At 37.7% G+C, this 72089-nt stretch overlaps 1 protein-coding gene across 1 annotated transcript; it reads left to right on the top strand.

Moving 5' to 3' along the window:
* Positions 1-18790: 18790 nt before the first annotated feature.
* MTNR1A (melatonin receptor 1A) lies at positions 18791-71210 on the top strand (the record flags this gene model as incomplete). Its single annotated transcript, XM_082282423.1, has 2 exons — positions 18791-18983; positions 70342-71210. 2 exons carry the CDS (start codon positions 18791-18793, stop codon positions 71208-71210), a joined length of 1062 nt encoding a protein of 353 aa, XP_082138549.1.
* Between the last annotated feature and the right edge of the window lie 879 nt (positions 71211-72089).

Genomic DNA, 72089 nt, shown 5'->3' with positions numbered 1-72089 from the left:
GCAAATTAGTAAGGACATGTCATAAAATTGCCACTCAGTCCTGACTGCTGCACAAACTGACTGGAGGTGGGCATTAGAAGGAGCAGTAGTCAGTCCAGAATCTGCATTAGTAAACAATATCAAAAATGTGGTGAATTATCTTCTCCAGGACAATAATAAAACCAACACAAGGAGGTCAAAGTGATAGCTGGACTAATATCTGTTCTTTCATCATGCTTACACACATCTTCTCCTCCTCCTTTTCAGGAAACTGGATTAGAATATAGACATTTTTATCCCTTGGTCAGTCTGGCTGACCATCCAGGCTCATGTCCCTTCAAGTCAGCCCCCAGAGTAGCTCAGCTCTTTGCAGGATTCCCACTTTCCACACAGCTCCAGCCAGACAAGCAGCCCTTTCGCAGCTCACCTCTCCTGGAGGCATTACCCCCAAAAAAGCTTCTCCCCTCTGCCTGTTCCAAAATGAAGGCTGTGCCAATCCTCCCATATCCTCACCTTAATCCTACCTAACCCTCAGGTGCAATGCAGGACACTGAGGACACACATTCCTATTAAGCCTTCATATCAACATGCAGTACTGATGCAAAGCTTAATTGGAGTAAGTTTTCAGGAAGGATCTGAAGAAAATTCACATGACAATCTAGATGGTGGGGGGAGGGGGGGGCGGGCAGGAAAGGCAAACAAGGATTTCAGGAGTTTGTGGCTTCAATTACAAAGGGAAGAAATAACAGGCCTTTTAAAATAAGGATTGTGCCCAAGCAGCTCAGAAACAACTGTAAGATAAAAGTGTAGCCCTTTGCTTTATTAGTCATCTAAACAGACAGAAACTGATGTCAAAATGAGACAGACTAATTCCCTTTCAAATATATGCACTGCAGCCTGCTTAAAGCCTCTATGCATTCCCTTCAACCATGAACCCACTGTTCAAATTCCCACTCTGGCTAATCTCCAGCTTGAACGCATCCTTCTTGCCACTGTGTATTTGCAGTCTTCACAGAACAATAAGCAACACCACATTATCCTTTAAGACTTACCCCCTGGTAAATCCCCTTGCTAGACTCATCTAGTTTGTTAAAGAAATTCTCTTCCTATATTTACTGCAGATAAATTTGGATCAGCAATAACAACATTTTTTTAATGTACATATTTGTTCCTTTATAATTCCCTTTCTTAAATTGTTCACATTTGTCCTTGTTTACTCATCACCATATATCCTGACTCTTACAATAGGGTTGAAAGTTTACAATTTTCCAGTTCTGTCAGCCAGCAAATAAACCTCAAAAATCTCAACACCAATTCTCTTGTGACTGATTCAACTCCTAAAACATACAGTTCATTGGTTTTAACAGCACATTTTCTTTCACACCAGATATGGTGTACAGTTGCACATGGCACCAAATGCAGAACAGTTTTCCTGAAATAGCAAAATAATAGTTGTAAACAACATAGTATTTGTATAGTATGTGGTCTGAAGTTGTTGCTTTATTTAGAAGACAAAAAATTACACAGAATCTTTCTGGAGGTTTTTTCTTCCCCATGCATATTTGTGTGTGTGTGTGTATAAGGGCATTTCTCTGGTCTGTAAATAGTTTGTTTGTCCGTATCATTTTTTAAAAATGCTGCACTGCTGAGTGAGCAGCACCTCAGGGTTTCATCGGCTCTTTGCTGTAATTGCTAATACTCTGCTCCATCATGAAGGATATCTGTTTACTGTATTGTAACAGCATCCTTAAGAGATGCATCCTTAAGCATCTCTTAGAGACAGAGAAAATTACCTTGAAAAGCAAATACAAAGACGGAGGTGTGTTGGGGTCTCCCCCTGCCGTGGGGTCCTGGGAGAGGGGCTCTGGGGGTTTCCCTGCCCCTGGTCAGCCTCGTTCCCATTGGTTGTTTTGTGTTCCCCTGTGCGGGCAGGGACCCTGGGGTCCCGTGATTGCCACAGTTCCTCAGCAGAGCTCCAGCCATGCGGCTGGAGAAATAAACATCTCTGAAACATCTATCAAGAATCCGTCCATATATATTTCTTTTCCACGGGCCTTGTTGTCTGATACGCGTGTTGCAGTATCCCCACTTTAACAGAGGTGGACTAAAGGCTACAGTAATAAGAGAGTCCATTAAAAAGACAGTTAAATCAATAGAGAAAGACAGAAAAATGGGGTAAGTTTGTAGAGCACTCACCAACACTTAATAACATGTAGTTGCAAGGGACAACTACATCAAGTAGGGAAAAAAATCCTTTTTTTTAACATTTTGGCTATTATGTAACTTCTTTACAGTTAAGTTGTGTCCCAAAGGGCTTTGCCCACATGAAAGGATACAAAGCTATTCTAGGAGACATGGATGAAAGATACATGGATGCTACCTTTTCAGGGACACCTCACAGCCACTAAAAAAAATCCCATAGCTGTCAAAAACCCCAAACAAACAGACAAAATAAACCAAAGAAAAACAAACACACAAACAAGCAAAGAAGCCCCCAACAAAAAACAACCAACCAAAACAAACAAACACAACAACAAAAAACCCCAAACAAACAAACAAAAACCAGTTCTGGATGTGTCCAGACAATGTAATCAAGAAGATCAGACATGTTCAGTGCACTGTGCTGGAGTACCATAGCCTGTCCTGGCCAGCTTCGCTGCCCTTTCCCTCACCTTCCTCTGATAAATCCAGTTCCTCCCCTCTCCACTACCTTCTGCTTGCACAGCCTTTAGAACAAAACCAAGGAGTCCATGTGAGACAACAGTTGAACTTACCCACAAAAAACCAAGTACTTCAAAGAGCTGAAAAGAGTGAGGATGATTAGAGGGCAAAAAGTTAATTTCCATTTTTCTATATGAAGAACAATACTGTGTTTGTGGCATTCTCTAAACTAGTGAAGCATTGCTATGATTTCACAACCCACTGAGATTTTTTACCTTTCGTAAGTATTTGATCAGAAAAGATACATTCTCCACCCCAAACCTACCTCGTTTCGAGCACTCATTCCTCCTTCTAACTTGTAACAGCTGAGAGGTCTTTGTCACACTGTTCTACTGCAGAGGAAGATATCTTCTCTCTCCTTAGACATAGCATCTACAAATCATCAGTTGCTTCATCTCTCCAAGTGTGTCTTCTAGTACATGTCATAATAGGGCTAAGGCTCAGTTTACAGACTTTTTCTTAAGAATTGTGCTGTGTGTATTGATACAAGCTTTAAGGTTCATCTGGTGTACTTCAAAATTTCTTCCTTAGCCCTGGAGAAAAACGCAAAGCTAACAACATACAGGGTAATAAGAGATGGAAAATGCCTTCCTTAATGATTAAATATATATTTATACTAGGGTTTATCTCCCAGATTCAGATGTTTGCTAGGTTTAAGCAGCAAGCTGTTTTCCTAGATTCATCTACTTTTTTTTTTTTTTTTGCTTTCTCCAGGACTTAAGAAATGCATAAATATAATAGCTGTCCAGAGTGAGACACATAAATGTCTCTAGCATTTAACCTGCCTCTCACATAGCATAGGATTTTCTTTTCCAACTCGACTATATACTTCTTTGTTTTTCAGTACCCAAAGTGCAAGATGGGCTTTAGAGGAGAGGATTACAAGATCCATGTTCCCAGTGTATCCAAATGCCACACATCCTAAATCCATTCTAAAAATCCTTCATTCTAGTCAAAACCAGAACACAACTAGCTTACTAAGGAAGAGCCATAAAAAGGCTCCACAATGTTAACAATAACACTTTTTTTCTATTAAAGCCATAAATCATCACACAGAAGATTAACTATTAACCTGTATCATCACTTCATTTGTTATTACCTACAGTAACAGGATAGGTGTTAGGAATAATACAATAGAAAAGGCAGCATGATCAAAGAGGACGTGACATCTACCCAGGGCTTGTCCTTCCTCTTCTACCTCACTGCACAATTTCCCTGGCAATTTTGATCAGGACAATTGACTCCCTGATGGAGTTGTGCCAGGGTCTCGAACACTACTCCTGTCCAAGCAGATCCTACTCCTTGGAGCATGACAGGAGTTGCATATTTTGACAGCAGATCTGCCTCCTTTCCTTCTAGAGTAGGTTCTCCCAGTAGCAGTGTCCACAGAAAAGTTACGTTAAACCATATTACTTTCTTTTTTTTTTTTTTTTTTGGTATCTGCTTTTACTGAGCATAGCTTTACACTCATTCAAACAGAACAGGAACATATAGCATAGCTGGCAAATTTGAAGAGACTATAGTAATTAGAAAGGAGTAAAAGAAAGAGCTGGCTCTTGTCTAGCCAATGACGAAGAAGGTTTTGTTACATTATTGAGCACTCTCTTTTTCATACCCATTTGAAAAGAGTATTTATCTCCCAAAAGAAAATTTTTGTACATCAGAGTGCTTTCAAATGGAAACACAAGGCATATGACAGAGGGACAAAGGGCTCATGTGAGAAGAAAGCTTTCCTAGATTTTTCTGCCTCTCCTGATAGACTTCGACAAGCAGAAAGGTTCTTAAAAAGAGAATTTACCTTGATTTGGCTCTTTCTCATGTCCATCAACTCCATACATGAAATGAGAAGACTCAAGCAAAACTTCCAGACCCTGGCATCTAGGTCTAGAACAGACCTTGCCTAAAAGCACAAGCAAAGGATCTGGAAATACAGGTTTCTCTACCTTCACACAAAATTTCATCTAAGAACAAAACATGCACTCCTCACAAAAGTCTGACAAAACTCAGATATCCTTTCCTACAAAGGGGACACCTAATATCGTTTCCATGTGAGCTCCAAGTCACTTCTCACAGGAAGGGTATGGTTGTGGAGTTCAGGATCCCAGAGTTCCCATTAAATCCTACAGCTCCCCTATGAAGCTCCAAAACCACTATTTTCCTCATTAACAGGGGAAGGCAGCAGGCTTTACACTCACCTGGTAGTGCAGGGTCACAAGGCTGACTGTGCTTTGATCCCAGCTGCTTGTATCTGCAGGGGCCAGTAACTCCTCCTACCCTGATCTCCAATCAACACCAGGTTCACACCCTGCTCTGCATAACCCGGGGGATCCCTGCTGCTTGCTGGTCAACGTGTATGTCCAAATCTCAGTTACCCACTGTGTTCTTAATGTCTACATTCAGAATGGAATTTGTAGAAACCAAACATACACAAAACAATAACAAACCCTTCCTTCTCCTGCCTTCTGTAGTACCCACTGCAGACTGTATGCATGCTTCCTTGTTTTTTCAGCAGACTGGGAATATGTATCACCATCTTCATTCTAAGTTTTAATTCCACTACACTGAAGTTCACCTTGCACTTCAATGACAACATATTTGCTGGATTGTGTCCTCCAGCTTAGCTCTGTGTTGTGCAACTACAGCTCACAATGCATGTTCATTAAAGGCAATGTCACATGCACCTGACATGGTCATGCAAATGCAGGCTAATCTGAACAAAGTCACACAGAAAAGAGACATTAAACAGCTGCTGACTCAATGAAAAAAAAAAGAAAAGAAAAAAAATCCAACTTATTTTCAAGTGTGGAATTTGATTACACATTGAAACATGTCTTACAATACTGGAAAAATACACACATGACTTCATTAGGCAGCCCTCTAAATCTAGGTTGCCTCTCCTACACACAGAATAAAATAAGACACAGATTCTCTCTGGACTCATCAGTAGCATGTATGTCTGTGAGGAAAGACTAACAATTTAATTTTTCCCTGACTATTCCCTTGTTTTCTCAAGAGTTTTCCATTTCCTGTTTCTGTGCTGCATGGTAGAAGTGTAGCTTACATTTAGTGATTGCCATTGCTGCAAAAACCATATGGGGAAGAACACAGTGGGGGAAAATGTCTGCTTTCTCCCATAAGGGTCACTCATGTTTTAGCCCCACTTCTGTGATGCAGTGATCAATTGCATCGATTTATTGGTATTTTTTGTGTAGACTTCACTAGATTGGAAGCAGATTATACTTAACTCAAGCTTCCAGATTCAAAAATATTTAAATAAAAATGTTCTTCTGCTACTTCCCATAGTTTTATCTGCCTTTAATAAAATGCATGACAATGGAACACACCTGAAAACAAGTCTAGTAATCACTGAAAGTGTGACAGCCAAAAATTGGAAAGGAATTTTCCTTTGAAAAAATCACATTATAGATGACAAAACCCACTGAAATAAGAAAAAAACTGTGACACCAAATGCATTTCATTTTCTTTTACGCTCAATATACCCGTAATCATGCAACAGGCATCCAACAAAGAAGTAAGAAAATCCGTAACTGTGCCAAGGATTTCCAAAGTCATTTAAATTACAAACCTGTTTCAACTGTTTCTTTGATTTACTCCTCAAAAATTTTTAAATATCAAAAGATTGGGCAGTCCCTACAGTAAGATAGCTCAGCACTACATGGTGAACTTTCTTAGTGATTCTTGAGGCTTTAGTAGCACTGACAAAAAATTTACTAACAGTGCATAAGACAAATTCACAGTGAAAAAAAGGCCTGACACTTGTTTTACTTGGAAATACTGGAAATACAGGTTCTCTACTTTCACACAAAATTTCATCTAAGAATAAAACATGCACTCCTCAAGAAATTCTGACAAAACTCAGATATCCATTCCTAGAATGGGGACATCTAACATTGCTTCCATGTGAGCTCCGAGTCACTTCTCATAGGAAGGGTACCTTCTATACCACAGAGCTATATCAAATTATATCAAATAATATAATCAAATTTATTAATTTACCTTAATAAATAATAGAAAAATCTCAGCCCATAGGCCTTAGCAAATGTTTTTATTCTTAGAAAGAATATACAAGGAAAAAAGAGTACCTTCAACCTATTATACAACTCACAAATTATTTCAGCAGGTTAATCAATAAGACAAAAAAAGACCATAATTTTACTAACTATGGATCTTCTCTCTATAGTGACAGCTCTAGGTAATTATAACAGATTATATTTTTTTGTTCATTTTCTTATCTGAGAGACTTTGCTACAGGCAAACAAAACTCATCATAAAGCACATGATGATCCCAAGAAATACCACTACACCAGGGCCTAAATACCTGGAAAGAACCAAGGCAAGAGATAAAAATAAATCCTCTTGTATGCTAGGAGAGCCTGTTCTTCATAAGTAGCAATCCACACGTCAGGCACAATGACGGATATATTTCTGTATGACAGGTCAACCTGGCAATCCATTTTCTCATATAAGGAAAAACCTACAGCACCTGAAAAATGACAGACAAAAATAGGAGGGATAGTTGATAGTGAAAGGAGCTCATAGAGACTATATACAAAGATACATGAATACATCATGAAAGACTTTAAAATTGTGATTCAAAAAAATAACCTTTTGCAGACTTCTCTCAGAAAATAAAAAAAGGAAAAGAAAAAAAATCCACACAAATCTCCAAACTTGGACTGGCAGGTTTTGTACCACTTATTTTGTTTATTTTACTTTATTCAGCAGACAGCTTTTTGCTGCTTTGTATTTTGGGTCATTTCCTCCAGATATGTAAAAATGAACATGTACTCTAATTGAACAAAACCAGCCAATAATGCTATAAAAATTTTGCCAAGAAAAATAGTATTGTGGTCAAATTATTCCACATTCTTATCATTTGAAAAGTAAAAAACTTGGGAGTTGGCTTTTAGATTACTTCTTCTCCCATAAAATCACAAGAGTTTTTCAGTTACAATGAAATAGCTGCCAGTTCAACCGTCTCAATTAAAGCATTTTAAGTATTATATCTGGATGCTTTATTAGTCAGATAGTTGTTCATCAAAGATAATTTTAAGTGGATTCAGTCTACAAATAAATTGTTGGGTCATTAGCTATAGAATAGAAAATTTCTCAACAGACTAATTAAAAATATTAATAGCTACCACTCACACATGCTAGCTGTAACCTTGAGTTAAACTCACAGATAAAAGGGCAAGTCATTTTCCACCTCCATTGCTTTCTTATTGTGTCAGCTGAATTTGCTACAAAATGCTAATAAAAGGAGTTTTTCTTCTTTGAACACTGCTTTGATCCATTAACTAGATGAAAAGCACTAGTTTATTTCATATAAAACACTGAATGGTGAACATTTATCAAGTAAGTCAGATGGACTAAACATAAGGAAAAGAAGTCTTTTTAGGGGATGATATTTTTATATGACGTCACAGCTACTGGAGTTTAGAATAAGCTTCAGTGTTTAATATCTGAGGCAGTTTTTTGTATTCTCCCCACTTTATATATTATTAAAAAATATATAGTACGACTTTAGAAATCTTCTTTCTTATTAACAGCTCCATTGTTTCCTCCTCTCTTGGAAAAATAATAAATATGATTGGCATCACTGGCATGTACCTCTTACAATAGGCTACAAACCAATCCTTCACACATAAACAGGGAGATATCACAGGAATCAGAGTCAAAATGTTGGTCACCCATTTTCAGCAATGAAATCACATATTTGTTCCAAAATAAATCCAAAGGATATGTGTACCTGTCTAAGAAATCACAATGATATAAATATAGCTAAAATCTGCTCTGAAATTCTAAAGCAAAAAAGCTTCCCTGAAATGAATCACTATACCAATTTCAGTAATAATTCAGATAAATTCAACAAAGTCAATGCACAGTATCATAGTGACAGCCTTTATTCTATGTCCCAGATCACATAAAAAGTATATGACAATTTTATATTATGTTTTACTTTATTTCGTTTTAAAAACAAGCCTAAAAGCAGTATGTCTTCATAATGAAGATCAAAGTTATATGAAAAGTTCTAGAGATTTTATCAATGGCAGAAAATCCAAACTTGAGAGAAAACATACCTTCAGCAGACCTTGTAGCAAAACATTGCTGAAATTAATCACTCATGTCAACAAAGTAGATATGTACTAATCAACATAATTGAAATTGATGGTACTAAAAATTTCTGGCTAATATATATTACCTAGCATAGATGACTTCTGAACACAATGTCTGCACTTTCATATGTAGGTTATTGCTGCAGAATTTTTCATAGTTGGAGTCCCAGTAGGTAAAAAATTTAGATAAGGTGAAATTGACAACACAGAATGGATCAAACACTTCACTCAGTACATCACAGACTCATAGAAAGGTTTGGGTTGGCAGGGACCTTAAAGATCATCTAGTTCCAACTCCCCACCATGGGCAGGGACACCTTCTGCTAGTTCAGGTTGCTCCAAGCCTTGAACACTTCCAGGGATGGGACATCCACAGCTTCCCTGGGCATCCTGTGCCAGTGCCTCACTACCCTCATAGTGAAGAAAATGACTACTAAATGCTCTGTTAGCACTTTATTTATGTGCATGCTCAGAATTTAAGTAATTCCTTGAGTTTTTTCATAACTTTGAGGTTTTCCACCAAGAGTGACGTAACTGTTCAAGCCTGTTTTTCAAGGGCTGTAAAAAAACATCATTTGACCACGACAGACTAATAGGTATTAAATCACAGGTTAAGTTACAAATATTATAAATTCTTATTTTATATAGAAGTTTAAAAGGACTTAGCCCAGAAGCGTGGTGCATATAAGTAATTATACTCTTGTGAATAGTTTCTAGCATTTTCAAGATTAGATGCTAACCGGGTACCTTTTTTTTTATAAAGTAATGAGAATAAATACAATTTATGGTAACTATCACAATTCTCAAGGAGTAAAGGTTTTTATATTACTTTTGATGATTTCATTTCTATGCGTGTTGTCTTCTTATGCAGTTTTGATTTGCATATTGTCACTTTTTTCATTTTGTTTAAGAATGCAAAACAGTTTCAGCATAACAAGCTTTTTTTTTCAAAAATTAATAATGGATTAATGATGTCAGATTTCTAAGCCAATAGATTTAAATTGTATCCCCTTAGTGAGTGTGTGTACTACAACTGGTGTTTATTGACTGATTAATCACCAGATTTATTTTATTCTGTTTTACTGTCTTCCCATTTTTCTTCATCTTTTCTGAGAGCCATTGGAGGTTTCTTGTTGATAGAGCAGACTAATTACCAGGAAAAAGCATGTTCTGAAAAAGTAGTGGGCACAAATTAATAAATACCTCTGTCTTATTGTCCCAGGCTGAGGATTCAAGGATGGAAGTGAAATGAAATTAAAGTGCAGAAAGTGCAGAAATTAAATTTTAGGGTGAAACTGCCTGAAAACTGAAGAGAAATTCTGTGGCTGAGCATGAGGACTGTGACTAAGTCAGGCAAACAAACTGGATTCCTCAGCAAGAGGATGGGATGTGTAGAGGGAGATAAAACAAATACTAAAAAATGCTGCAAGGTTATTAAGTGTTAGATAAGCACAAGCCCACACAAATATCTTGACAGGAGGATGCAAAACCAGCAGATGAAATGAATACAATCAGCCCTGAATAGGACGTGTGAGGAATCACAAGACACAGTTCATGTTACCCAGAACAAGCTGGGTCAGAGTGATGCAGTGCTGACCACTGACTTCAATAATATTTTATGGCCTCCCATCACCACTCCAGATTTTTCCTGAGCAGATACAGGAAACAAGACATGTCTTACATGTTCTGAATAATATTAACTATCTCAATAGAGCAGGTATTCTGGTTGCAGTTACAAAAAAAATAGCAAGTTCCTATTCTGAAGCCAGAACTTCCCTCTCACACATCATTGCCTCTGAAATATATATTCAGGTACAAGAGTAATAGAGACATCATTTCTATTCCCTGGATGTATTGTATCTTTTCCACATAGAGGCAACATTTCTTAGAGCTGTTACTTGTCTCTTTGAAGAGCACTGTATCGAAAACACAAAGGTGTTTTCTGATTACTGAGCAATACTAAATGTGTTCAATCCTTTCTGAAGAACCTCTGGTGTGTCACTTGTTTAGTCTTTTGAAGAAAAAATCACATTTGGTGACTTTGAGATCCCTGAGAAGATTAAGTAACCTTTGCTGAACTCGTGGTTTATTTTGTGACTAGGTTTTGTATTGACACAACTCTTAACTACCTGAGGAGTTACTAAAACTAATATGGATGAAGTCTAGTGCATCACACTGAGAGGGAATTAAAAGGTTACAGCAGAAGTAGTCACTAAATCCATTTTTGTTTATTAGTGAAACAAAAAGAGTAGAAAATAAATTAGATGAAGTATGAAACAATATGTTGAAAGCAGTAAGCAAAATTAATATAAATAGCTGCTGAGCAGTATTAAATTGCCAGCTCAGAAAAATTACTTATTTGGTCTTTCTAGTGTCTATTTCTTCATAAACATTCTGTCCTTCTAGAATTCAAGTTTAGAAATTGATCACAGTGGCAAATCACCTGGATAATTTAGTAGAAGTTTTGTAATTTTCATTGGAAAATGGGGAAGGCAAATCACTGCCATGAACCCTATGATCATCTACAAACTGCATCCAAGCCTACTCCGGGAATAATTGGGGGATGTGTGTGTGTGTGTATGTAAGTGCATGTGTAGGGGGAGAAGGGGGTGTGTGCAAACAGAAACAAACAAATGAAAAGCCCCCAAACCTAGAAGTTGTTATTTGTAGACTCAAGCCTGAAAAGGTCTCTGGAAACACTGCAGACAAGGCAAACTGTTTAAAAATCTCTTCCTTGATTTGCTGATGATACTCAAATTGAAGAAAATGGCTCAACTCATATGTGCTGAATAAAAAATTAAAAGCAACTATGTTGCTGATTCTTTTTTTTGGTGAGATTCTATAGTGACAAAACCATTCAATACTTAGTACAGCATCTGAGGATTTCAGTTCAGATTAAATCTTCGTGTTTTTCCATCAATTCCAATTGCAAATGATTCCACATTTCTTAAAAGGGCCCATTGTGAAGTGCTCCCTAGCATTATATCATGGAATTGTGTCATCACCGTTTCAATCAAGTCTTATTCCGCTGACTTCAGTTCTTTATTAACAACCTGAAACTAAAATATTGACTACACACAACAATCCTATGCTTCTCCATTTTAAGCATTTTAACTTCTGCAATCCCCCAGACTGAGCACCCCACCCTACCCTAGGCTCATTCTTTTCTTGCTTTATGCCAAAGACTACCAATTTCAATTTTTCCCATTCATTTCAACCGTTTCCATTGTAGTTTCTCCATGCACTCTGAGGCTGTATGCATTTTTCTGCTTTTCTACACTTGGTAAGAACTGCACTGGCTGGATTTTAATACTTAAGCTTTACTACAGTCAATTCTTTCTGTAGTCCCTTTCCAGTTCAGTGATTTCAATTCAAGACATGTTCCTTTTATTCCCCATTTTTAAACAAAAGGAAAGCCAAAGAAAACATTCACTCAGACTGACAAAAGAGTCATATAAAAGAATACAAGGGGATATTGAAAGGTTTTAAAGTAGCTGCCAAGGAGGAAAAAAAAAAAAAAACCACACAACAGCAGAATATTCAAAGGTGAATATAAAAATATACAACAAGAAAGTGAACATTATTTCTATTTTAAACCATTCTGTATGCTCTGTTAAAGGAATATGCTATTTCCCTGACTGTAATAGATTCCTGTATAGAAAAAAAAAAAAAAACCAAAACAAATTTAAATGTTAAGTAGACAGGCTGGATTTGGTCAGCACAGTGAGAACATCAGAGAAATGGGTGGGCTGGAATCACTGTGAATTTTTGAGCTTGCTAAATAAAAAAGCTCCGTAATGGCATAAAAAACCAGGCAACAGCCTTGCAAGAAAAGAATACCAGCTAACAATCTGAATGTGCAGGTACATTCTGGCTTTTGGCACAGCTTTTATTTTATTGCAGGAGTATTTAAACGTCTATAGTTAATGCAAGTAAATGGTATCTACCAGGAACTGTGGAACTGTGCTCAGGGGGCAGGGCAGAAGAGTGACATGTTGTCATGACACTGTAAAATGCTACTGCCATGGAAATCCTTATTCTTAACATTTTAAATGCAGAGTTGAAGGAAGCTGAAGGCAACCACAAATAATAGGACAGTTCTGTTTCCTTGGTGCACACACGTGTGGTAATACAGAGTGCCCTGTCTCTAGCAGCCTTGTTTGTTACTGGACTGCTCACATTGTGGAACAATCTACATCAATCAGCTCTCAAAAGTAGTTGCTGGGGCCAATATCCTGAAGAATCCCAGGACAAAGAAATGGACGTGGCAAAGAAATAGACCAGAAGAACAGTCTGAGGTAAGCAACCTCACTCCATATGTAGCAAAGTAGGTCTCTTAGTGTGATCTACCACGAGATGCACTGATTTAGAAGTCTTGGAGCCACTGAAGATAAAGCTGAGTATTAACTCACCTATCTCAGCAACTTTGGTCTGTGACTGTGGGCATCAAAAAGTATCAGCTTCTGATCAGGATTTATAGCCCTGAACCTTACCCACCCTCATCTCCCCAACTTCAAAATTAGCTCCAAGTTAATCTTTAAGATCAAAATTATGAGGTAGCATGCTTAAAACAGTCAATTGCAATATACAGCATTGCACTTTCCTATCCTAAAATACAGATAAGCTGAGATTGGTTATCTTTTCTGCTTGCAAAGTTTCAAAGATAATTTTCTAATCATCATGGAGAATGCTTTAACAATTATATAAAATGCCATTCCACAGTGAGAAGCTACTATTTTTTCCTTTTGAGGCCATTTCATATTGCAGGAGAAGAGAGTATTAATGCAGAGAATAGTCCTAGGATGTAGTTTCATTTCTAAAGAACATTGGTCCCTGTCACAGCCATGTGGTGAATGACATCTCACCTTAGAAACCCCAAAGCCAGAAGCAAAAGCAGACTGTGTTGCACAAGAATTGTCATAACAGCGCTCTCTGAATACAAAAACTGGGCTCTAAGGCAGTGCTGAATGAAGAATTAAAGAGCTGGCACATTTCCCATCAATCTCTTACATCATCCGCCCAAACCTGATACTCATAGAGAGGGTGCAATTTACAGTTGTTTTATGACTTACAACATGAAGGCAGGAGATGCCACAGATTGTAAGTAAGAAAAAACCACTGAAATAAAAGACTTGTCAGGGAAAGAAAGCCACACATCACAAAATAAAACATGACAAAATTGCAGCACTCTGAATCACTCCTCTAAAAGACAAAAGAAACAACAGCCACGATTTTTTGTAGTGTTGCATCATAGCCAATGGTCTGATGTAATGAGGAGTAGTAGATACCTCTTTCCATGGGATGAGCTGCAGTAAACCTGCTGCCACAGAAGTTTAACTGTTGAGGAAGTGGAATTGCCCCATAGGTGTGTCAGCAAGATTTGTGTACTGAACAGCAGCTGTCAAGGCAGGTTTATGGGGAGAACTGTGTCAGTGTGCTGGGAGAGCAGCCCAAGAGGCTGCCAAATGTAATGGTGAAAATGTCTCCAAGCACCACAGTGGAGAGGAGCTGTGAGTTTCCTTTCCTTCCTAGAGTGCTCAAGAACCGTCAGCATCATAACTGTTCTTCAGCATAACAGGGGAATTATGAAGGTCTCAAAACAGTAAGGAGTGGCACCAGACAGAATCTGCACCCACTTAATTTAATGCTAAGCATTCAAACGGGCAGCTGCTCCTACTCTCCACACTACTGCTCACCACAGAAACACACTCCCAGTTGGCTTACCGCATTTTTTTGCCACCTTAATTCTAAGATAGTTTCAGCTTTTCACTACAGAAATACCTGTTGTGATTGAGCAGAATAGAGTCTGCATTTATATATTTCATGCAGCTTCTGGGGTTCTCTGAAGGAGAGAAAGGCACCAAACCATAAAGGATATCAGAAGCTGCTGCTTCACTGCTACAGGTACCACAACTTACCTAGCTCCCTGCTCCAGTGTAGCCCTCCAAGGCCTTCCTCCCATACTTGTATTCAAGTCAGCCCTTTCCAAGATATCTGTCATCAGCCTCCACAACTATTTCCTCTGATGTAAGAAAACCACACCGTACCATGGTGAAAACTTCTGCAGAGGGAGACAAGCATTCTGCCTTTTACTCTCCCACTCCATTCTCTGCCAGGCACCCATACCAGCAAGCTCTGAGTACTTGCCCCTGTTACTGACCATCTCAGTCCTGTCTGCCAGGCAGTCTCCATTCTCTTACTCAGAGAACCAGCTGAATTGCTAATTTCTTCTCATGTTTTCTACATTTCAGATGTACGGTGCTCCCTCAACTCATCTAATGTGCCTTGCTGTGTAGCTTTAAGAGCTTCTCCACAGGAAAGACAAACCAGGAGCCAAGGAAAACCTGAACCCAGGCACTGCCTACACCAATGAGCATGGTCTCACAGGACCTAAGAGCAGCAGGCAGGGCCAGATGCTGGCAACAGGCTCAAATGACAGCCTTAGTCAGGACAAAAACAAGACTCAGGCCTAGCACTCACCCAGAGAGGCCAGGTTGCATCAAGAGGAGACAGGACCAAAACCAAGACTACAACATCAGTTCAAGATCAGCCAGGAAACTTGGCTGGAGACAGAATGGGCAACAGGCACACCCTGGGCAACAGGCACACATAACTCAAGCAAAAACAAATCAGGACTCTTTTGTGACAGATCAGACAAGTTCTGTGTTTCTGCATGTAATAAAAGCTCTGCCAACTTTGCTCATTACAGTGGAGTCAACCCTGATTTAAATTATTATAATATGGGGTGACTGGGACAAGTGATGTTCTTGTGCCTTGATCTTATCTTACGCTGCTTTAATGTAAAGCATCGTTTAACACTCAGTTGTACTTTAAAAATGCATATGTAGAAAAAATGTAGAAAATGTGAGGGGAGAGAGACCAGCCTCAGAGGATGTAACAAACAGTACCAAACTGCCTCTAAGATTGTCTGACTGACTGAATGTTGATCAGTGTGAAGTAACTGATGTTGTTAGATCTGCTCCTCTGCAGTTTTCACAGCTTGCTTGTTTTGGGTGGCATCTAAGAGTCTAACTCTCCAGAATGTGAGTAAACACATGCAAAACCTTAAAGAGCAGCATTTTCTAGTATGAGGTGTCTCTGTCAAGGTGAGAGGGAGGAAAGAGAAGGTTGTCCCACTCCCTAGTAGGGAATGGGAAGGTGGTTCTTGCTGGAGCCTGACCCACATCCTGATGCTCATCTCCCACTCTGCATGAAACAAAGCCAACACATGGAGCAACAGCACAAGGACTTCTCAATGTATCATGGTGCTTGCTGCTGCTTGGGTCACCCTTAGCTCTCATGTAGGCTTTTCTAGTAGGACATCTACAGTCCCCTTTTCAGGAAGAGTTCCCTTCCCTAAGCATTGCTCTCACCAGCACAAGCAGCCTTGGTCCAAGATACACTCTTGTCATTAGACTAAAACGGGATGGATTGAATGGTATCTCCATTCCCCTGTGGGTCTAAATTGTAAATATGTCACTGAACATCCCAGGAATGAGGCAATTAACAGCAGTTCCTGCACGGACCAGATTCCCTTTCTTTGAAACAAAATCATGGGCTGATCCTCATCATCAATCTACCTTCTGGTTAAAAATACCTGACCTTGTGAAACTTCACAGCTCTCTCTGGGCAGCCAGCCCCTCCCTGTCCAGTGAAACACCCGTGGAGGTCTACTGAGGACCAGGCAGTTCTGCCTGTATCCACGTGTGGCTGTCCTTGATCTGATATCCCCCTGATACTGGCTCCTCCTATATTTAATCTTCTCCCACAGCTTGCTAACCTACTTGTTATGCACCTACACGGACACATGCACTGAGCTAGCTGCAAGGGGGGATGGAGGGCGGGGGCTGGTGGTGGGTGGATGTGGATGTCAGGGCGTGCTCACCACCACCCTCTGCCCAGGAGCTGCGGCGCCGCTCTGAGGGGTTCCTCCTGCAACCTCCTCTGTAGTGCGGGCTGCTGCTCTCCATCTCCAGTGATGGATGGGCTTTGCTCTCCTGGGAAGCAGTTGGAAGGAATGCTCTGTAGTGCCGACACTTCTCCCCGGGTCTGCCGTTTATCGGGGCGGCGGGGAAACACGCTGCCGGAATATTGAGCGTTTAATAAGTCAGTAGGTGATCAAATAAATCAGCGCTTCCCCCACGAAACAGAAGCGGTCTCATTCACCAGCGGGAGGCTGAGCGGCGGTGCTCATCGCTCCGCTGCCCGCGGTGGTGAAAGAAAACCGTGGGTGAATGGGAAGCTCGGGGTTTCCCTGGCACTCAGTCGTGCAGGCTGGGACTGCGGCGCCTGCCCGGGCGGGGGTGCCGCTGCTGCCGCCGCCGCCCTGCCTGTCCGCGCCCCTCCGCGGCTGCGGGCTGGCCGCTCCCGCGTTCTCCTGTCACACCCGCCGCGTTAGGCAGCAGCTGGTCACAGCGGTGGCTTTGGTTATCCCTCACCTCGGGCTGCCACCGTGAGCCCGGGCGGCTGAGCGCAGGCTGCGGCCGCATGAGCCCCTCCCGCCCCGCGTAGAGCCGCGCAGAGACACCGCCTGCGCTCCGCAGCGCCGGGCGGAGGCTGCGCCGCCCAGGAGCAGCCCCGCGCTCCCTCTGCGGACTCCCCGCTTGCTCCCAGTCGCAGCACCCCCATGAGCGCTCCGGCCGGGATGGCTGTGGGTGCGCGGGGCCGTCCCTGGCCGCCAGCACCGCGCCCAGTCCTCAGCACAGCGGAGGACAGCGCGCACTGCCATCCGCGCTGGCAGCCCGTTACCCTGAATGGGAGACTGATCCCCCAAGCCCAGTTTGCTCAGAGATTTTCAACAGCTCTATATCATGCAAGCGAGAAGACTCAGTCAGAAGAAAGTGCCTTTTTTTTTTTTTTTTTTTAAATTTATTTAGCAGAGCGCCCACCGCACGAGGGGGTGAGGGGATAGCCTGTTTAGTCATCTGGGTCCTCCTTACGGCTGGGCAATGGCTCCCTGTTCCTTCCTTTCTTTGAAGCAAGTGCTGCTTTTGGGGAACAGGGGAGCCAGACTTCACCGGGCTCATAGGGGTGGCACAGGGCATCCCCGCTACCTTTCTCTCTGTCTTCCCTGTGCAGATCGTCCCCGCTGCCGAGGGTGCGGGGGAGGAAGAAGGGCTGCAGGGGAGGAAGGGGGGGCTGCCGAGGTGGCGCGTGTCCCCCCCGCCGCCCCCTCGCTGCGGCGGCACGTGGTGCTCCCGGGACGCGGGTCCTCAGACGCCCCCCGCCGCCCCTCCCGCCCAGACAGCCAGCCTCCTTCGCGAGGAGCTTTTTATAGCAGCCCCGACCCGCTCCCCAATGGGAGGTTTCTCGCCGCGCTCACGTTACCGTGCGGGTGCGATGTTAAATAAAGGAGGGGGAGGAGGGGAAGGGAGTTCGGCGCGCTCCTAATTAAGAGCCGCCGTTAACCAGGAGAGCTAAAAATAGCGCCGAGCGCTGCAAACCACCCAACCGCAGACAGCAACCCCCGTCGATCCCTGCCGCGCCTCCGCCGGTGAATGGAGCGGCCGGCGCTGAATGAGCGGCCGGGAGCATGAATGGGGAAGCGGAGCGCGGCGTGAATGGCGCGGCGGGGGCCCGCGGGGGGGCGCTGTGGCGCCGCGCGGCAGCAGCTGGAGCCCGGGCCGCGCACGTGCCGGCGCGGGGGCGGTCGGTGTCACCTGGCGGCAGCGGTGGCGGCGGGCGGGGCGGCGGCGCGGCCGGGCTATAAAAGTGTCCCGCCGCGGCACATGCACGCTTCGGGGAAACTTCCTGCCTGCGCTGGCGGCGGCGGCCGCCATGGGAGGTGCGCCCGCTCCCGCCAGCCCCGCTCCGCCCTAGGGCGGGCAGCCCACCGGCACAGGGCGGCCGCGACCCGCGTCCCTACCTGCCCTGCCCTGCCCCCGCGGGAGGCAGCGCTGGCGGGCGCACCCCCTCCGCCGGTACCCGGTTGTGCCCTGGGAGGCGGCGGCAGGATGAGAGTGAACGAGAGCGAGCTGAACAGCTCCGTCCTCCCGCGGGACCCGCCGGCCGAGGGCGCCCCTCGCCGCCAGCCCTGGGTGACCTCCGCTTTGGCCGCCATCCTCATCTTCACCATCGTGGTGGACCTGCTGGGCAACCTCCTGGTCATCCTCTCCGTCTACCGCAACAAGAAGCTGCGAAACGCGGGTAAGGGGCGGCGGGGAGGCCCGGGGGCGCCGCCCGGGCTGGGGTGGGTGGGGGTCCCGTGGCCCCGGGATGCAGCCCCGTGGCCTCTTCGTCTGCCCGTAAAACTTTCCCCGGGCGCGCAACTCCGGGGTTGGGCTCTTTGCCTCCATCCCCAGCTGGCGGTTATAGACTGTGACAGATGCCAAGAGCTCCGTCTTTCCTGCCGAGTCGGTAATCGAGCGGGAAAGGGTATTTTTAGCTCCCGCCACCAAATCCTGGTGTTATTTTTAGCGCTCGGCAGTTCCCACCTAGCAAAAGAGAATGGCAAGTAAGTCGTATTTAAGAATGAAATTTAGACACGGTACCGGGAATGCTGCCTTGGCATACAGTGTGTGTCTGTGCATGCTGGATGCTCTTCTTCTGATTGATTTTCTTTAAGTTACAGAAATGTCTCCAGTAACATATTCTATGGTTGGAGCTTCAAATCAAGCGAATACGAAGTTATAAACATTGCAGGATTCAGACAATTCCCTCCCCCCCCCACCTTTGTTCACTTCCTACTTGCTGTCTAGGTGTTTGGGGAATGGAAAATATCTAACAGAAAACGGCTTTAGGCACTTTTTAAAAAAAAAAAATCTCTAATTTTGACAGGATGGAATCTGTGCTGGTCTATTGAGTAAATCCCTCTTAGTTCATGGATTATTGGTCAGACAGGCAGGAACTTCTTCAGATTCATTCTGCTTTATCATGTCAGACCAGCTGCTGTGCACGTGTACCAAATCTGTGCACTCCAAACCCTATGCATCTTTCATTGAAAAAAATACAGGAGCATGTGAAGAGAGCTGCACTGGTAATGAAAGCAGAATTTCACTCCCATGACAACTGAGAAGCTTGTTTTTTTCACAATGGAGCTGTCGGGGTTCTCATTGTTACTGCACTAAGTTCATTAGCTAGTGGTTTAAAATTCATCTGAGGGGGAACTTGAGCCTGGGCTTTGCTCTGAGCTAGACTAAGAAAGGTATCTAGTATTGGACTCTGTCAAACAGTGGCATGCTTATCTTTCTAAGGTTAATTCAGGTAATTCAAGTTTCAGGTTTTTTTCAGCCATAGTGGAATGCCTCACACAAGATCAAAATGAAGAGTAACAGATTTTAATTTTTTCCTCCCTATGATTGCCACTGATGTAAATTCTAAAGGCAGTATTATCTTCCTGCTTTCATTGGCAGAAACTTCATTCACTGGAGCTGGCACTGTAACACGTGCAGTAGCATATAATTGAGAGGAGATTCCAACTCCAGAAGTCCACGTCAGGACTTGACTACCCTTGTTCCCTGGCAGATTTTTAGATGGAGGGAGAAAGGGTTAAGACAAGCATATTACTGGAGTTACTCTAGGGAAATGGGTGATATTCTCCTCCTCCTTAATTAGCAATTCTGTACTTTAGCACTTCTGTGGGGAATTTGCAATACAGACAAGTCTGGTGAAGTCCGAAATAAACGTGGTATCTGTTTTCTGGAGATGTAACTGAATCCTTGGGCTCTGTGTGTGTGCATACTCTGCTGTAGATATCGTGTAATCCCTCCTGAATCTCAACACTTGCTCACTCTTACTGCATTTCTTGTTCTTGCCTTTTCTGTCATAGTGACTGTTAAGAGCTGCAATAAACTGGCAACAGCTAGGAGAATAGAGCATTCTTCTGAACATAAAGTCTTTGAGACTGGAACATGAACTAGATACTGATTGACCCTCTGAAATTAAGGATTAATTAAAACAAGTAGATACTTGGTACAAGATCGTAAATAGTTTATAGTCTCAATTTAGGGAAAAAATAGGAGCAAGCTTTTAAAGTTCTTAAGTTTGGGTTTTTTTTCTTTAAAATATAGGGGCGTTTGGTACATGGATTAAAGGAATCTTTGGAAATAATACAAGTTTTAAAAAGGTCTTCTAAGTGTTCTTGACCAATCCTGCAAAAACCTAAGCCTGGGCATAACTTTACTTATGTGAGCACTACTGTTAAATTGGGCCTTCAATTAGGAAGGGGTTACCCAGGCAAATAAATTTATAACAGAGCATACATATTTAGAAGAACCTGGCCTAATACCTGTAAGTTTGAAGACTGAAGTCTCCCAAGTCTTGTTTATCCTAATTTGGATTATTCAGGAAGAGATCACATTGAAAACAATATGATTTATACATACAACTAATTTGTAACATGGTAATGCCAAAGGCAGTTATGACTTTTTACAGAAATGTAATAAGAAAGAAACTTCTGCTTTTGCAACAACTTACGTTAATTAAGTCTTGCTGGCACATTTATTGAGGAAAAAGGACACAGGATGAAAATTCCACTGGAAAAAGGTCAGGGAGGAACAGAAGATGCCTCCTGAAGAAAATGTATCTCACTGAAGATTTTCTTCCCTCTTGGCAAGAGAGGACTAACAGAAATAAGGAGTATATAACCCTTTCACAAAAAGGTGGATTTGGTGGGGGAAAACATCTTGCATCTCTGTCCTACTCTCTATTATATACATATTTATTGGAAGATACTACAAATTGAACCTGTGGACTTATGATTTAAAAAGTGCATTGGGGAATAGTAGGAAGGCCTAGAAAAACCTTCTCAACAAGTGGTGTAACCTTCCTGACAGTCAGAAGGTTAGTAAAAGACACTGATCAAAGCAGAGGAGTCAGTAACTCGAAGTTTGTCTCAGCAAGCGAGGAGTGTCTGATACTACAGACTCCTTCATAGGCACAAGCATGGCTTCAATAGATGCTCTTCTAGACACAGAAGCTGATGATGCAACTGGTAGGATCCTCTTTTATTTAATGTACTTGACTTGTAATAAGTTTCATAGTTCTGGTCTGTTATTTCTTTTATGGTGGCTTTGTAATCCAAGAGGTGCCTGACACCAATTCAGTCCTGATGGGAGCAGCTGCAATTGAAAGCTGACCTACACAAAGACTGAATTTGGTTTATGATACCTGTAATCTTTTGACTTTGAAACAAAATTCAAGGGAAACATTCAAGGCATAAGGATTTTAATGACCATATCTTGATAGCATATTCATGCAGCTTGAACTTAAACTGATGTGCCTTCTTCAATAACTGATTTTTAAAATGAATGAGAATTGAACACTTTAAAAAGAAGTTTTGTGTAAATCCTTGTCTCATTTACAATTACTGATATTCATAGATCAGAAATAAGGTCATTCAACAGGTCCACCCTGGGAAGATGCAGTAACTAGCCTTAGGGAATGTGTATTTAAAAACTGTTGGTACTTTTAGCAACAAGTGGAATTTTTACTTGAAACTGTCAACATCAAATCAGAACATCTCAGAAAACCGAGGAGATCATTCAAGTGATTTACGTAATACTGCACACAAATTTGGTGATTGGTGGTATCCTTATGCCTTTGATGTTACCCACACCAAGAAAAACAATGCATCAAGAACAAGGTGAGGAAGCAGTTCTAAGTCTTTGACTATGGAGAGTAGTTTTCTGGTAGTGACATCAAAATGTCAGCATACACCTGTTCTTTTGGTGAAGGTGGATTTGGGTACTCAGTAATTGCAGGACTGGACCATTCTTAAGGTCAATGAAGAAAGTTTTCTTGAATGGTAGTACACCTCTTGCTCTTCTTTCTCTTCCTTTTGAAACTGTTCCCTTGGCCTGGTGGGTTGCTTTTTTTCTGGGTGCTTTGTGTGCTGAGGTCAAAGGTTCCCTGACTACCCCTCCAACAGAGTCCTGTGTGGGAAGGGAAGCCTCCAGCAGGCAAGAAGGGAGGCTCAGCAGTCTCACCCTCACTCCTGTGTGCCTGTCCTGTCTGCTAACACCTGACATGGGTTGGGATAATCCAGGGAGTGGTGCCAAGCTGGTAACTAGCACCTACCAAATCAGGGCAGAAAGCTGCATTAACCCTTTTCTCACCAATCTCTGTTCTGTGTTAGGTGTATTTGGGTTTTTGTACTTTTTTTCTAGTTTTCCATGTCCTTGGCCCAAATGTTTTGTTGCTAAAACTTTGTTTTGTTACTGGTGAAGAAGGCAGAGAGAAGGTTTGACATAGCTGAGGCCCCAGGGCCCTGAGCAGCAAGATCCAGTTAACTTCACTAGGACTGTGCACACGCTTAAACTTACCTATGTGTGGTAACTACTTTTTGGAAAGGGATGGCAATGAAAAAGGGAAAAAACCCCAATGTTTGTATGCTCAATCTGCCTCACATGTTTTAGATCCCCAGAGTTCTGTGAAGACAGCACTGTGAGTGCTCAAAAGAATAAAATGAACTTGAGGATAAACGCTTTAAAATCTCTAAGATCAGTGAAGTTGCTTTTGAAAGAACTAAGGAACACAGCTACTTCATGTTCCTCAGCCATGTGTTGCAATAGGGATGTTGCAACACTTCAGATTTTTTTTTTTCTTTGCTAAATAGTACAGCCATTGCAGAATTAGGGATGGGAATCTATCAGTAAGAATTTAACTTTGGAGGCTTTTCAAGCTGGCCCTGGGTTTTGATTTGAGCAGTGTAAGAATCTAGTTCAAGAGTACTCCTCTCTTAATGCATTCTCTAGAATAAAAATTTTAAAAATAAGGATGGAGCTATCTTTTGATAATCAGATTGGAGATATCATCAGCCTTTTCAGAAAAATATTGTTCTTGATGATGTTTTGTTTTTTAGTTTTAAAATTATAATTTTAAATGCTCTAGTAAAGATTGTTTTATCTAATAAATGAAACGCTTGTTGTGAATTGAGACTAATGAAATCATTCTTTTTGTCACAGGTGATCCTTGGACTTCGTTTTGTGCCCTGAGAGACATGGTAGCCCAAGAAATACTTGACTCAAGGAAGAGAACTTAGAAGATCAAGTTATAGCACAAATTCAGGGTTCTGATAAAAACTGAGATGTTGATGGCAATGAACATTATTTCAGAAATTAATAACTTCCAGTATTAAAAATGGTAAGCTGTTTGGGAGAGGGGAAAATGTCTAGAGGAGATGCTGAACTTTGCAAATTGTTGAGCAGAACTGAGCATAAAAAAACACAGTTTCAATAAAGTTGTTCCTCAGACTGGTTTTGATTGAATATTTTACTGAATCAGAGGTTTGCTTCAAAGACTTGTTTAAATAGTGCTGTGCTGCTAGTGACCAAAAGTAGAGGTGAGTATTTCAAATAATTAATAACTTATTCTTACTAATGAATTTGTCAAGCTCGGGTATTTATTCTTTTTGCAAGATTCTGCATTTTGAAGTTTTTAGGGACGTTGCTTTTTCTAGTTAGCTGCCAGTGGGCAATGGTACTTATATGCTCTACTATTTGCTGTCTCATTTAGGTTATTTTTGAGGGGTTTTCTCTTTATGCAAAAAGTTTCTTTGCATCTTTAATTTTCTCATTAACAATTTCTGATTTGCTTCTATTCTTATCTCTTTCCTATTTCTTTTTATGCTACTTTTCCTTCATAACATAGATAATTGATGTCTTTCCAGCATTCAGACATCATCAGCAAGTCTAGGTTAGTGACAGAAAATGCTACCAAGAGTAGGCATCCACTGCTGATGTGACAGTGTCTTTTCTGTTTCTCTGGTGAGGCTTGCTTTCCTAGGGCAGTAAAAACTTTGCAGTGTCAATTCAATGCTATACATCACAGTTTAGTTTTGCAACGTCAATAAGAACTTCTCCCCCTTGCTGTTAGCAGTTTTTCTTCTAGTCACATCTGTGTGCTGCCTTAAATACCATATTTCCACTCCTGAGAAAAAAATTACAGACCTCTGTTTCAGGAGGACAGGTCTTACTTAGAATTCCACAGGATAACAGAACACAAATTGTTAACAAAGCAAAAAGTGTTTGCTTATTGAATGAACAAATAAACATGTATTTAATGTGCGTAGTTAAGTAATGCTTGGGACTATAATACAAATTCTACTACTAAACAAGTGTTCTTTCCAAATCTAGCCCTCCTGAAGTCACCAGTGGGATAATCAAGGTTTCTACTTTAAATGACAGAATAAAGGTCTGATTAACTTCTTACTTATTTTTTAGAAATGGATAAAATATGCAATTGAATTTTACCAGTGCCCTTTAATTCAGATGAGAAGCATGCTGCAAGCTTCTTGATAATTTTTTTTTTCAACTAGAGTGGCAACTGAAAGTAATCAGCAAAGCTATTTATAGTGTTTAGATAGAAGCTGCAGAAGTCACTAAGAAGCTTTGTGGTGATAACTGACCAGTATGTGTAAAAAGTTTCATGTTCTATAGTTTTTTTTAATGAGGAGGCAACTTTTTACCCCTTCCTTGACGAAACACCTAACACCAGAAGTAAAAGATTTTGAGCTCATTCTTTTCATTTCATAAATTTCCTAATAGACTACCAGGTCATATAGTTATGTTTTTATATATATTCTTCAAAAATATCAGTTTTTGAAGAATAGGTATTAGACTACTGGTCTTTGTAAAAATTCAGTTCTTGATTACATCAGAGAATCCATGCTTGAGTTGGGGACTTAAATTTGGTTGTTTTAGTTTTGGGCAGGGTGGTGGGTTGGGTTTTCTTGATGGTGGAGAACTCATCTTTTCCATTGATAGAATTTCAAAATAGTCCTTCAGTGTTTCATTTGGACTCTATCCTATCATAAGAACCCTTGTTCTCTAAAATGAGAGAAAGTAGAAGCAGCTGATTTTAAACACGTGTGACCAAGCACTGAAAATAAAATTTGTCTCTAGACAAATACATACTAATTAGCTGGAAGGGTTTATGGTTAGTTTCAGATTAATTATATTTTTCAGTTTACACCTTTAAACTGACTGTTCAGCTACCTTTATTGTGTAAGTTGGACTGGGTATGTACTTTTTCATTTAGGCCTACAGAAACCCCATTCAGAATGATGTGTACATGATATTCTACATGTGGTGCTGAAATATAAGGTCTATTGATATCATATCACCTTGGGGTTGTTGGTTTGTTTGTGGGGTTTTTTTGGCTGCAGATGCAAGGTTAGCAAAACTAATTTTTCTTCAGGGAGAGGTTACCAAGCAGAGGTGGTTTGCCCCTGTGCTGACAGAGGTCAGCTCCATGCTTGGTATTGAGGTCAATCAGTAATGTGACTTCTTTTTTAGTCAAGTATAAGCCTATTGTGGTTATGGTGCAGCTGCCAGAACTTTGTTGTTTAGCCAAAGTGCCCGGCTCTGTAGAGATGAACCAAAGTGGTGAATGGGCATGGGTACAGGGATCAGCTTTGAAAATTGGTATCCAGTCACACCATGCAGAAGTTTCTCCAGATCTTCACATTCTGCAAAAAATCATGAGTATTTTTTTCTCAGTAGTGACTACAGGTTTCATTTTATGTTTCTGTTTTCCAGAATGACTGATGAAGAGTTTTCTACTCTTTAGTCTAACTTGACTTTTAAGGACACATTCATCTCCCTGTGTGTATTTGGGAGAAGAAAGTGTTTTCATTTTCACAGGTAAAAGAGCCCAATACAGTTAGGGTGTGACATTTTTGTTAGGAATACTTTTAAAATATGAGACTTGCATATTATGAAGAACCAAAGTTTGCATAAATGCAAATGAATCATTTACCTCAGTTGCATTTTGTTTCATTTTGGATGAAGAATTAATGGTCTCTAAATAAGTTTGTGTATTTTCATTAATATGCTCTGTCTTAATTATAGTAATTATTTACATTAAAGATGTCTCCAGATTATCTCTGACTGTGTAATGCTGGGATCTGCCTTCTGTAATTGGAGTACTGCAACAGGCTGCAACCATCATGCAGGTTCACATAATTTTAATCTACTTTTTAAAACCAGGTTCTTCTTCCCCACATTCCCATTATTCTGTATTGCAACTCTGAACCTTCCCTGAATCTCCGTTACCAAATTAGTTCTTACTTAGAGCACAGGATTGAATGGGACATTTTTCAATCATCAAATACAGCTTTCAGGTGTTGTAGGTGTTCATAGAAATCCTTTTGGAATCACCTATTTCCTTACTCCAACTGAAGAAGATTGTTGAGACACTGGAAGGTGGCTCAGTGAGGTTGTGGATGTCACATTCCTTGTTCAAGTGTTCAAGGCCAAGTTGGATGATGGTTTGAGCAATCTGGTGTAGTGGAGGCAGGGGATTGGAACTAGATGGTCTTTAAGGTCCCTTCCAACCTAACCCATTCTATGATTCTCACTGCCTAAAAATATTTTCTGTCAGTTTATATGCTTTTGCTGTTGTACTAATATTACATAGCATTACTTAGCACCTCTCTATTCCTGTAATGAGAATAAAAGTATCACCTCTTGGCTGTTGTTTTGTTAGTCAAAGACAGGTTGGTATCAAATTCTGTTAGTCTTTCTACAAAATAACCTTTTCCCTTTGCAAGAGAGCACCACCTCTAGGAGTATGCCTGATCTCTGGAAATAACTTCCCTAAAAGTGGTTTTACTGAAATCAATAGCAAATCTCTTATCAAGGTCAGTGCCTGTCTTGCTTCCATTTTTATGTCTGCAATACTTGCCAGGGAGTAAGAAGGCTGCTGCTCACAGCCTTAAACCCAAAGTGTGGTAAACAGAGAAATCTTCTGTAACTGGACTGAGAATAGGATTTTTGTTGGATCATGGATAGTCTTGTAAGAAAGCTGAGGACAGGTAAGGTCATAAGTGCCTGACCTATATATCCTGGGGTGGGTGCACTGTAGGAAGCCACTTACAATTTCATGTGGAGTATGTATGAAAGCTATTAAGTCTGAAAATTGATGCTTCAAGAACACACTTGGGAATAAAGAAAACACAAGAGACCACCAAGGATTGCTACTGCAGTGCTGTCCTTTGTAGGGTTACAAATGGGAATTGTTACTTGGGTCAAGGACAGTTAGCTTGTACTAGAGTTTTCTGCTCCAATCACATATGTTCTTGATATATTTGTCTTCTTCTACTTTCTAGGAACTCATTATTCTTTATTATGTTCATTAATCAGAGTAAATTGGGGTTTTGCTGCCTCACTCTACAGATGGGTGGTTCTGTTGTGAATTATATTGTCTTATATGTGTATGATGTTCCTTTGGAAATTTCTCAGTCTGACTGTCTGTGACCACTAATTTTTCAGTCCTCCTTTGTTGTTTTTTTTTTTTTCCTTGTCTGCAGAACTGTACTGTTGAGAATCTCTGCAAAGCTTATAAACCCATCTTACTCTCTGTTCCTGATGAGGTAACACATTCCAACACCTGTCACTAAGGATTTTCATAGCATTGGCTGTGTCTTTTCTTGGGTGTGTACAGAACCACATTTATATTAAAGCATATGTAAATCTTACTGGTTTTTACCATGTTGCAGAAGTCATTCAAACCAAAGGTTGCTTAATTTTATGTAGTTTGGGTTCTTGAATTTACAGATATAGATACGTCCAGAAACATTTGCTCTGATTTGGTGGTTTTTGCAGAAAGGACCTTTTCATTTAACCTTTTCTTTTTTTTCTTTTTTTTTTTTTTTCTGTAATGCAGCATCTGCTGCCACATCGTAACTCATATTTTTGTGTATTGTTTTTGAACTCCAGAAATTACAATCTCTCATACACAGGAGAAGAATATTCAGCATTCCTGAGGGAAGGGAGGACAGTGATCTTTCCTTACTTTCCTCCACCTAGACACAGGTGTTGGCTTTAGTTCTTAAGATAAATTAGAAGAATTTAGCTGTTCTTGTAATTTGTGCTTATTGAGACAGCTTCCACAGGAATTTTTGTATTGGTGAGTGTTGTGTGCACATAATCTTCATTGGCCAAGCTCATTCTAACTATTCTGGATGCAAACTTTCAGGGCTACAGAATTAACAACGTAGTCCTCATCAAGCTCGGTAAAAGAGCTTTTCATCTCCTCTTTATACTAGTAAGTATGGAGAAGACAGCAATTTGTGTCTTAGCATATATTAAATATCTAATGTAGAGCTCAAAATGCAGTCAGATTTTCTTGCTCTTGCAGCAATGGTTTTTGAACAATTTTTTTGGCAAATAATTGGCATTTCTTTTGTGTCCTCACTTACAAATTTGTGTACATACTACCATTTTTTTGCAGCTCTTCTGATTCCATTTTCTCTTGCCCATCCAGTGCATCCCACTGCTGCAGTGCCTTATGATATTCTCAACTACGAACATTTTGTTGGTTGGTGGGAAACTGCCTTGATTTTCATAATTTTTGTGGCACAATACTTGTCTTGCTTGTAGGCAATCCCCAAAAATATTTTGTATTTACCTAATATACCCACTTTTCTTCATTTACTTCTGCACGTTCCTATGAATTTGTTGTGCTTCTGCTCATCATACATTTGTACTTTTTCTTTGGATGATCCATACCCATTGGGTATTATGCTGAGGATGGCATGTTTCCTGTATTGAAGAAAAATTTTGCACTTTTCTTCCTAAATTATTTGCTGCTGAATTTTTTGTTTTGTTTTCCTTTGGCTTGTTTTTTCCCTATGTTTTGAGTGTGGGTGTCGGGTTTTTTCTGAAAGGCTCTTGTTTTAGAGTTATTGACTTGGGTCTCTCCCTCATGGGATCCTTTACACACATTCTGTCAAAACTGGTATGTATACACTCTGTAAAAACAGAATTCTAAGATGCTGCCCTATCCTTAGGGGCATTATGAATACTAGTATTTTAAACAAAGTGCTGCTTTTGTTATTATTCCTGGTAACAATTTCTTATGCATAATTTGTGACAATCTAGGGAAGATTATACAGTTGTGCAAAGCTCGCACTTGTGCCTTGTTAATACCTCTTGCAGCTATTGTTACCTGCAACGTGACCTAAAGATGTGGCTGAATCTGACAAACATGGGCGTGCAGAAGTATGAATGGATAAAAAAATCAAGTGTACACGATAAGTTTAAGTAACCTAGTGGGTGTAGAATTTGCAATCTGCTTGTTATTGGTGCTTGTTTTGTACTGGGATATCCCATCTGTCACAAGAGTGATACATCTCATTGCAAGCTTTTCTAGTGGGTGTTTTCTTTTACTTTTCTCAAGCTATTACTTTGCTGCCAGAATGCTTCCTGGGGTAAAGCTGCCTGAGCACGTCTTTCTAGTGCAGCCATAACTATCACCAAAGCAGTGAACTGTTTTCAAAGTCTTTTTGCTTATATTTAGATATTCATATTATTTCCTGTCCCCATATTTAGTCAGAAAAATTTCTTGATCATATTCAAATTTCACAGAGATTTCACCTCTTTCTGTGTTTTGAATTGCTGATTGTTCTCTGTGATGACTGGACAGAATGTTTGCTTACTTTACTCAAAAACAAGAAATTGCTTGTCTTGCAAATAAATCTCCAAATCATGAATTTGCTTGTGTTGTTCTTTGGTCTGTTTTCTTATACAGGTATTTCAATGAAGTTAATGAAATTTTCAGTAGTAACACTGTGAAGCAGCTCCAGTATGTTTCATGTAAGCTAATACCCATTCTGAAGAAATATTTACCAGCATTATTTTAAGAATTTATTTTGTTGGAACAATTCTGCATATTCATTTGATAAGTGCAAATCCAGTATGTGATCAAATACTTTCTATAAAAACACAGAATGTTGACTCTTTAGTACACTGGAAATAAAGCGACTGTCTAATGATCATCTGTAAAGTAAAATTCTTTTGTGTCTTCTATATTCAGAAGTGCTGAGCCTATACTGAGGTAAGAAAAGAGTCATGTAATCTGGCAAATTAAGAATGCAGTGTAACTGGAAAAATTAGATTACTATGTCAGCTATAGTAGGGCACTTATTACTCTGTAATCCTAAACCTTCTTCTCACAGGTGTAATTATGGAGTTGGTTACTAGAAGTAAGGTACTACCCTCTGCCTGTGCACCTGTATGACTTCTTGGGGCTGGAGTCTCTCGGTCTTAACAGAGAGCTCTCAGGATTAGAAGCCCCACCCCACACCCAGTGATTACCGTAATGCAGTAATTGCCGTGCTCATGATGAACAGAAGGGGACTCGCTGCAAACTGATTCATTCGAGGTGATTTCAGTCCACAGGGTGTCATTCAGCTAGCAGCCTCAAAATGGTGCTGTTCTCTCTTGCTTTCTTTAATTCCTCTTGCTTCTGGAAAAGAAATCAGCGTACAGAATATTTCAGGACAAGTTTTTTGCTGCTAGTGTCACTTGATAAGTATAGCTGACAAGTATTGATATAGTTAAGTACCCTGATTTATTTGCCCTGAACTTAATTATTCAACTTAGTTTTTAGCTCCAACTTGAAATTATTCTCAGCCACCATGCAGAACAGTACATCTGCTCAAGGATACCTCTGCATCATCTGTGAAATGGGTGTGCATGGAACTAGATGCCAATCATAAACCTTGTTACAAAGAGGCTTTCCAGAAGGGATTTCTCTTTTGTTCACAACATCTTGCTTCCACCAGGTTTCTGATCATCTTAGATTGCACTATTAAGGGAACCCATTTGATTCAATTCTTGTACCTGATAATTGTCTGACAGGGATATGAAACATTTTGTTGCTCATAACTAAAACAAAACAGTATGTTATCCAGCATGCCCTAAAGTTCTATATAATATGTATGAGTTGACATAGTTAATTTTGTCATTTTCTCTTCCCCTTTATTTCTCTAGTGTTAAGCAGCTTTAAGTTGTTTTTCCAGCTCTTCAACCACAAATGGCAGCAGTCTCTCCAATGCTGTTATTTTTATTCCTTTGGAAGAGCAGACTTAAAACATCTTCTATTGAAATTCTAATAAAAGGGCATCAGTTGCCCTTTTCCCTACTGTCCTCCAGAACCATCTTCCCAGTCCTCTGTAGAATTCATTGACTCCATATCCATACTCAAAGTTCAGATGTGACCTTTATCTTTCAATCTGTCCATATGTTGAATGCTAAATTTCTGAGCACTTGCATATGTGTGACACCTCTCTTGTTCTCCCTGAGATTTTTGCTTTTAGGACTGTCCTTCCTTTTGTACTTCTATCTGTCATGAATGTTTTTCCATATTTGTTCCCAGCCAAAGCTTATAATTAATTACATTTCATTTGATCCTCTCATAGATCTTGCTTTTTGGCATCTCTAGACAATTTTTTTCCTACATTTGTTTTCTATATCAAACCCTGTTTCATTTTAAACTGTGATTACGTTTAGGAATACGATGACTTTAAAAATTACACTTTATCACCTCACATATTCTGCATCTACATCAAATCTCTTCAGTTTACAAATCATTGTGAAACACCAGGAATGTTCAGCTGTGAAGTCTCTTCTACATGTACAGATAGGCTTGATAGCATTCCAGTTAATGACTACTACTAGTAGTATAAGGAAGAAAATACAGCAACAATGCAACTTCAGTCAAAACAATTTTGAAAGATTGGAATTTTACAGTAAGTAGGTGGGAAAAAATTGAACAGTCTGAAATGCAGCATTTAGCTTTTACTGACAAGTGTTGATTCTTGCTGTTCAGCTTTTCATTTGGATTATGGCCACTGGACAATACAGTCTGCTTGGAGTTAAGCTGTTTAAACCAGTACCTACTGCTTTGTTAATTGTCCAGACAGATGGCTTATTTTAGTGAATCAGCATTGCCTTCAAAATTTCATGGTATACTCTCACTCTTCAGAGAGGAGGGGCTGTGGAGAAAGGAATTAACAGGAATTTTGAAATTAATCTCAGTGAAGTGAAGCAAATGGTAGAATAATTCTGAACCTGAAATTCCCATTTGCTAGTTTTGGGAATCCAGAAAAAAAAAAAATTCACTGCATGTTCTTTTCTGTCACTAGTGACTTTTACTGATACAGTTAATTATTGCATTGGTCTAAACTGATTTCCCTGATACACCATAAAGTCCTTCAAGCAGTAGCAGTGTATGCATTGTGCAAACTACTGACACCAAAAAAAAGGTGACAGAAGTTTGTAATGAAATAATAGGAGTAAGGCCTTTCTAAGTGTGGAACAAAATATTCCAACCATATGATTTTTTTTCAGAATTCTTGTATTAGAAAATCTGGACTCAGCAGTAGTTAAAAGTAGTGACTCTCATTTAAGGTCCTGTGTATTCCCTAGAGTCTATTCTGTCCAAGCCTAATTGGATTTTATGCCTTTGGCTCTAGAACTGAAGATGCCACCAATGCCAAAGGATTTTATGCTTGCTTAGTTTCCAGCCTCTAAAGTTCTGTACGAGTCTGTTATACTTTTTCAATGCGACTTGAACAGTGTAAAATATTAGTCCAGAAAATCAAAGATATTAGATTACATGCTGATTTAAGATAAACAGGCAGTTATGTATAGGAAAGTCGTAGGCAGAGTTAGTCCTGTATTTGAAGAAGAAAAAGGACTAGAATTACCTCCTAATTTCCTTCTATACAAACTGAAATAAGAATATGACTTTATGAGCAATTTTTGGCTGAAGTAATGCTCAACATAGCTTGGGAAGCATTTTCCAGGAAAATTAAATACCACCTGGAATTGACACCAGTCTGTTTTATTTGGACCCATATTGTTTATATGTTTGTTGACTTTGTTTTTGAGGCATATGAAATGCTAAGTAATTTCTTATCAGCTGAAAATCAGTTTCATTCTTATTTTACAACTGTCTGTCTCCTGTTACATCTACTGTTGTAATATTGTAAAATCCCAGTTTCTAAGCTATTTTTGGTCTTCATTGTTTGGGTGATACTGGCTTGTATGTAGCATTATAGTTCTGCTACTGAATTCTACTTGTTCCAGTACTTTATGTTCTCATGAACATTTCCCAGCTGCATTCTGGGACAGTCTTTTGTCTCAGTACGACAACCAGAGATACTTTCTGCAGTTACTTAAGATAAAGAATCATTGACAGCACCTCTGTGCCATAAAGAAGCCTTGTACTAGACTATAACTGCAGCTTTTCTTCCAACTTGGTTTTTCATAGAAAGAACATCCAGGTAATGCTTTTAATTTCTTTTATTAAATCCCCAATGTTATCTGATCCATCTTTCTACTTTCTGCCATTTGCTTTCTTCAGTGTCTCCTCATATTCTCTCTGAATTTGTATCATGTCTTTAGCTATTGCATGGATGCCTGTAATGTCCCTGAATTAGTCTCTTTAGTTCTTTTGTCAGTGTGTTGCACTAATTCACTGTTTATTTTATCCCCAAAAAGAATAAGAAAAAAAATTTAATTCTGTCTAGCATGCACTGTTTAGCAGTCTTTTTTTTGTAAATATCCTTTTTTCAGAACAGTTAATTTGTTTTCATCACATTTGATTATCTGATCTTAAATGTTGCTTAAGTTATGTGTATAGACTCTTCTTATTTCTTAATAGCTGTGTTAGGATTTTCAGGATCAATATGAATAGTAGTTGGAAGGGTTCCTTAGGGCTGTCCTATTAACCTTTGTCATGTCAAATTCACACTAATTATGGTTCTTCCATTTCTGGGTGTATTTGTGAATTTATTGGCCAAAGTCCATTTTCCTAAAACTTCTATATATTTTAAAGGAGCATATGAATAACAATTATATGATACTCAGGAATGCCCACAGCCCCTCAAAGAATTTCAGGTTCTGCATAATGAGCTTTATTTGAGTGATGGATGCATATTCTGACCATGCCTAGATTAGCATATTTAGGTATAGCAAAGATTTTCAACTTTAGTGGCCCTGTAAAACTTTTGAGAGAAACTATTAAGAGGTATCCTTATTCTGGACTGTTGCTTCCACCAAGGTCATCTCACCTCAAGCTTTCTGGATCCTTTCACATCTTAAAGCACAGTGTCAGACTGTCTTACCTGTGTGAGACCTATTATCTCTGTGAGTATCCATAATAATGCAGTGTGTTAACTTCAGTCACTTTAAAAAGCTTGAGAGAATCTCTAAGTACTGTGAAGGATACTAAGTTTCTCTGAATTCCAAGGTTTCTGTGTTATTATTCTGTAGTACTTTAGAGCTGAGGTAGAGATTTCTGAATTTGTGTTTGGGGTAAGTCACCTGTTTTGAGTATGACAAACTGTGATTTTATTTCCTACATTTCTGACCCTTTACTTCAAAACCTGAGGCTTTACATAGAGTTGTGCAGACTGTTGTCCTGTGCGGGGCCAGGAGTTGGACTCAATGATCATTGTGGGTCCCTTCCAGCTCAGTATATTCTGTGATGTATCATTGCACATATTAATTTCTGATTTTCAAGTTTTGTACTCTCCCTGCTCTTTCGTTAGTGTTTTATGAGTCTGTCAGTATGCAAATCGGTCTTTATTGTCCCATATGTTTTTAAACAATTTTTGTGCAGCTTGTGAGATTCTGTAAATGCACCTTGTACGATGTATGAATAACTTTGAAACACATGAGTTTTTCCTCAAATATCCTTTTTTATAAATTTCTTTTGCTTACAGAAGTGTTTTACTCAATGAATATGTCTAATACACCTTCAAAAAATGGAGTTATCTATGTAATTAAATGTTTTTTCATGATCATGTACTGACACAGTTTCCTACTTAAGTTGCACAGCTCTTTCTGGATGAGGTGATAGAATGAAGATAAACATTTGGGGGTGTTTGCTTAATTTTTTTTCTGGGATTATTCCAAAATGTATCATTTTGAGAAGCATCAATTAGATGGCAACAATAGGGGACTTCACGAGACTGTGATTCAGCTGATCCTTGGTTCAACTACAGCACAGTCTTTTCAGTACAACTGTAGCTAAATATTTGTTACTGGGTTACAGGTATTGGATATTCTGACCTCCCTTTAAAATGTCTTAATTTCCAGCATTTTCATATAATACCATTTAAAACTCTTATGTCCATTTGTCTCTCTTGATCTAGGTACATCATGAAGATCATTCACTAGTGATACAAGTTCCAAAGGTCATGCAAATTCTCTTAGCTTTTTGTCAGCCCCTTTAGCCATGCTGTTTAATTGACTTTTCTGACTCAGATTTCCTATCTTTAATGAAAATAGAGCTTTTAGACATTTGTACTCAAATGACAATTCCAGTAATGTCTAAGATGTCCAAGGATGTATTTCCTGTCACTTTTTGCATCAGTACCTAAAGCTTGTGATATTCTTCACAGAGCTGGTCCTGAAGTCTTAATTTTACTAGGTGGAGTAAATTTCCTCTCTTCCACCACACTTCCATAGCTTTCCATACTGTTGAAGTCAGAAACTTCACAGGAGATACTGTACTCTGCCACAAGCAGGAGATGGGCTTGAGCTGCAAATCACTCCTTGCTACATTGCTCCCATCAATGAAGTTAGCATTGTTTTAAATTGTTTGTCCAAAAAAAACCAGTCTTCTGTACTTGCTGGGAAACCTACAATGCTGCTTATTTACAGGCAGTTTTGTCTTTTTTCTCTTAAGACCAGCATGTCCAATGATAGTGTTCAGAAGACTGCAGGATATCAGTGAATAGATTTACAGTAAATTTTACAGGTCTCCTTTAGCTTGTGAATTTTTAAACTTCTAATAAAATTGTTTGTCCTTGTAAACAAGGTGAAATACCAGTCAATGGTGACTATGCATGTGTGAAAATTCTACTGACAGCCATAAAGTAGTCATAGAATATAGGCTTGGCATAGCTTTAAAATCACTACAAGAAAAGCTAATACTGTTTGCTACTATATATAGCTACTATAGCTATGGTCTTTGCCACTTAAATTGCAGACATCAGAACTTTCTAGAAAGTTTCTGTTCTGCTGACACTGATGTTTATCACGTTGATGTTAAGGGCTAATGAGTGACTTTGACTTAGAAGTATTATCATCAGAGAATTAACAAGATTTTTTACATTAAAACATTAGTCTGGTACTAGCAGCCAAATATTCTCTCTCATAAAAGCTAAGTTAATCAGAGAAGACTCCTGAAAAATCTTGTCCCTGAAGAAAATAAGTAGGAAAACTGAGGTCACTGAGTAAACCACAAATCAAGCCACCAGCATGACTCAAAGATTTTTTAGTACAGCTGTAAACTGTAAACAGAAATTTTCTAAAAAAGCATTGCAATGGTCCCTCTGTTTATAATGAGCAATTAAGAATTGAAACCATTGTGACCATTTTAAGAGGAAAATACAAATATGGAAACAGTCTTTTTTTCATTTCCACAAGCCTTATCTACCACTTTGAGAAGTATTTTCCTAACCATAGGAAAAAGATGAAAGACTTATGTTTATGACAACAGAAATTAAATTACACAGTGGTAGGAATAATATTACCAATTTCATGCTTTTATGTATACTGCTCATCATGGATTGAGCTTCTACATAGTAAACATTGCAAAAGCACCAAAAAAAGAGTTCCCTCTTAAAATGGTTACAATTAAGCCATTATGAACTTGGTTTGTGCAATTGTTTATTATTTGAAGTCTGATCAAAGCAGTATTCCAGAATTCTCTTCTGAACATTCATTCCAGATGTGTGTCAGAGCTATAACTTTTATTATGCTTGGGCAACACATGTGACAGTGAAAGACTGTTTAGTGTTTATATACTGTGTATATCATATACTAAGGGAGATATATCCCTGTTATGTGATATCTTCTGTATTGCCCAGAGCAGCACCCCTTACAATAATAATTTAGTTTTTAATTAACTTCTGCATAGCTTTGGCTGCAGATTTTCTGCCCTCTCTGTATGTAAGAATACACCTACTGATGTATTTATCTTCCAGCCTAATTTCAGATGGACTGAGTATTTCAAACTGTTCTTTTCAGTTTATATTTCATCTACTGAATGAAAATCCAGAGCCATCTGCTCTCTTGAATTCAGCTACCTTGGGTTTTTTACCTTGAACTGAGACTCTCACAGTAGATTTTAATAGCTGTGGTATTGCCCACATTTTGTTGTGTGAAAGTAGGGTGTCTGTGCCACTAGGGAGTTTGGTAGTTTCCTCCTTAATCTGCTTTAAATCAAAAAACCACATCCTTAACTCCTGTTAGTGTCCTCAGCTTTAGGTACTGGAAGGCTGCTCTAAAGTCTCCCCAGACCCTTCTCTTCTCCAGGCTGAACAGCTCCAGCTCTTTCAGCCTGACTGCATAGGAGAGGTGCTCCAGTCCTCTGATCAGCTTTGTGGCCCTCCTTTGGACCTGCTCCAACAGGTCCATATTGTTCTTACGTTGGGTATCCCAGAGCTGCACTGCAGGTAGGGTCTCACCAGAGCAGAGTGACAGAATCCCTGCCCTTGCCCTGCTGGCCACGCTGCTTTGGATGCAGCCCAGGACACGACTGGCTTTTTGGGTTGCAAGTGCTCATTTCTGGGTCATGTTGAGCTTTGTGCCAACCAACACCCCCAAGTAATTCTCCCCAGTTCAAAGTTATTGACACACCAAGACTGAAGTTCAGAAAAACTGAGAGGTGGAAAGCAAGTACCAGCTTCTCTACCCCAACTTTGGAGTAGAGAAAACAACAGGAAAGTTGTACTCAGAGAAGCATTCTTGAGATAAAACTTTCCAGCTGAAGAGTGTACAGTGTACAACCCTCCTGTACTGTTATGGGCAAGCATAGAGTTGTGAAGATCTGTAACTATTATCGATTTTCTTTTTCTCTCCTTGAGATAAAAGATTTGTGTTTTGGGAGCTACTGACTGGGAAACAGTTCATTCTGTCCTCTTCAGAAAAACCTGGATAGGTAGGCAAGGCTTTGCAGTTTACAGTCCTTACAGCTGTAAGGACTTTTTTAGAAATTCAGTTCCTGCTGTCTTTCGAATATAGTCACCTCACAGAGGACTCACATGAAGTTTCTGGGTTTTGTTTTCTTTTTTCACATTTTTTGTACAAGTGAAGAAGGAGGAAGGTGGTCACTGATGCATCATTGTGGTTTGGGGTTTTTTTCAAACAGCATTATTTTTCAGGGCAGTTCCATTTAAACCCATAAGCATCTTAAGGATATGAATGCCCCAGTCAAACAATGCTTATCCCTGAAGCTAACATATGTTGAAATACTTTTGCAGCACTTAGCTATGTATGTCACTACTGAAGTGTCTGGAACTGAAAGGCATTATGAAGATTTGGGGTTTTTTTTTTCTTTTTTTTCTTTCTTGTCTAAACTGAACTTAAGATTCAAATGTAAACAAACACAGTGCTGACACTAAATTTGCAACAAGTCCCAAGAATATTTCAGTTACTTCACATAGTTCTGTCTTCATCTTATTGCAGCACCTACACAAAAGGAGATCATGATTGATGTATTAAACAGCTAGGGAGAAAAAATAGCTTCAGTGCCAGTTATACTTGAGAAGAAGAGGCAGAAGTATTTTGTTTTCCATCCAGATACTCAAGGCACTTTCTGCTCAAATGACTCGACTCTTCTTCTGGTAAACAAAGTATTCAAAATGAAGTTCCTAAGACACGTTTTTTAGCAATAGTAACTGAAAGATTTCTTATGTCACTGTATCTACATGCCTCCTCTGCCTGTGCTCCAGTCACTCAAATCCATGGATTTATCTAAAATCAAAATTTATTCCAACACACTGCATTCCCCTTTGGCTTATCCTTAGCTGCTTGAATTGTCACAAAAGTCATATTAATAAAGGCAGCTGCTTTTCATCAAAATAAAGTTTGTGATGCTGTTTCTTGAATACTGAAAGGCCAAATCTGTGCACATCAATTGCAGTCCAAAGTTCAGAAAGAAATTTCAGCTGAATTTTCTGGTATATGTTTTTGTTGTTTTTAAGTTATTTCTTAGGTGATTTTACATTTTACCTTATCTTTCAAATATTTTTCATATGAAAAAGTTCTTATGAATGTGATGAAGCAGCCAGGGTTTTTCTGGTTTCTAAAGGCAAATGGATGGTTCACAAATGACATATTTGACCATTTCCAGCAGGAAAATAAGTTGACCATTTTGTGTCACTGATTCCTTTCCCTAATCATATCTTTTAAGCTAAATGACACATTCTGCAGAATTTTTTTCTCCCAAAATTTCGAAGAGCTTGACTGGCATAAGGGAACATCATTTCTCTTTAGAAACAAGATGAGGTTGCTACCTCAAGGACTGTCAAGCCCAATCTGCCTGATGTATATGCTTTGTGAATAATATCATTAACAACTGCATGAAGCAGAAAGTCTCTTTATACTCTATCTGCATTTTGGTTATCCAGAATGGAAAAATGTCTCACAGCAGTATTTTCAACAGTTTAGGAATTATATAGCCACAGTGATTGCTGTCTGATTTCTGCCTGGCAGATAGCAGTGGCTGAGAAATGATCTATGACATTACAATGGCTTTTGAATACTGAATGCAATGTATAAACATGACCTTAAAAAGATATTTTAAGACATTTGGATACCTAAAATATATATATATTAACAATTTTTTTTGTAGTTTGAAATTTTGATTTGTTCCACTCTGTCTCTCTTCAACTGTTTAGTCTTTGGGGAATGTAGAAAGTAGCATTAGTAGCTGCCAAAATACTGGATATGTCAAATTCTGTAGGGATGAGAGAAAACAGCTGTTGTAAAAATTTCAAGGAGTCAGTCTGCCTCTTATCCTACCTAGCACAGGATCAGCTCTACTAACATGACCCTGAAAAAGCATCTCCTCAGTCAATTCATTACTGGATTTTAGAATCTTCCTGCTTAATTCTGTGCTGCAAAGTTATGGAGTAAAAACGGAGTTTACATCTATGCATACAGGAACTACTTTCTAATTCTCTTTAGAGTTGTTTCTCTTCCTGCTTCTAATGACATATGAAATTGATGAAGAGAACTCAAAAGTATCACCATCAATCTCTATCTTTTTCACATGTCTGTGAGGCATACAGAGATTAAAAATACATAATCATTTTTCCAATAAGAAATATTCACTTGCCCTTTATCCTTCACCCAAGGCTTTATGAAGAAAATTCTCGAAAGATTTTGACCAATTAGGAATCTTGGACTTTGGGTCCTGTGAATCATCTTATTGAGTTTTATCACAAAAAAATGCTGTACATATTGAAGTGTTTAAAGTTTTTGAAGGCAAAGTCTTTAATTTCAAATTATATTATGTTTTTGTGCTTCAATATAGATTATAATTTCATGATTATAAAAAAGAAAAAAATACTTTTAATATTATTACTTTTTTTTAAAAATTAAAATAATAAGGGGTTTTTTCTATAGCTTGAAAGCAGGAAGATATGGTTTAACAATGAAGTTTCCATACTTATGTGTTGAAAACAATCTTTATCTTCTTGCTGAAGTTTAGTTTGGTTTTTTTTCCCCTGAAAGTTGTTTCCAGCACCCTACCGATGTTAATGATCCATTACTCCTTCAGTTTTCTCAGAGCCTAATTATGAAGGCTTAGTAAGCTTGATATGTTGCCAAATTCATTCTCAGATTCTGTTTCCTTTTTCCTGGTTTAGGTTTGTAGAATTTATTTAGTCTTTGTAATAATGTCCAAGAAAAGCACCTTGGTCTGTTGATACTTGAGAAAGATAAGAGGATCCAACCTTGGATGATTACACAAGTCACTGTCTAGAACAGTTCAGTGTGCTTTTTGCAGGCAACATCTAAAAAAATTACAGAAGAGGGGAAAAAACCCATATTTTTGATTGCTTTTCATTCTGCTGAGGATAGAAAGGGCTGTTTCTTCTGTTGCTGATTTCTGAAAGATTTAGTTAATGTTTTTGGCATAAGGTAAGCAAATTAATATCTGTAGAATCAGAACTTTTTTTTAACCTAACAAGTACTACGTATTTTTTTACTGATTATAGGCTTGAAAAAAGTCTTCCAACCTTTTCAGATATATCTTGCCCCCTTTCTTACATAAAGTACTCATTTTTTCAGCCATGATTTTAATGACAGTTCTTCTGGAAGAAAAACTGTGTAACAATTCCTTGGTAGATATTTCTAACATTATTTAATCTTGTTTCATCTTCTGAAATATAATTTCAGGTATTCTCTTTTGAAAAACTTTCCCATTAAATTATGAAATAATAACTCTCTATATCTAATTGAATCTGAATTTATTTCAAGGGCAGTATTAAGATGATGAAGTAAGTGCTGGTTGACCCTTAATATCTGGAAAGGAAGAGTGAATGGCAATATTAAAACAATCATGAATTACGCAGCAAGTCAGGATACCGGTGTAAAACTTCAGATGCTTGAATTTGACTAACACATCAATCATTAATAGACAAAATTAACCCCTGAAGCTCAGCCCCTAACTCAAATTGTTCCTTTTGATCCATTTTTTGGGGGGCATTTTCCTGAAGTCTTAACCTTAATCAGCTTCTGCTTTACAGTCAGTAGACAGCTCAGCCCATTATCTTTGCACCATTCAGCCTGTCAGAATTCATTAGCATGCCATCTACAGAGAACTCCCTCTGCAACCAACCGTTTGTTAATTCATCTACAGTAAACTCTGAGGAATTTTGTTAAAGAGCCATTTTAGGCAAAATATTTGATTTATACTTCCTTTTGGCACCATTTAGCCAAAGGTTCAACAAATGTCAGATTTTTACAGCTCACCCACACTTGGTAAGAATTTTTTCTTCTCGAGATTTTGAAAGTAAAGTACTTTGTTAGCAGTGATTCTGGCAGTGGGTAGATACTACAATAAAAATCACGCAATATTATTCCATCAAGCTGTTTAGAACTCTCTTTCCCCTGTAGGGAATTTATCGTCAATTACGTACACTAAAAATAATAAGTTACAGTATCTTTCAATTTGGAAGTCCCGTAAGAGACATTAATTACTTCATGTACCAATTGCATATTTTTCTGAGATTGCTACAGGGCGTTGAAACTTTCTTCTTTTGGAATGCAATTTTTTCATTTTTGTTAAGCCTGACTTACTTTTGTAAGAATGTCTCCATGAGGATGACTAGCATCTTCTTTAACTGAAATGAGCTATTTGATTTCATTCTTATGTTGGAATGCTAAATACTTTAAACAATAATGGACTTCAGTATTGTATTTAAGTTTATAAATAAAATTCCTATAAAAATTTTTCACCTTTTCTTGTAGCCTTCATAGGAGTGTCAGAATAAAATGATCTGTCATATGCAGGAGTTCTTTCTCCTCCATGAATATTTTCTAGGCAAAAAATGCTTAGTTTCCTGAACAGGGGATATATTCCCTGTGTTGCATCAAAGAACTAGACACCAAAATGTCTACAGATTAAAGTACCAACCAAATTTGCTGTAAAGAATCAATCAAAGTACCTCAGTTACGAGAACAGTATCAGAGACATCTATAAAATCAATGGAAATGCCTCAAGAAAGCTGGTCAGCTGAGACAGAATGTCCCATCAAGTTTTTTCACAAAGTCTCAACTCTTCATAAGAGTGCCATACAGAAGGTTGATAATAATGAGCACTATTATGAATTTTCTGAGAGCCGTAATTTTCTCATTAATCAAACATCTGGTTGCTGTTTGCTCCCTTCCCCTAGTAACTATTTCTGGGTTTCAGTTTGGTTACTGGGATAACTACTCATTCTTTTAAACATACAGTGTATGTGAATCACTGAGAGGAAGAGAGAGGCCTATTAATTATAACAGAGAAGGAACAACGTGAGAGGTTTCACTGAAAGGTATGAAGTTCCATTTTTCTCAGTTAATACACAGCAATATGGAACATCATTATGAAGACACCAGAAGCCGAAACAATGAATACATGTCTATGCAAGTTGAAGCAGAGGTACAGAGGGACAAAGACAAGAAAGACACAACTTCTTGCTTCTCTTTGCCTCTTTTTTTTTTTCAACTTGATTAGAAAACAAAATAATTGAAGCTGTCCTTCTTATTTTTCACCTCTGGAATCTGGGTATGCAGGAGTTAGCTGGCTCTCTTTGACAGTCAGCAGATCTTTAGGGAAAAAAAATAATAAACCAACACAGAAATAAACAAAGGAACAAAGATCCCAAAACCCAACTCCAAAAACCCAGTAAGAGAAACAATGTTCAAAATCTGCCATTAACACCCATTTGAAAAAGTTACAGAAATTTAGTTATCTGAGTTAAATTTTGTCCAAAGGGATAAATTTCACTAAAATAATGCCTGTAGAAAACAGACAGACTTTCAAATGTAGACTCCTCTAATGAGAGCTGAGAAAAAGCAGCAAAATCCATATAAGTCCCATGTACACACAAAGGCTTTTATTTTAATTGTACAACAGTTTGTAAACCCTGTAGGAATGTACACTCAGTGCAGAAAATTAGAAACATTCCATTGCTTAGTCTGAATTACTAATATTTGCCACTTGCTGGGTGCATTCAGAGAATGGACTCTCAGGCCTGTGAGAAAGTCTGGTCACTACAGTGACACTGCAAGTAGCAGTTAATGTTTTCTCTGCTCCCCAAAGCACCCGACACAGACAGGAAAGGGCCACATGTAAAACATCTGCTTTAAGTCCCTAGACCATGTGCCTGTTTTTCTCTGTTGACTCTATAGGGCTCCCAGGTGATGGGTACAGATGGCAGTCACCTTGAATTGCTCTTCTCAATTTCTTGAATTTGGCTGCTCCAGTAAGTGCCAGGATAAATCTATGACTTCACTGTGTTAAATATATAAAACCTATAGAGGCAAACTTGGATGGGGCAGATTAGGCTCTGACTGAAAGTTAAAAGATGCTAGCTATTCCCAGAAATTATTACTTTGTAGTGAAGATTATGATGATACATCTGAAGATTTAGAGCTTTTCCAAAAGTTAAAGATCCACATTATCAATATAAGTTCCAATGAACATCTGTTGAATTGCTTTTAACTCAGTACTATGGTGTGACTTTAATCTGAAGTTTCTGAAGATATATCTTTTCCCCACTTTCTTATTTTAATACGGAATTAAAAGCCCTTTGACATCAAAAATAAAACTTTCTTTAGTAAAAAATTCAGTATGAGTTGGGTCTGATATTAATTCTTCATTAGAAAATAATTTCAAAATAATGCATTAGCTTAGACTTTAACATGGTCATATTAAAAAAAAAAAAAGGTATAAGTTAAAAAATATACCTTTTTTTTAATTAAAAAATGCATTCAACCCGTTGTCATTTCCACTACCAGACACTAGAGGGGAAAAATGTTTCATGTTTTAAGACCATTAAGATGGAAACTAAACTGTAATGTATTCCATTTTATGCATCACTTCTCAGAATAAGAATGCAGAGTCTAATACATTTCTTATAGATTTCCTAGCTGTATCAGGAAATGATTAATTATACTGTATTCATATTGTTATTGATTCACTGAATTAGCATTCAGACATGAAATTCATAACAGTATTCTTTACTAAATAGTCAGCTGGTATCAAGATGTGATTCAGTGTGATTATTTAATCCTTACTGAGTATGAAAATCCATAAATATACAATGGATTTTAATTACGACGTAACAACTTTGTCCAGGTGATGGTAGCTGGTTCATTTAATTCCTATCTACTCATAAGTTCTTGTGAACATGTTCATTCGCAGAAACTGCATTTTTTTTCTTTTCTATGAAATATATCCTAATTTTCACGAGTTTGTTTGTGATTGTGTTTCTTAAAGCAAGTATGACAGGTTTTTTTTCTTGAACTCCACACTATGTTCTGCTTTACTACAAAAAAAAAAAGGAAATTTGGAATACTTAGACCTTTGCAAAATCCAAATACTTTGAATATTTATATCCAAATATATATATAAACACATTTTAATGGAAATAATCAGGAGATTTTAGAAAATTCAGTGGTGTTTTCCCCCAGAAAGGCACAGAAAGCAGAAATATTAAACAGTGATGGGTAACAGGGAGAACAACAGATGTGTGCAAGTGTGCTCCACAGACTAAGCCAAAAAGTATTCTAACCTAGATGCTGGAATATCTTTAGTACTACAGGGCATATGGCATTATAGGACAGTATTAAAACCAGTGGGTTGTTACCTGCTTTCTTTCTCTATGGTTGTTTCTGTTACAACTCCTTAATACAGCCTGCTGTTTGTACTGCTGATGAATGCGATTGAGATTCTCCAAGAAGCCCAGAGATACTAGATTTCTGGTTCCCCCTGAACCTGAGTGAGGTCTGGGCATCCAAGTCCCTGAGGTCCATTTTAGAAGCTCAGACCAGGAGCTTTTATGGAACTATGAAGACATCTCTTACCTTACTTCCCTTGCTGACTACAAGCAGGTTAGTTTCAGCAGAAGGTCTAGGGCAGAGATGCCCACATAGGGCAGAGATGCATGTTGTTCTGTTTTCATACTGACAGATGCAAGAAACAGAGTAAAAGGGAGGAAGGATAAATAGAATAGTCAGCCAGGAGAATTACTCAATATAATTGGTTACCCCTTGTCTGAGTGCTACAGTACAGTGAGAAATGATGCTGTGCTAGTTCTACTAGGTGACAAAAGATGAATTGACAAGTAAAGAATGATATGAACTTCTGTTTGATACTCATTTGCCAGGTGAGAAAACAAGGCTGCAAGTACCTTTGGGGGTCACGAAGGTAGAAAAAGGTGATCATAACAAGCAAAAGACTGACATCTTTCTCCAAAATTATTTGGGTTGTTTGTTGTTTATCAGGAGTCCCCAAATTTGTGGTGAGATTATATTCTAAAGTCTAAATACATCTGAACATGAAGGAAAAGAGCTCTAAAACCAGACTTGTTGGTTTAGTCATCTGGAAGCAGATAATTTTATAGAGAGACAGCCAAATACAGAGTTTAGAGAGGATACCATATAGCTAATTTAAATAACTGGGAAGATTTAATACTTTTATTCTTTTACAAATGTAAATTTAGAGAGATTTTTCTGAAAATTGTGTTAGCAATTTTTCAAAATTCCAGTGCCTCTCTCAAATTAAGTGTTTTATTTTTAATCAAAATGTGCAATTAATTAGATAAACCAAAGCAACACATACAGAAAAGTAAAACATCCCTAATGGAATAATATATAAAAGAGAGCACTTCACATGTTTTGAACAGCTTCATTCACAATGTATAGCAAATGTGACTACTTAACAAGGCTGAAACAATTTCCAGATGCAAGTGTGATTTCCAAAATGAGTAGTTAGATTATCTGAACACATATCCATTGCTGATGTAGTTATTGAATGTCATCTTCAGTTTTAAACAAGCTTAAATCACTCCTGCTAGTATCAATGAGACTGATGTATGTTCAACAAGGAGAAAATATATCCCTAAAGAATGAGAGTTGTCACTGAGATTTCTGATTATGTCGAATAGCTTAATTTTCTACTATCCTATCGCATTGTTTTCTAACATTATTAGTCAACAACTTCGGCTATACTATGAGTCCTGATCAAGAAAATGCACCTAAAAAAATCAACTTGATTTGTAACAGAGTCAGGCTTCTGCCATAAACTAACTTGATATAAACTTAAACTTCTCTGATACTCCTAGAGGCATCTATCACAGCTACCTCCATTTTATTTCTTGCTCTATATTTATACCAGTGACAATTTGGCATCATGTACCTGTCTATAATACAATATATGTGTATATAAGCATGATTTTTATATGTATATAAAGACAAGATTTTTCTCCTATAGTTGCAAAACTATACATAGAAGTTTTTAAACTATCCTAGAAGGGAATAAAGAGAGCTCCCTATGGAAAAGACTGTATATATTCAGCAAAAATTTCATTTTCTTCTGCGACACCTAATTTTTTGTCTCCACCTATTTTGTAGAGATTCTGTCAATTGCAAATGCAGTGTTTTTCCAGTATTGAAATCATAACCAATAAAGCTTTTGGTACTGGGCTCTAAGCTATGCCAGTTCTTAATCACTAGAAACATTTATGTGTAATCTAGAAGAAACAGGACAATATATTTTGTTAATCTACTATCAAAGATTATGTGCAATCTAAAATGGATTAGCCTGCTGTACTCAGTGTCAGTCCTCCTGTTTCGTAGTGCTACAGGTAATCCTTAGTGGCACAAAATGTTACTGAGAGAATTAGCAGCACAGTAGCTGAGAATTAGTACAAAAAGCCAAAATAAAAGATCTGGCATAGTCGTAGTTTCTTCATGTTGCCTCAACAGTGTTCTTTTCTTTCCTGTTGCAGCAGTGTGAAATATATACATAGTCCTCAAATATCAGCCAGCTCTCCTGGACCATTCTGCTGTCCAGGGCCATATCCTCTGAAAAGGTTGAAATGTAGGGCTGTGATCCTGCTTTTGTTTTGCTAACTTTTTCTCTTAGCATCCTGAACTCCATCATTTCATGTTCACTGCAGCCAAGGCTGTCTCTGACTTTCAAGTTCCTCGCAAGTTCTTCCTTGTTCATAAGTACCAGGTCCAGTGTAGCACCTTACTTGTTGGCTCCTCAATTGCCTGTGCCAGGATGTTGTCTTCAGTGCTCTCCATAAACCAAGGTTGCTTAAATCCTTCTGTATTATCCTTCTGGCAGGTAACAGGGTGGCTGAAGACGTGCTTGAGAACTAGGGCCTTGTAGAAACTTTACACAAATGTCTTAGAGACCCTCCTTCAAATTTGATTGAAAAGTTTCAAACATGAGAAAAGGGAACGTCCAGACGGGAATGACTTTAAAGCTTTTTTTTTTTTTTTTTTTGAGGTTTTATGATATTTAAAGATTTTACCTAAAAAGGATTTCCTAATATTTAGAATACAAGATTGATCTTTCTGCTAGGAAATGTATTTGTCAATGAATTTTTCCTCCTCCTGTTTTTTCATCATAATGAAAAATATTATGTACAGCAAAAGATTTTCAGTAGGTATAAAATATGAAAAAAAATCCAGAAATGTTCTATTTTGCTGTCTTCATGTAGATGGAAAATATTTTCTCCTCTATTTTCTCTTGTATTGTCATTTTAGTTCTAACCCAACAGCTCCAGGATTGTGCTTAGTTTAACAACTAAGACATTTTAGCACAAGCTGCTGATAGAGTAGAATAGTAATTGGTGGGTAATATTTGTAAAGCCACCTCAAGCTGCTAGATGGCCAATTCCAGTTAAAATTGGTAAAAAATGTGAGTCTAAAGATTAAATGCAGCTTTCAAAATCTGAACTAAAGTTATTAAAAAAGGCTATGACTGAATCTGCTGCAGCTTCTTATCCCTGTTGTCTCTACTGTCAAATCATTACTAAACCCACTCTTCAAATAGTATGTGTTGGCTGTGTAACCAGCCTACACAAACAGTTCTGTATGAACAAAATTAAAGTCTACATTATGCATATTCCTAGTGCAGCTGCATGGTCCTTTCTGAGGTCTGTGTTGTACATTAGGGCCATTTCAGATGCAGCTAAACTGACTGCAGACTCTGTTCTAGCCTGTTCCCCACAGAGTAGTAAGAATCAAACTCATATCTGCGTCTTGACTAGCAAGTAGGTTGGAAAGTACTTCTTTTATATATGTAGAGCTATCTTTCCACTGCAGCTCACAGTGCAGGAAGCGTGTTTGTTTGCTCCTTAGAATAGACCACTGTCAAATATTACAGACAGCTTTCATAATATCCTAGTTTAAAAAGTGGCAGTAGAGATGCAGTACTGCCATGTGTTGGGTTGCTAGCCTGTATACTTATTTGATCAGTTTTGGAATATTACAAAAGAGCTTTCCATAGTAATTTTTTTTTCTTAAAAAAAGCACTTTGTACATAAGTTAAATTTTTGTTTTGAAAGGGAAGACTGCTTGATCAGCTGATTACTTATCCAGTAATCATTTCTCTTATAAAAAAATCAGAAATGTCCAGTTACTTACTTCTGCATATTCTCCTAACTGAGATATTTTCATAGAATCATAGAATAGTAGGTTGGAAAGGACCTCAAGGGGGATTAAACTTTATTGGCAAGAGCATGGTAAAAACACAGTCTCAGCAAGATGTCTCAGCACCATATGCAGCTGAATCTTAAAAATGTCCAGTGTTGGGGAATCCCACACTTCCCTGGGGAGATTATTCCAAGGCAGATCATTCTTATTGTGAAAACTCTTGGAATCTTCCCAGGAGTAACTTGTACCCATCACCCCTCATATTTTCCAAGTGACTCCTTGTAAAAAGGGAGTTATCTTTAGCCTTTAAATACAGGAACATAGTGATAAGGTCTTTCCAAGCCTTCTTCTCTGAAGGCTGAACAAGCCAATCCCCTCAGGCTTTCCTCACAGCCTTCCAGTTTTTGGTCATCTTTGTGGCCCTTCTGTGGACTCTCTCCAGCCTGTACACATCTTTTTTGTAAAGTGGGGACCAAACTGAACAGATTTTGTCAGGTGTGGCCTGACAAGCACTGAGCAGAGTGGCATAATGACTTCTCTCTCCCTGCTGGTGATAGTCTCGTTGGTGCTACCCAGCATCCTTTTGTCTTTCTCTGGTGCAGCAGCAAACTGTTCACTCATGCTGAGCTTGCTGTCCACCAGACTTCAAATCAACAGAAGTGAAGCAGCCATTGTAGTCATCAATCCAGTACTGATTAACTTTTGAAGATGGACTGCATTTAGATTACAGATGCAAGCATTATGAGAGAGCTGCACTGTGTTCAAGTCATTAAGTTACTACTTTACTAAAATATTTTTGTGGACTAATTCACGGATGCAGTTGTGAAATGCTAAATTTAGATTATTGGCTCAGAAAAGATTCTTGACTTCAACTTGGACACCCATCTCTTTTTCAAAAAAAAAAAATTTAAAGATGTCATTACTAATTTATACTTGACTTTTCTTTGAGTATTGAATTTTGAGAGCAGACTGGTTTTTAATCTCATTTGAAATGAGTGGAGCTTGACAGGCATGTAAATACCATGTGTAGTTTATTGCATAAAAAAGTACCTAGGATATGATTCTCCCATTATATTTTAATCCACACTTGAAAGCTATCTAAAATATCTTTTAAAACATATTTCAAATGTAAATTTAAACTTCATGAAGCAACAGAAATCTTCTCTATGGAAACATTATTCACTGGATTAATGGCATCCTTTAATTAAACAAACATATTCCGAGCGATGCCTTTGGCTGGGTCTTTGCAGAGTTTTTCACAAAGTCGTATGATCATAGCTCTCAAAAAGTCAGTGGGTGGAATTATGGTGCCCAATATGCAAATTCAGATTGATTTGATAATTTTGTCTCAGAAAAACTGAGGATCTTGAGAAGCTAGTCTGCTTGGATGTGACTGATTCCAGAGTCTTCTGTTGCATACAGATATCGTCTGGACCTGAGCCAAAGCTTTTATCTGTATACTTTCTAGCTTAATGGAGAAGGAAAGTGTTTAGAAGCTTAGGTAAATTTCCTCCAAGTCTGATCCCTGTCTGTATCAAATATTTAGGCATATTGGTTCATAGACATGCATTCAGGGCTCTGAAGAACTTACCTTTTCCTTCTATGCAGATCTTACACTGAGTGATTCTGATTTAGCTGACTATAAGGGCTGTTTGTTATTTTCACTGTATAACTCTGTTCAAGTTCACAGTCATCTACCAAGAAAAATATTAAGGATTAGCAGTAATAGCTAAGAAAATAAAGATTTTTCCCAAAATTATAAACTATTGCTTTTGCAAAATTTTTTTAATTTAAATGTACAGAGTGAGATCTGAACCAAAATAAAATGTTGCTAATGAACAGAATTCCAATGGGTTACAATTGCAATATCTCCTGAAATACTATAGTATTTTTATACGTGTAGGGAATAATTAAAAATTATCATTTCCCAAACCTGTAGCTCAAACAACTGCCCAGAAATTTCATATATGCTGAGCTGCTATGTCTCCCACTAGCATGGGATTTGTGAATATCATAAATAAATACACCTCTAAAAGCCCAATGTTTCATAAAATGTATATCTGTTCAGGTTATAGAACAGAAAGTTGTTCCTGTGGTAAACATTGTAACTTCTGAGGTTATACTTATTACAGTAGATAGCATATGTCATTATGAATTTAGAATTACACATACTTCATTTTTTAGTCCTTTTTTCATTTGTGCATGTTGTTCCTAAATGACCAAAAAGCCAGAAATGTGGATATCCTGCATCATGATGGATGAGGTGATTTAAAGAACATTCTCGCCCTGTCTGCACATACAAAGAGCAGTACAGATGAGAAACAGGCCATAGAACCAGTGGATTATTTATATTCTCTCAGCTTTCTGAAAAGGTGACATGCACAGATCTAAAAATGCTCCTGCGATTTGATGTTAAAACTGAAGTTTTTTATTAAACAAAAGTTAGAAACAAAACTTGTTAAGGATATGAACAACACTTTTAGTAAGAGTTTCTATTTTTACCAAGGCATTATGCTGAAATAATTGGATAGATTTTAATATAATAAAATTGGGGTTTTTTTGAAATCCTATATGAGAATAGTAATGATTGATTTTAGGCCTGATAAGGACACATTGTCAAAGGTACATGACTTTAAATTTGAGAAACCACTAAATAGATTTATTCTCAGTGCCTGTAACCCTGCATGGTTTCCTCAAAGTTGCTGTGATTATGTCAATTAACTTGAGCAAACATATTCAGACCTGAAATACAATACAATCACAAGAAAATACAGAGAAATGGTGCGTAACAGTCACTGCACTTTGTCTTCCATTTACCAGAAGGTGAACACATACCCAGTTGCAGTACTTTTCTTACAATGATCATTGCAGTTACCCTTTTTAGAGATGGTAGGATGAATGCATATTAGCACAAACACTGGCCCTTTCACTTTTTATGTTCTTTTATAGCTGGCCTTTGCCAAAGGAATACAGGGTTATAACTGGAAGATTCATTCAGGCTACTAAATCTAATGTGTAACTTGCATTCATTCTTAAACACAACACAACTGAGACGAAATAAGAAAATTCTATTCCCAGAACAGTTAACTTTGCAAGAGAAAATGCCAGACTCGACAGATTTGTTAACTTCAGTGACTGCACCAACATTTAATGACAAAATAAAGTATTTGCCAGGTAGAATAAAAAATTACCTGAAAGATTGAAAGTAGGCTTAGTGGTAAAGTTTTGATAAAGGACATTAGCATTTTTTTTTCATTCTTTCAAATATTTAATGGTTTTGATATTTTTTAAGAGACATTCTAGTACAACCTCCATGAGACATTGCCATGTGTTTGTAATGTCAAGATCACCAGGCTAGGGTACTTAAATTATAATTTCTGAAGTTTTCCAGCAGCTATATAAGAAAAAAATTCAAATTCACTTCAGTTTATACTTGCCACTGGCAAAGGCACCAATTTTTTATTCACTTAGTGACATAAAAATTCTGGACAAAAAGCTGTCCATCACTAAGTGTGATATTCTTTCATATATCTCCTAGACTAGGGAATATGAAACATTTTTCTTCAGAGGCTGTCTTTCCCCATATGCCATCCATCATCAATATATCTTTATGAGAAAGAAAAGAAGCAAAAGGGTTGGTCCTAATGTGATTAAATTATCTCCAAATGCCTCATTCCTTTTGTTTTTGGAGCATCCATGCACTGAAAGCAGCGCTTGTCATTTAGAGTTAGCATAACCTCCACTATTTGTGCTTCAAACTGTGGGAAGAAGAAGGGGACAAAAAAATCAAAGAACAGAGAAGTAAGCAGAATAATAATAATAATAATAATAATAATAATAAAAGCCAGTATAATTTTGGAAGTGATCCATCAATTTACTGTCAGTAGAAGTGACATATGTTCAATATCTTCTGCTGGCTCAGGTCAGGCTGGACATGACCACACTGTAGCTCTCTTAAGATTACTGGAAGCCCAGAATTACTTACAGCCCTGTCCTAATGAATGCAGCCATTCTTTTGAAAATAGAAATTTTGCTTTTCTGACCTTTTAGCAAAATCTATAACACACAAAGTTGTCTGTACTTAGCTAGGGTTTTTAAAATTAAATTCTTGATCCAGCCTCATAAACATGAGATTTTTAAAAAATAATCCCTTTGCTCGGAAAACGAAGGTAAGGCGATACAGCAAACACTGATCCTATAGTAAAGCAGCAAGGCAAAGCATCACCCATCAGCCTAAAAGACACTTAAAATAAGAACATAATTAACAATTTTTTCTCTGAAAAATCTTGCAGACTGAGGGACGTGTCTCCATAATTCATTCCTCTGGTATTCTGTATGAGTGTTTTTCACACAAAATTTTAATTTATTTCTGCATACAAAGTTCAGCCCAGATAGTGAAATATTTCTGCTTTCTATAAAAAGCATTATTTTCTTTTCTATAATCTTTGTCATGAAAACCAAAGCATTAAGATATCTGGTTTTTTACCCTTGAATTTACTTCAAAAGATTATTCAGAGCCTTATATGAATAAATCTATTGGGGCACTTTTTTTATTCTCAAACACACTTGAGTGCAAAGAAATGAATTCAATCTTCAGAATAGTTAACTTTACAAGGAAATAGGTTATGCCTGTTTTTCTTATTTTGGAAACTGAATCATAATGAATTAGTACATAGAAACACAAAAGGTACTATGTTAAAATAAAAACCCAGTCTACTAAGCCCCCATTAAACATTTTATATTGATGCTACTTTTCATGGATTTGATTTAAAAAAAAATATTTTTATTGCTTCTCAGGATTTTCTTCTAGAAAATAATTGCTTTGGTATCACTACACTCTAGTTATTTTTTGGGGGGAGGGAATGAAAAGACTAAAATAATAACATGCTGTAATAGCTGCTAATGGAAATTTCCACATGTGTTCCTTGAAGGGCTTGACTGTGTGCAATAACAGTAAGCATGAGTAGTATACAATACAGGACGTATTCATGGTGGTTTGATAATTCTGCTAGATTTCTGTCATTGGTTCTTTTGGGGATTCGGATTTCTTCTCATTTCCATGAAATTCAATAATCTCAGTGAACAAGGTTCTGTAGGGAGCCCTAAAAGATCACTATATATTAATGTGTGCTCAGTAAATCATTTTATGCATGAACAATATGCTTATAAATTATAAAGTACTAATGCACTCATTTAATACTTTAAACCCAATACTCTATATTTGTACAATTAACTGAAATGGATGTGAGGGTGATTTGTAGTTTGAAGCCATGTATCGCATATTTTTAAACCTTAAATCTTGAATGGACTGTAGTCAAATTTACATCAACATCTAAATTTTTATTATGAATTAGAGGCAACAGTGATTTCAAATAATCTTCCCTATTTATAGAGACACAAATGCATTGCAGTCCCTACTTTTTTCCCACCATATAGTTAAGATTGTTTCTAGCCTTGTATAGCCTGGGTTTTTTTTACCTGTATCTTTTGGGGGACTTCAACTTGCCAGATGTGCACTGGAAATGCAGCACAGCAGAGAGGAGGCAATCTAGAAGGTTCCTGGAGAGTGTAGAACTGCCTGACACAGCTGGTAAGTGACCCTACCAGTGGAGGTGCCCCATTAGTGGGTGCTGAATATGAGCCAGCTGAACATGAGCTAGCTGTGTGTCCAGGTGGCCATGGCCAATGGTATCCTGGCCTCTATCAGCAACAGTGTGGCCAGCAGGACTAGGAAAGGGATTGTCCCCCTGTACTCAGCACTGGTGAGGCTGCACCTTGAATCTTGCATTTCGTTTTGGGCCACACACTGCAAGAAACACATGGAGGTGCTGGAGCCAGTCCAGAGAAGGGCAACAGAGCTGTGGAAGGGCTGAGGTACAAGTCTTATAGGAGAGGCTGAAGGAACTGGGATTGTTTAGTCTGGAGAAAAGAAGGCTCAGGAACAACTTCACTGCTCTCTACAACTACTGAAAAGAGTGAAGTGGGGGTTGATCAGTTCTGATTTGTCTCAAGTGAAAGGATGAAAGGAATTGGCATTAAGCCATGCAGGGTAGGTTCAGATTACATATTAGAAAAAAAACCAAACCACTGATAGAGAGGCTGGGTATTGGAGTAAGTTATCCAGGGAGGTGGTGGAGTCACCATCTCTGGAAGTATTCAAAAGACATCTGGATGTGGCACCTGGGGATACAGTTTAGGGGTGCTGGGTTGATGATTGGAGTAGTTGATTTTGAAGGTCTCTTCCAGCCTTGATGATTCTGTGATTCTGTGATCTGAGTGAGAAAAAATAGGCTAAAATGCACAGGATATTAATTACTCAAAAATAATAAAATTTTGTAATTATTAAAGGACATAGAAATCATATTTCTGCAGTTTATGGTAAAAATCACAATTGCAATACTAACTAATTGCAGGAACACTTGTTTAACAACCATTTTACTGTTGAGATATGCTAGAATCCAAGCATGAGAGGCTGCATTTCACAGTGAACCTGGCTGCTCTTGTACTTCAGCTGTGGAGGGACTTTCCAAAATGCAGTTCCCTGGAGCAGAAGGGAAGTGGAGCAAGTCTCTCCCCATCATCCTATCAATTTCTCTGCCCATCTCTCCAAGCTGTCAAGGTCCTTCTGAAGGGCTGCACAGCACTCTGGGTTATCAGCCACTCCTCCCAGCTTTGTGTTCGCTGAACTTGCTGAGGAGGCATCTGCCCCTTCATTCAAAGCATTGACGGATAAGCTAAACAATACTTGGTTTGCTCCTTTCATACTGGTCCTGCTTTTCCCATCTTCTCACTTTTATACCTCTACCGGAAATCTCGTATAACTAAGTACTTTTCTCATGCTGGAAGAATGGATGTGCTGGATGTGTTTGTTCGTTTGTTTGATTTAGTAGTTTGGCATAGATTTTTAATTCCTTGCAGCCTTGCAGGAGACATTTTCAGGGACTGTCTTTAGAATGAAAAGTTTAACTACTGTTCTTCTCTCCCTTAAGTCTGAATAAGGTCATTTGTTACCTTTTTCCTCACTCTGCTTGCCACATTTTGTTCGTAAAGGCTTATGTGAGTGAGGTTTATCTCCCAGAAGAAAGGGGAAGTGATTCCTCCTCAGAAGCAGCTGAGCAGGGTCAATAAAAACAAGCACCAGCCAACAGGAGGATCAGGCACAGGAAGGCATCAAGAAGAGAGCTTCCAGCTACAGCAGGAACTGAGACGGCTGAGAAGAACGGAAAACACATCATGCCTAAGAAATGAGAAGAGGACCACAGGAGACCATTAAAGTACAGAACTGATGGAAATCAATCCTGGAAGAAAGGAGGTGCTTAGAAATGCAAAAAAATATGCAGGGAGAATCTGGTTTTTTTTTTATTGTTCTTGGACTTACATGGTTTTCTTCCTTGAGTTCACTGTAAGAAGGTTGATTGATCTGTTTTAAAACTCTGATGAGATCAGCACCCTTCCACACAAACTTACAGGAAGCAAGCTTGTTAATAAAATATATCTAAAAATACTGTAAGGAACTGACACAGTCCTATTCCAGATACTGGAATTTATAAACAAAAAATCCACTTTGACTTTCCTAAAATATGAATTCAAGTCTATCAGGAAGTGACTATAATGCCAATAAATTCTATTATTGCCCAACAGTGGTTTCAACTGACACACACGATTTCAATAAAGTATTTAGAAGGAGATTTTTTGCCTGTTACCAAAATAATTAACTTCTGATTTATGAACTGACTAGTTTTACACAACACGAATGAATGCTGTTCGTCTTGAGTGAAGACTTTTCAGAACTTTAGGGGAAGCCCTTCTGCTATTAGTTTAAAAAATACATTAATGTGCTAAAGCAGACATTTTTTGTGCTCGTACATGGAAACAGCTAAAGTGGTTCTCTGAGGAGCTCGAGCTGTCTTTCAAAAATTTTGAACAAATCTTCACCTACAAAGCTAAATACCAATCTTTCTGAAACTAAAGAAAATCTAGGAGGTTTTAGACGAGATGTGAAAAGCGGTTTTCCCTCTCCACCATTTTTTTTAGCATGCGGTCACCTGTAGAACATTTTACAAAGATATTATTTAAAAAATGAGATGATTATTCCCTAATAGAACAAAGAAAAGAAATGCATGAAATAAAGAACTACTGTGCTGTCTGAAGCTAAGGCTTCCTTACCATTCTTCTTCACAATAAACTTCATGTCAGGTTTTGTAACACAAGAAAAGTAGATGGCATCTTTGACATACACTTATTGTACAGAACCTCTACTTTTTGGCATCCTTTCAACATAGAAATACTTTTTATTAATATTCAATGAGATAGTTATCCTACATTTCTTTAAGTTTCTTATTTTTAGTTTCATAAGTAGTAGTGTTGACTTCTGGTTTGCTAAATTTTGTTAAATAATGAAGTATGTTGGCACATAAAAAGCTTGTGCCTAAAAAAAGATGAAGAACTGAACAGTAAGGTTCAGAGGGAGAACTGGAAACGTTTTTACTGAATATTTAAAAGGATACTATCTTTAGCTGTCTATATATAGCTTTTCAGCTTGCTTAAAAGCTTTTTTTTTATTTAAGACTCTTGCTAACATTTAAACAAAGATAGAAAGGAGTATAAGATAAAAAAAAGAGGCATGAAAAAAGGAAAGGAGCTCCACAGCCAAGATATTATATACATAAAAGTATGAGATTAACATTATAATGGTGGTATAGTTTTCCAGATTTATTTTATTTTCACACAGTGAAAGGATTCACATTTTTACACTGGAGGCATTGAACTTAATTTTACAAATTGTGTTTTGTTTCTCAAAGTGCAGTTAGGATATTTCTGAGTCATAACAAAAATCAATAGGTACACATAGCTCAGATGAGCTATCATAACACAGCTTTTAAATGCACCCACACTGAAATTACTATAATTCAAAATCCAATACTTTTGACTGCAAGTGTAGGTTTCAGCAGTTTTGTGTCATTGGACTGGACAGTCTTGTGCAACACGTTAAGTCAGAACACTGAGTGATAAGTTCTGAAGGTTATCACTGAGTGATAAGTTCTGTAGGTTCTGAAAGTCAATGCCATTTATATATTTCTTTCGTATTAGCTAGTGCCATCGACTCATAGTTTTTTGACTACATTCACTGATAAACAAGCAGTTTAGTCTTAAGCAATTTAAAAAAATGCTTTCTGAGAAATTCTACACCACTCTTCATGAAAGTAAACCCCAGAGAACAGGCAAATAACTAAAACAACATGGAGAGGAATAACAATTCAATTATATAATTATGAGAAATATTCAATACAATGACCCACTTGCCTGCTCACTTACACTACTTCAACTTGTCAGTGGAGTTAGCTGAATCATTATTTTAGCCAATTTTTTCCTTTTCAAAAGCCTTCTTCTAAAGATTCAGTGGTTTGGCAAATTCATCTGTATGCTGAATTATGTGTCTCCATGTAAGGGACCTCTCAATAAAGAACTTCATTTAATACTCTTAAGATAAAAGGCAGAAATCCAAACCCCATTTCATTTCTAATAACCATTAAATGTAAAAGTAATGTATTTTCTAATTAAATAATCAAAAGGATATTGAAAAATTTGGGACTTCAATGCCAGTAGTTGCTAAAGAGAAGAAAAATCCTTCAAGTTCACCTCACTTATGTAAGGTACAGGTTGGAAACACATGAAATCCTCTGTGATGTCAAAGGGCAATCATACCTCACTATTTCTCTAACTAGTTTTCTCTGAAATAATTACTGCTTGAATAGAAAATTTTATTCTGTGCTGTAGGAGAAAACCCATCATGCAGGGAAAAAATAACCAAAACCAAAGAAAAAAGCAATAGATGAGGTCTCCTTATTATGACTTCTAGAGACCCAGTCTACCAAGTCAACCCAGTGCCAACTTGCGTGGAAGTTTTATCATTCAGACCAATAGCAAAAAATAGATCATTCAGTTAAAATTTAAGTGGAAATATATTAATTGCCTGCAAGTATAATAGTGCATCCAGTTGCAAAATAACTAGGTGATGTACATGAGCATCAGTACTTTTTGCATCATTGTATATTGTAAAGGCATTGGCATGAATTTAGGATAGCTTCGTCTTTTTGCCTGCAGTGAAGTCACAGTGTCTAACTTAGGCTGTCTAGAAGAAATACTGAAAAAACGTTCACATCTTTATTTGTTTGAAGAATTACAGGAGAAATTACTTAAGATTATTTTTTAAAGTTCTGTAAAATCTATGGTCAGCTTGTCCCTGCTGTTTAGTCTGTTCTGACAGTTGCTTTTGTAATGAAGAAACTAAATTGCACAAAGATAAGAATCCCAGGGAGCCTTAGAATAAATGAAAATATTTTCATGTTCATTCAAATGTCATAAGTGTTAAACTTTATCTTAAATTCTTTATAGACTGTTGCTACTAGCAATGAAGATAACATTAGAATACTGAGAATTTTATTTTTTCATATCTATTTTAGTTGTATTAGTGGACTAGAAGTTAGAGCTTTAGGTAAAAAAACAAAAAACAAAAACATGGGGGTTTAGGTGCAGATAAAGTGTATGTTTCCTGCAACTTTTTTGATATAAATTTTACTTAAGGTAGTGTTTCATTCTTTCTCCTCTAATACAAAGTTTCTACTGTAGGTTTAACGAGCAACATATTTTAAAGTACACATATAAGCAAACGAACATTTTTTCTGAGTCAATTATACTGTACAGGAGCTAAAAAATTATGATTAATGAATCAGGGCAATAATGAATAACCTTCCTTAATTTCTTATAAATCTATCCTATATCTAAATCCATTTTATTTTGAATAATACAAGGGACAAAAATATACTCCTCTAAGCTTTTGACAGATTTGAATTGCCAGGGCTATCATTTTATTTGCTTGCTGCAGCAATCCGGAATATCTGCTCTAAGAAAGTTGTCTGAAACCTAAATTGTTGTTTTGTCATATTTTGAATTTGCCTGACACTCAGTGTGACCAGTTTATATTTAAGTTGTATTTCTTACCTAATTTTTACCCCATTGTGGATGGTGCAGAACCCTGCAGTTGGTGTGGGTACCCATCAAATAACAAAAGAATGTGTTAAGTAAAGGATTCTCCTGGCAGGCTGTGGACATATACAAACAATAGAAAAAGGAGCAAAATGTAGGTGTCTAGCATTGGGCTGGAAGAGTTTATTTTGGTCCAATAGCTGGAGCAAATGTCACAAGGTTTATAAATCTTTTTACAGAAGGAAGGAACTACACATCTTGGGGGCTTCACTCTATTTCAATCTAGAGTTTTTTCCCATACCCTGTTTCCTTGATTCGATTGTCCATCAAAAAGAGAAAAAGACAAACAGTAGAGGAGATGGGTATTAAGATCCTTCACCTTGCTGCCATGCATATGGAAGTTCCACTTGTTTGCCCATCCTTCAGTTTCCAGTGGTAATGCATTTCTGATCATGTAGAAGAGTAAGAATTCCTGATACCATCGATTATTTTCATAAACAAACTCCACTAATATTGCAATTAAAATAGCATTTATTCTGGTGAATTCCCCATGATACTTGATACCATTTCACTTGCCCCACCCTTATGGGGGTCCATTCAACTTGACTTTTGCTGTAGCACAATAGAGAAAATGAAGAACTGAAAGAAAGGGAGGATGAATTGAAGTCATCTGGGTCTGTGATAATGGCAGAGTGGAATACACTCTAAAAATCATCAAACTGATAAGGTGGGAATGAATATGATAATCATCTGTGTCTTCTCACCTTTTCTAAGGAACTTGGGGCAACGAAAAAGAAGGGGAAAGAGGGGAAAACATGGAGGAAAAAGGCTTCTGTCAGAAACAAAATATTTTGGGTTGTAAGTCAGTGAGCAGAGAAAAAACATGGTGATGGAATAAATATGAAAAGGGAAAAAAGGAAGAATAGAGAAATAGAGAATGGATAGAGGAGGGGAGAGTAAACACACGTGTGTAACTACATATAATGGATTTTTTCTATAATGCTATTTTCCACTTTCTTGGCAGGTGTCTTACCACAGCTGACTTTAAGCAAAAGAACTGGGAAGACTATTTTACGAACTCATTTAACTAGCTTTGCTGTCTACTGAGAACTCTAGTTAACTATGGGATTGGCTGAATGACCAGCTACACAGTTATTAGTCATAACAGAAAGAAAATGAAATCTTTTGTCCTCTTGAGAGTTTTTAAACTTCTTTTTCATCCCATGAATAATTCTGGACAAATTCAGCCACAAAATCCTGTTACATAAAAGTGTGACTTTCAAAGAGATTCAGGAAAGTGATTTTGTGTTTGCAATGTTTTATCCAGTATAGAAGCCTTTCCTGTCAGGCTCTCCTGTCAGTTATGTGGTTGCAATTTCACTCTCCTGTTTTCTCCTACTTGTTTTCTCAAAATACACATTAGAATTTGTAAGGGAATTGACTGCATCTTCACATTTTCTAGCATCAGTCCTGACAGATCTGTGAGATTTTGTACAGACACAAAACATAATTATATCTCATAAGCATCCATCTCTGCCTTTTCCAACTTTCAAATTGTATTACTAGTTTTATTTATCTGAGCTCTGATATTACTGTGAACAGTATAGGTTTTGCCTTTCCATATATTTCCAGTCTATAGTGCAAATACAGTTGAAGGAGAGAGAGAATTCTTACACTGATTTTACTGTGATGCAGTTCAGTAGCGTGATCCTCTGACATCAGCAGTATTGTTATTCTAATCGGTTTCATACAGCTTGCTGAACCTCAGTGTTCTGTAACATCTAGGCAATACCTTGTTGGAGAACAGGCTGTCCACAGGATTTTTTTCCTCCCAAATGAATCATAGAAATTAGAGATAGAAAAGATCAAGTCAGAAGTGGTAATATAATTCCCTTCTGTAAAAGTGGATAAGTTATTCAGGCAAATCTATTTGATCCCTGAAATATTGTCATCATGATCGAAGAAGCTGATATTCAAAGGGGATAGATGTTCTGACCTTGAAAACACACCCACCCAGTGAACTGTAGAAAGAACAGGCCAGGCAGATACCAGAGCCAAAACCAGGGTCACAGAACTTAAGACATCCACCATCTGCCTGCCTTGCTCTCTAACTTTCACCTGCAAGACAGCAGGATTTGTTGATTCACTTCAATGTCTGTACAAGCCTTCTTGATATTTTATGTTATGTCTTAGTTCACTCTTGGCTGGGCAACAAGAGTCACTTTTATCTTTTATTTCTATATTTTAAAACTATAAAGCCCCGTGACAGTGCCAGTTTAATACAGTCTTGTTACCAAAGTAAATATGTATTAGCTGCAATAAAATTTTAGACATTTCTGTAAAAGAACAGAAGTCTTGTTCAATTTGCTGCTGCTTCTAAAGCAAAATATCTTGGACATGAACCTACTATGTAAAATCTCAAAGCAAAATATTTCATGCCACTGCATAATGGAACAGAAAGATGAGAGTATCCTGAGGTGCACTGTAGCTCTGAGAGCTATTTAAAGTACTTTTTAAAATGGCATTTCTTAAAAGTTGTTAAAAAAGACCCAAACCCTGACCACTTTTAGATTTTTTTAAGTTCAGTTTCACAAAAGATCTTCAGTCAATGTCAACTCCTGTCTAGTCCTGTTAGGTGCCTAAATGAGCAATGGTTGTCTAGGCCTTTTCCTTAGTGCTGCTTTCCTCGGGTGCTTTATATTTCATGTCAGGTAAATTCATCCACTAGATAGTGCTACTCTTCTTGGCATACCCAGACATACCTCAGTCTTTTCAGTACTGAGATACTCAATATCCCATGCACCTCCTAAATCTGCTGCATAGTACAAACTAAGTATGCCTCTCATGTGAGAGGTCCAATATAAGAGATATTTTCAAAGCAGCCCTGGCATGTCATACAAAACTGCCAGAGGCAAGGAACATCCCCAAGTCTGTAGCACTTATCCAGCATATGGATTCAATTCCCTTCTGTGCTCGACAGTAAACTCCACTTTCCTCTCAGGACTGAATAGCCAAAAATAGCACCAACAAATATTTTTAGACTGTAAGAAGGAGAGCAGTAGCTTTCTCACTCACATAGGAATGCAGAAAAAGATGGTAGGTGATAAAACCACAGAAAATGGTATGTTGTTTGGGATATCTGAAAACTACTCAATCTTATCTTCATACTCTTTGGCAACAGTCAACTTGGACCTGATACCCAACCATTCCTTTGTTCTGAATACTACATAATTTGCCACTGCCATTTTCTGCCAATTACTCTTTCATGCATCTGATTTTCTTGGCCAGAAGATGGCATAGGCATTTCAAATTTATTTGTTGCTGCAGCTTCACTGGGAGATTCTCTGTGATGATTAATCTAAATACAGTATAGCATTTTCTTTTCTGAATGCATCAGTAATCTTTCATTTATGCTGTGCTGATTATGTAAATTTTTCTTCAACTTTCAGCACAGTGAAACAAAACATTACAATATGCATTATTCTGATAGCTCTTTAACAAATCTATTCTTCAATATCTCTCTAATATACTGTTATGTAGTTCTCCAGCTGTCCAGACCTGTAAGATTCAGGACCCTGAATTTCTATTAACTGGAGTTAAATGTTGAGGTTACTTAGGTCATTTTGGTATCTGAACTTACCTGACACTAAGTATTTCTATTTTAGTAAGATTGTAAATGATTTTAAACCTCAAATATTTAATACTCTCCTCAGTGTTAACAAGCTACCTGCCTATCATCATTAATTCTATAGGCAGTGGCAATGTCTTTAATTGCCCTGTTGGTTTCATTAGTGTCCCAACTAGATGATAGAAGGTCTGAAAGTCCCTTTTATGATGTGACAGAAGTGTACATTTGAATGAGGTTTTATGAAAATGACTAAGTAATACAAGGTCTTTTCTCAGCTTAAAAGGAAAGAGAAAGGTTTTCTTACGTATGCTTAAAGCTAAAAGGTTGACTATGGGCTTTAAACAATTCACATTTCCCTGCATCACCACCGGCAACATCAGGGTTAACTTGCTAATGAGAACCAAAACCCAGAGTCCCATCATGGTATTCAAATTTAATGTGCACGTGGACTTCTTGAGTCAGGACAGGTTTATAAATAGTGCCTTTAGTTTAAAAATAGACTTTTCAGATCTAGAGGAGTTGATATTATGATCTGTAAAGTGAATGAAGCTCCCAGGAGTAACTAGAGCTTATGTAATATTTATTCCTACATTTTTGCTCAGCTGTTTTGAGCCATTTTGATGCTGAGCTGCAAGGACTGTTAGTTTCTTAGACATTTCAAATCTTTCTTCAGTGAAGCTGGGGCTGCCTGCATGCTAGGTAACCTTACTTGACTTTGGGATTTTGCCTAAGAAGCCATGGTTATTGTCCCCAGTTACAACTATTTTAATTTAGCAATTTTTGTTGTGCATGACCTCCAGGGAAACCCAAACTGCGCTGCTACGTACAGCAACTTTCCAATATTAATTTAATGCTAGAAAAATTATGAAATTATCTTTTTCTTGAAACATTGTTAATCTCCCAGGTAGAAGAAACACTGAGTAGAGCTAAGATCTGTCTCTGGATACACGTACAAGAAAATTTTATTAAATTTGTATTAGGTACTCACAAAAACAGCTTTCACTCCTTGATTTTGTAGTTGTTTATGATGTTTTACAAGTGAAATATTGGTGCTAATGGAACAACATTCAGAGCAAAAATGTTCATGGAATATGAAACAAATCTAGCTTTAGTATTTGTCATTGGGACACCATTTTATGCATAGAAACATCATTAAATAAGCAGAGGCCTGACAAAATGCCTTTCTAAGGAAGAAGTTCATCTCTCTGATGCTGTACCCAGTTATGAGATATTACATTTAAAGTTTCTGATGCTGAAGGCATTCACTGGTGAGCACCTGTCATACTCTTGTTTTCAGCTAGGAGCATAAACTCTCAAATTAACATCCTTATCAAGGGCTAGATTAATCAGAAAGATTTCATAATGCCAAAAAATTCTGTAAGCTATCCTTGAGGAAAATCAGTAGAAAAATTAGAATGATCAGAAACCAGTGCTTAAAAGAGTAAATAAAATTTTTTGTTCCATTAGATGTATAAAATCTGTGTACATAACTAACTTGGCAGTATGATATTTAAATACAGCTTGATGTCTACAAAACATGATTCATTTATAGGAAAGCATCCTGTTAATTAAGGCTAGCTATGAGACAATTGGAAATGACTGTTAACATATTTGGCAGTATCTTACAAGTAGTGAAAAGACAGTAGATAAGAATGAATGCATCTGATCATTAGAAACCAGGTTTGGTCTTGTAAAAATTAGCAACGTTGGACCAATTACACAATCCTCTTCCCTTAAAGATATACTCAGCAAGTTGACATTAGAGGTCTGAGTCAATGGCCACTGAAACCAAATCCTTGTATGTGACTTCACTGACTGCTGCACATACTGTTTAGTCTTATCTATAAAAGATAAAGCAACTCCATTTAGCATAAAGACTAAACCTCCCTTACCTAAAATTGTTCCAGTCTGAAGCAGTAATGGAAATGTGATGGTATGTGTTTCAAAATGTAGCTATGTGATGAAAACACGATGGCTTGTGGAAAGCATTTGTTGTAAGAAGCCAAAGCATTATTTATGCAGGAAAAGCTTTGAAATAGGTGAACAAAATAGTGACTTGGCAGCCAGTATTAAAAGGTATAGAGTATCTTGGGAAAAAAAGGAGGAGAAAAAGTAGCCTTACTGATCCTGCCAGCAATATGTGATCTCTAAAATTCACTCAGATTTTCTGAGTACCAAATATTCTAGCTGGAATTCCCCCTAATGCTTTAAAACACTGGTTTTTTGTTCCATACATTAGCTGCTTCCCTCTTTTACAGTAGGTTATTTTACCCAGACTAAACATTTCAGGAGAGTAAAAGTACTTCACAGTCTTAACACTCAAGAAAAGAATGCTGTAGACCACATTTCCCTCAGTTCTCCAAAAATTTTCAGAAGAATTAGTCATTTTTGACCTGCTGGCAAAGTGTTCAGCCCTCCATTCTAAGTCTATGGCAGGCATTCAGAACCACCTAGTCTATGTAACTTTAATCTTTTTCCATTAATATTCTGCACATATTTAAGTTGCTAGAAATTTCTGGAAACTTTCTAATTATCATTCAAGACATACTTAGCACTAAATCTAGGGAATAACAACCCACACAGTAATTTGTATATGCTCTGCAAATACAGGTTGCTACTGATACAACTACATCATGTAGTTCTTATTGAGGCTCTTGTATTCATTTTGATATCTTGGCAATCTCATAAGCATTTATTTTAATTATCTGTCAGGGTCACAATTTTTACACTCAGTTAATGTTGTATTGTGCTCTTGGAAAAGTCATATTGTCTGGGAAAACACTTATTCATTTTCTGTTGCTTTAATGCAGCTTTATATTCAGCAGGTAGATTTGATATTGTTATGTCTTTACTGAGCAGAAAGGCTTCTTTTTCAGTAAGAGTGGTGAAAATATTTAGTGGAACATTGCTTTAGACAGCATCTAAAAACATAACCTGCTCAAGTTGGTTACCAGTAGATTATCTTTCTTCCACATACATCCATTGCACAACATTTGCTTAAATTTATTAAAGCTTATTTGGCTTATGTCAAAGTCAAGAAATTCAACCTCCGCCTTCTCAGTTCAGCCAGCTGGTGTTAATGCATAATAATGTATTCTTTAGGTACAAAAATCACATTTTTTCACAGTAACGTGATCTTACTCTCTAAGGAGGATGAATACTTTTTCTTCAAGGAAGATTATTCAAGATTTTGATTCTGTGGCCTTTTTAAAGTTTCAGTATAGAGCTTCAGGCTTCATTTATAGCATTCTGTTCAAACCTAACTTTGAAGATAAAAAATTAACCTTTTCCTATATATATATTTTATGGTACTCACCTCTAAAATAGAAAGTGTTCTACAAACATAAGTGTTTAATTTCACAATATGCCATTAAAATATAGGAAATTCTTAAATTAGCAATATTTGCCAGTGACTGTGGTACCTAAAGCTAGGATCATTTTTTAAAATTGTTTATTATATAACATATGAAAGCTCAACTTCATTTCAGATCCAGCTTCAGGGTCTGAAACAACAAACCTCAAAATATACAACAAACATACTAATGCCAAAATTTTTTTTACTTGAATTTTCTATTCTGTCTTAGCAAGAAAATTTCCGTGCTTGTAAGCAAAATGTATCTGAACTCAAGTTTTAAGATAACCCTTCCTGAAAGGCAAATTAAGAGTCCTCTCTGCAAACAGGTATCTGGTTTCCGAGCAGCTTCCAGCCTCAACGCTTTATTCATTCAGCTGACATGCTAACCATGAGCTGGGAGCTTGGGACTTGATTTCCAAACTCATGCTTTCTTCTTTTTTTTTTTTTTTAAGACAGGCTACTAGGATATCCTGCTAGCCTCCTGCTAGCCTCCAATTTTCACATGAAACAGCTTGTGTTTCCAAGACTTTCAGTTTGTCACTCTACAGCAGCCAGCTGAAAAAAGCTGGAGCAACCATGGTGCATGAGTTTATGGAAGCCTGAAATTTGATTGATTCAGAGACAGAGTGCCTACTCTTCCTAGACTCATTTTTTTCCAAAGCTAAAATGATTCAGATAAATGTATGCCATCTGTCACCTTTCAATACGACACCTTTTAAAAGAGAAAAAACCCTTTTAATTTTTTTCCTTATTATTTGGCTAAAGTGGGTAAATAATGACAATATTAGCAATAATAATGATGAGCGGCAGCAGAAGTTTTAGTGGATAGCAGAGAAAGAAATTTAGGATGGACAGTCTCCAGCTAAGCAGTAAGTTAATAAGCCAATATAAATAGAATTCTTCCAAGTATTACATTTTAATAAGTGTCTGGAGTTTGTATGTTACCATTTCATCAATCCTGCAATATTCTGGACAGGGGAAAAAACCTGCCAACAGCACCTTTTCATTTACTTTCCTCTTCTTGATTCATCACATAAACAAAGAGCTCTAAGTTCCATACAGTCTCTTGTTCTTGTATCAGTTGCCACTACGTCAAGGATAGAATCTGAAAGCAGTGCTTTTTTTCTGTGTCATCTTCTGCTTAAAGGAGCTCTGATGTTTGTGCTGAAATGATCTGGAGTTCTGCCAAAGGCTTCAGGATAAGCATATTTCAGTCTGGCAGTGAATCCCCAGTACAAGACGAAACCACTACAGACACTATCACAAGAAAGTTATTTATAAATCCATATACAAAACCTATGATAACTAGTGCAGCAGTCTTTTAATTAAGGCCATTTGTTCCAGCTGCCATTAGTATAAACATCAAACGTGGTACTTTGTGCATGTATCAAAATTTAAACACAACAGTGTAGGTAGCATCCGGAGAAAGATAATTTCTATGTTTTCCTCTGTCAGTATTTGCAGATTGAACATTTCTAACTGGACATTTAAAGCCTAAGATTGGTAAGAGACTATACATTTTAAGATATTTGAAATAATATATTAAAAAAATAATTTTGAAAATTTTAGCAGCTAAAATACCCTGTTGGTCCACAGATACTTTTGCCTTTCCTACTAACCTGTTATTATGTGTTTGTACTTTGTATGCTCAAAATAAATGCATAAAACAATTCGCCAAGTGTGCCTTGGATTAATAATGAAATTGTACACCATCTAAAGATAATAATATATTTTATTACAGGTTGCAATAGAAGCTTGCATTTCACCTTCCATGAATAATCTCAGAAGTCCAAAGCAGAATCTCAAACACACAAATGCCTATGTATCTATGCATTTATACACCTACAAACGTGTATAGATAACATTTACAGGTTTCTGTACTTATGGACATGAATAACTAGAGCTTGACATGTAATAGTTATTTTAAAGATACGAATAAAAGTGACATCAATGTTTCTTGTGAGCTTCTTAGAAATTAGAAGGGTTGGGAGGCATTCAGATGCCTCATTTTAGGTTATCATTTAAGCAACCAAAAAAAGAAAATATAATCTCTTATCAAAAAATGAATTATAAACATGATGGATTCCATTGTCTTTTAAGAATATCATCTCCCTTTGTTAAAAAAGGAAGCAGCAGAATGTTTCATTGCTTAATTTTCCAGTTTGGAGGCAGAGAAAAATGGGGCATCAGTACTGTCTGGGAACTGTCTAGGTAATTGCTTGCCCAGCATCTTTTCTTTTACTGAAGAGCCTGTCTTCAGGAAAGACAACTAAGTCTCTGTTCAACTAGACTTTTAGAAGTACTTGCTAGCAGATTCAAGGAGAGTAAAGTAAAAGTCATATTAAAGTCATGGGAGCTTGAAATATAAATGGGAGAAAAGAGATTTTAATTTCAGGACTGGAAAAGTTAATGGCTAATGTAATGAAAGAAATTTAAAGAAGATAAATGTGAATTTGGAAATCTATTAGAAATATTATTTCTGCTGATTTTTCAAGAGAGACTATTTAAAACCAAAGCAAGCCTTACAGTTCTGAATATTTTAATTTTATATGAATTCTAAGTCTGCATGATTGAAAGAATCCAAATAAATGACATGATAAAAATAATAGGTCATGGTACTTAAGCTTAAAGACAGTTTATCTTCAAAAGGTGCATCTTTAAGTTAAGCTACCTTTTTAAACTGAGTGTCTTATTTCTGATATATGACAATGAATTTTGAGCTAGAAAGTAGAAAGTAATTACATTTAAATTGTTCCACTGAGGCTGCTCATTAATATATTGAGAGCAGAAATGAGAGAAAAAAGCAAAAGAAAAACTAATACTTGCCTTTTTATATTTATTTTACAGGAAATGTGTTTGTTGTAAGCCTGGCAGTTGCAGACTTGATAGTAGCTATCTACCCTTATCCACTGGTCCTCACATCTGTGTTTCACAACGGATGGAAACTGGGATACCTACACTGCCAGATTAGTGGCTTCTTGATGGGCCTAAGTGTCATTGGATCAATCTTCAATATTACAGGCATCGCTATCAATCGGTACTGCTATATCTGCCACAGTCTCAAATACGACAAGCTGTACAGCGACAAGAATTCATTGTGCTATATTGTTCTTATATGGGCCCTAACATTTGTTGCTATCGTGCCCAACCTGTTTGTGGGATCACTACAGTATGACCCCAGGATTTACTCATGTACATTTGCACAGTCTGTGAGCTCAGCATATACTATAGCAGTTGTGTTTTTCCACTTCCTGCTTCCCATAGCCATAGTTACTTTCTGTTACTTGCGAATATGGATCCTCGTTATTCAGGTAAGGCGAAGGGTTAAACCAGATAACAACCCTAGGCTGAAACCACACGACTTCAGAAACTTTGTAACCATGTTTGTGGTATTTGTACTGTTTGCAGTCTGCTGGGCTCCTTTGAACTTTATAGGCCTTGCTGTGGCTGTCAACCCAAAAACTGTAATCCCTAGGATTCCAGAGTGGTTGTTTGTATCTAGTTATTACATGGCATATTTCAACAGCTGCCTTAATGCTATAGTATATGGACTCCTGAACCAGAACTTCAGAAGAGAATACAAGAGAATTATTGTCACTTTCTGTACAGCAAAAGTTTTTTTCCAGGATAGTTCTAATGATGCAGGAGACAGAATGAGAAGTAAACCTTCTCCATTGATTACAAACAACAATCAAGTGAAGGTGGACTCTGTCTGAAAATGGGACTCTTACTATTACCACTCAACAGCATCCAAATAAAGCGTCCATTTTATTAGATCTCCTGTTAAATATCATAGTAAAATATATCTTCTACACTGAAAGCACTTTGATCAAATTCCTTGCATGGTATTTGGGACCTTGTTACAGAGCCTTGACATACAGATCCTATAATACAATGGTATATCCCTTGTATAATGACATAATGGTATCCTTGAGGGAATAAAAAGTTATAAATGACTAGTTTATTTTTTTAGGTGGAGATAAATACCTAGAAAGAGATTGAATCAGAAGTATCCATATTGCCTGGTGCAGTAAAACAAATCATAAAACTATTCCTGCCACTTTCCACATACTTTTTCTGGGCCAGGTTATGGTCCTGATTCTAAAACCTCTGAAAACTTCTTTTAAAAGATGAAATCAGACCTTTATGTAATATATTAGGAGATGTGAAGTGAAAAATCAAGGTAATTGAAAGTTCATTAGGATTTTTGATAAGTACTTCTATCTATATTTCTTTGCTACTAACATGGACACGAATATAATTTTTTTGGATATTAAACCTCACCAGCCCTCCTAGGAATGACATTCTCAATTGACTTTTCAATTTTAAAATAGCTTTTAGGAGAAGAAACATGCCTGAATGATTATCTTCAAAGCTCCAAGGGCAGGAGGATAAACAGCAAGGAAGGAAAAGAACCATGATTCATCAGCTTAAGCCATTTTAGCATGAAAAAGAGGTGTAGGAGGGTTGGGAAGAGAAATTTAAACGACCATTATTTCGGAAGAGATGGTAACTCCTGAAATCAGGAAGTGCCCCAAAGGAGTTTCTGGGGAAATACCTTCTAGAAACATAAGTGAGGAAGAACTGTTATATAT

Source organism: Coloeus monedula, assembly GCF_965178545.1.
Source record: "Coloeus monedula genome assembly, chromosome: 5".
Taxonomy (NCBI): domain Eukaryota; kingdom Metazoa; phylum Chordata; class Aves; order Passeriformes; family Corvidae; genus Coloeus; species Coloeus monedula.
Note: the sequence above shows the minus strand (reverse complement) of the source record. Positions and strands in the feature narration are given on the sequence as shown.